Below are 72,089 nucleotides of genomic sequence, written 5' to 3' on the forward strand. Positions count from 1 at the left end.
TGGCCGCAGCGGTCGCTGTGTTTTTTTTTTTTTATGTTATATATGCCATATGGGAGGGGGAGAGTGCACATTGGGGCTATATGGGAGGGGGAGGGTGCACAGGGGGGGCTATATGGGAGGGGGAGAGTGCACAGGGGGGCTATATGGGAGGGGGAGAGTGCACAGGGGGGCTATATGGGAGGGGGAGAGTGCACAAGGGGGCTATATGGGAGGGGGAGAGTGCATAGGGGGGCTATATGGGAGGGGAAGAGTGCACGGGGGGCTATATAGGAGGGGGAGCGAACAGGGGGTCTGTATACTACAGGGGAGAGTGCACAGGGGGCTATATACTACAGGAGGGCTATATGGGAGGGGGAGGGCACAGGGGGTCTGTATACTACAGAGGGAGAGCGCACAGGGGGGCTATATACTACAGGGGAGAGCGCACAGGGGGCTATATACTATAGGGGGCTATATGGGAGGGGGAGCGCACAGGGGGTCTGTATGCTACAGGGGGAGTGCACATAGGGGAACTATATACTACAGGGGGAGTGCACAGGAGGTCTGTATACTACTGGGGGAGAGCTTACAGGAGGGCTATATACTACTGGGGGAGAGCCCACAGGGGGGCTATATACTACAGGGGGAGAGCGCACAAGGGGCTATATACTACTGGGGGAGAGCGCGCAGGGGGGCTATATGGGAGGGGGAGCGGACAGGGGGTCTGTATACTACAGGGGGAGAGTGCAAAGGGTGCTATACACAACAGGGGGGATATATGGGAGGGGGAGCGCACAGGGGGTCTGTATACTACAGAGGGAGAGCGCACAGGGGGGCTATATACTACAGGGGAGTGCACAGGGGGTCTGTATACTACTGGGGAGAGCTTACAGGGGGGGCTATATACTACTGGGGGAGAGCGCACAGGGGGCTATATACAACTGGGGGAGAGCGCACAGGGGGACTATATACTACTGGGGGAGAGCGCACAGGGGGGCTATAGACTACTGGGGGAGAGCGCACAGAGGGCTATAAACTACTGGGTGAGAGCGCACAGGGGGCTATATACTACTGGGGGAGAGCGCATGGGGGCTATATACTACAGGGGGAGAGCGCACAGGGGGGCTATACACTACTGGGGGAGAGCGCACAGGGGGCTATATATTTTTGGGGGAGAGCACACAGGGGGGCTATATGGGAGGGGGAGCACACAGGAGTCTGTAAACTACTGAGGGAGAGCGCGCAGGGGGACTATATACTACATTGGGAGAGGGCACAGGGGGGCTATATACAACCGGGGGAGAGCGCACAGGGGTGCTATATACTACTGGGGGAGTGCACAGGGGTCTATATACCACTGGGGTAGAGCGCACAGGGGGACTATATACTACAGGGGGAGAGTGCACAGGGGGGCTATATACAACTGGGGGAGAGCACACAGGGGGACTATATACTACTGGGGGAGAGCGCACAGGGGGACTATATACTACTGGGGAGAGCGCACGGGGGGCTATATACTACTGGGGGAGAGCGCACAGGGGGCCATATACTACTGGGGGAAAGTGCACAGGGGGGCTATATACTATGGGGGGTGCACAGGGGTCTATATACTACTGGGGGAGAGCGCACAGGGGGGCTATATACTACTGGGGGAGAGCGCACAAGGGGGCTATATATTACTGAGGGAGAGCGCACAGGGGGGGCTATATACTACTGGGGGAGAGCGCACAGGGGGTCTATATACTACTGGGGGGAGCGCACAGAGGGGCTTTACACTACTTGGGCAGTCACCCTCTTTGTACCTAATTTCAAAGGGCTGGTGAGAGAGAAAAAATGTTAAAGAAAGGTAGTTAAAGGGGTAGTGCGGCATTCAACATTTCTTCACTAAATAACACACATTAAAAAGTTATACAACTTTGTAATGTGTGTTATTTACGTGAATGGCCCCCTGCCCCGTGTCCCCTCACCCCGGAAGTGTGGTGCAATATACTCACCGTATTACTGTCGACCCCGGGCCGCCATCTTGGGACAATGACGACATCTTCGGGAGGCCGGCCGAACCGCTCCAGCTGTCCATCATGCTGGCCCCACTTCCTGGGTGGGGGGAACACGGGGAAGGGGGGCCATTCACATAAATAACACATATTACAAAGTTGTATAACATTGTAATGTGTGTTACTTAGTGAATAAATGTTGAATGTCGCACTACCCCTTTAACAAAAAAACGTTTACTACTGATGTTCAGTTCAGACCTTCACCTGATAATAGACCCTGGTAAGTGGACCTAAAAATCACTAAAGGTTGTTGAGTACCCCTGTGTTATATTATGGTGCTATGGTGCAAAACTATAGTAGTTATCTGCTTTATTTAAGCAGTTAGAGACTATGGCTTATAGATTTATATAGTTTTTCCCCCCCTAAAAAATGAGGGTTTATGGGGTTACAGAGAAATGCGTAAAATGGAATAGAATTGTGAATATTACAGAATAATGTGGTTATCTCCACTATAAAAGGTGGGATAAAGCTCTAGATTACAGTCAGGACACAGAGATGGAGTCACACATACCTTGTATTGACATACCCATAAACTGGGGTTGGGGAAACCATCGCTGACTATTTTGTATCTTCTGTAGGCGCCATTGCCCGGCCGGCCACCAGCGTCTTCATGTACAAACATTTTATATGTTATTATTTAGGTCGTGTTTGTAGGGTGACAAGAAAAAGATATTCCTAGTAGAGGAAGGAATAAAGTGCAGGCATCAGAGGTCAATATGCCTGGACCCCATGTTATTATTAGACTATGTTCCCACAATGTAATAATAAGTGAAAATAATGGCTGTTCTTTGCACATATTCTTACATTGTGGAAACATAGGGAGAGATTTATCAAACATGGTTAAAAGTGAGACTGGCTCAGTTGCCCCTAGCAACCAATCAGATTCCACCTTTCATTCCTCACAGACACTTTGTCAAATTTAAGGTGGAATCTGATTGGTTGCTACGGGCAACTGAGCCAGTTTCACTTTACACCATGTTTGATAAATCTCCCCCATACTCTTAAAGCGAATATACCATCAGGTACATTCTCTTTAAGTATTACCCATGTATAGAACACCGACCATGCCATGGGGCAGTTCTTTTTTAGAACTGCGGCCCGGTTCCCGTGTACAGCATTATTCTGGGTACTGGGCCGGGGCTGAAGCACTGGAGGCGGGGCCAGCCTGCCCCCAGTGGGAGGAAACCCCCTCCCCTCTATGACGTGGCTCTATTAGAATAAATGGACCCGTGTAATAGAGGGGTGGGGGTTTCCTGTCAATGGGGACGGACCAGCCCACCTCCAGTGCTTCACCCCTGGCCCGGTAACTGTGAATAGAACAGTGACGTACACAGGAACCAGGTCGTGGTTCAAAAAAAGGTCAGCCGCACTGGATTCCATGCACTGACACTGTTCTATACATGGATAATACTTAAAGCGAATGTACCTGACGGTATTTTCACTTTAAGGTACTTTATTGGTGTGTAGGCAACATGCCCGGACTGACAATTTGGCGGACCAGGGAAATGCCTGGTGGGTTGCCCAGATTGCCAGTCCATGGGGGCCTCCTGGGTTGTAAAATTAAATGCTCAATTTATAAGAGTAACAGGCAATGCCTAATCAGCTGCTGAGGGCCCCACTGCAGGACTGAGGGCCGCTGCCAGACACTTCCTGTCACAGATAGCACTCTGCAAGCTGTGCAGTGAGTGCTGACGGCCCAACCCCATTAAATTGCTCCAGAAGGCGGAGGAGGTGATCTGCTGCACAAGGTCTTCTTGCTGAGGCTTCTGGTCCTAGGATGCTAATCAGGGAAGAGAGGATGCGGAGACAGTATACAGGGGGTTACTGGGCAGTCCTGTACTCGTGCAGGAGGAAGCTCTGACCACACACTGTCCAGCAAAAAACCAGGAGAGGAGGACTTTGTAAGAGCCTCTGTGCAGTGTCGGACTGGGGTACCTGGGGCCCACAAGAGGAAATGATCCTTGGGGCCCACCAATTAAGAACCAGTGAGACACAACATGCTGACCCCGTCCTTTCCTGGATTCGTCTGTATCTTTGACAAATCTGTGAACAACATTTTCAGTCGAACTGAAACTCTCAGAATACCCTACATTTATAAAGCTCTCAGAGTATGCTGGGAGTTGTAGTTTCTGAGTGGACAACACTTTAATAAATCACTGCGTGCAGAGGCTTCTGGTGGCTGCAATCTGTGGGTGACAACCATTAGCCCTGAAGGTCCAGCAATACATCTGTCTACAGCGGCAGTTATTAGAGGATTGTACTACTGTACTACAACTCCCAGCATATCCTGAGGGCGGCAGACTGTCATATTGGGCCTCGACCGAGCAAGGCATATATATTATTTATATATATATATATATATATATATATATATATATATATATATATACCAAGACCGACATTACTGACCAAATCCTGTATACTGACCAATGTTATCAAAAATACCAGTATACAAGGGGTAAATAGTACCATCACACCACAACCACTACCATCAACACCATATTGTTACTGACCAAATCCAGTATACTAAGACCAATAAAACACAGTACCAGATAACAAGTAAGAAATATTACCACCACATACTGACTAACACCACTGCCGCTACTGAATAATATCACCACATACTGACTAAGGGCGGGTTCACACTACGGAATTCTCGCGGACAATGTCCGCGGAATTCCGTCAGCTGTCCGCCTGCACGGGCACGTGCTTTTCCGCTGGCTCCATAGACACCATTCTATGGGCCGGCGTATTCAGCAATCCGCTAAAAGAAGTGACATGACACTTCTTTCAGCGTATAGCGGAATACGTCGGCCCATAGAATGGTGTCTATGGGGCCGGCGGAAAGACGCCCAGATGTGCGGGCGGACAGCTGACGGAATTCCGCGGACATTGTCCGCGAGAATTCCGTAGTGTCAACCCGTCCTAACACCACCACTGATACTGAATAATATCGCCACATACTGACTAACACCACCACTGATACTGAATAATACCACCACATACTGACTAATGCCACCGCTGCTATTGAATAATATCACCACATACTGACTAATGCCACCGCTGCTACTGAATAACATCCACTGTACAAAGATCACTATTATCTAATCCAGTCATATAGAGGTAGAGACAGCCCTACACAGGTTCTGCACACCATATACATTACAGTGCAGTTATATCAGGTGACTCACATGGGACGTCTTCTCTGATCAGAGTTCTTCCCTTTTCATCTTCTTCTCCATCTGCCCTGGGCCATTATGAGAACTTCTCTGAGCCACGAATCTACAGAATTTGCCAGACAGACATATTAGGCTCCTCACTCTGGCACCATCCTCATCACTATACACACTGCACATCTGTATTGGCCCCTTTACACCCTCATTTATTGGGTAGATGGCCCCATGTGTTGTCCCCTTTATAGATGGCCCCCCTGTGTTGTCCTCCTTAAAGATGTCCCCTGTATTATCCCCTTTATAGATGTCCCCCCTGTATTATCCCCCTTTTAGATGGCCCCCTGTGTCATACCCCTTATAGATCTTACCCTGTATTATCCCCCTAATAGATGCCCCTCCCCCGTGTGTTATCCTCCGTATAGATGCCCCTTCCCGTATTATGTCCCTGTATGTCTTCCAGTACAGGGAGCGCCTCTAACACACACTCCCTGTGCCGGAAGTCCCCGCCGCCAGCGCAGACTGAGCTCACTGGTGTGTGCGCCGGCTGAGAATCACCGGGACACCCCCATGGAGCCGAGCAGCAGCAGGGAGCCAGACTACCTCTTGTGACCAAAAGCGAAACACTGCTTGCGATCACAAGAGGACGGAAGCAGTGTGGTGGCAAGCGGGGCCCCCGCTTGCCACCACGGGGGGCTGCCAGGTCCTTAACACTGATGCTGTCACCTAACTGGGTAAGTGAGGGCCCAGTCAGGTGACAGCATTGCTAGAGGAGCTGCACTGTCACTGTCGGGGTCCCTGCCACCTGACAGTCAGTGTACCACCTGCGTGAGGGGCTGGGGCCTACCGGAGGATCCTCCGATTCTCCAGTGGCCCAGTCCGACACTGCCTCTGTGTACAGCATTGTGTGCGTGTGTCCCTGTATGAGTATATATATGTCTGACTGTATGTATGTGTACACCATGGTTTTATATGTGCCTGTTTTTATGTGTATATTAGACTGTATGCATGTGCCTGAGTGTACAACATGTGTGTGTCTTTGTATGGTTATATATGTGACTGACTTATGTATGTGTAAATGCTGTGAGTGTGGTGTTTCTTTCTACAAACAGTGGCGTTTTTTCTCCCATAGACTTAGTGGCACTTTCTTTGGGAGAAAACAGGACAATCTGGTCCCCAGGGGCTTAAATTAACCCCCTGTGGGTCAGACTGTGCTCCCCTCCAGCACTGCACCCATCCCAGCAAGGAAGGGGGTTACTTAAAGGAGACTCCCGACCCCGTTAGAGTCCCCTATACTCACATGATCCCGCCGGGTCCCACTTCCTGAGCCGGCCGGGTCAGGGAGATATCAGCGCCCGAAGCCCGGCGCGCGCGCTGACAGGAGAGTCCGACGTAGAGAATAAATGGGGAGTCCGATGCTTCGTCATTCTCTATGGGCATCGGACTCTCCTGTCAGCGCACGAGCCGGGCTTCGGGAGCTGATATCTCCGTGACCCGACCGGATCAGGAAGCCGGACCTGGCGGGATCACGTGAGTATAGGGGGCTCTAACGGGGGGTGACAGGTCCTCTTTAACCCCTTATGTGCCAGAATGTAAGCAGCATCTAGCTAGATGCTGCACACTGTAAGGTGTAGAACACCTGTCAAAATGATGGGTGTTCTGCTCCTGACTTTTTTGTGTGTTTCCCTTTTGTTCTTCAGATATTGGTATCTAAAGAATTGTGTTGAATTCAGGATTGCGTTGAGTACCAGCGTGTTTTTTTTAAATAAAATGATCAACGAGGGGTGTGGCGGTGTTATTTTTTGAATAAAACACTTTTTCTCAATTGTGTTGTGTGTTTCTTTCTTTTTTTTTACAGGCTTAGTAGTGGAAGTTATTTGATAGATGGCATTCATTACTAAGTCGGGGTTTAGTGTTAGCCGGTATAAAATGACTAAGCCATAAAACACTAAGCCTCCATTAATACCCCAATACTTACCGCACCAAGGGTACTGGGATGAGCCAGGTACCAGTCAAAATTGGTGCTCCTGGACTAGGTGGTGACAGGCTTGTATTATTAGGCTGGGGAGGGCCTAAAAAAAAAAACTCCTTTCCCACCCTGGTACTAAGAGGCTGCTGCTGTTTTTTTTTTAACCTGGTCGGTCAAGAAAATGGGGGGAACCCTATGTGTATTTAAAAATGATTTATTTAACAAAAACATTTGTAGGATTCCCCCTATTTTCATAACCAGCCAGGTTAAAAAAAAAAACAAAACAAACAGCAGCAGCCTAGTAGTACCAGGATGGGAAGGGCCATTTTTAAGGCCCTCCCCAGCCTAATAATACCAGCCTGCTACTGCCCAGTCTAGTGCCAATTTTGGTATTCCAGGACTACTGGTACCCAGCTCTTCCCAGTACCCCTGGTGCAATCCGTACTACGGTAATAATGGGGTTGGCCATTTTATACTGGTTTATAAACAATTGAAGAAAGAAAGCTGGACACTATAATACAGCGCACACCACTAAATCCAAAAATATACAAAGTTTATTAGGACAAACACAAAAAACACCACAAAAAGCAACAATAAAATCAATTAAAAAACCACAAAGGTATATGAAAAACTAGGCAGGAGGACAGTATACTCTCCTACTTTACCAAGGAAACAAACATATTAGTAATGCTCCACATGATTGAATATGAAATTCATAAAGTGCATAAAAATGGCCGGCAATATGAAAGGAAAACAAATCTATAAATCCAATGCAATATACCATATACAAGATCCAAAGTGCTATAGTGCAAGTGAGTAGATAAATTATATAATTATTGTAAACACCAATATGAACCTCTAATATAACAAACAATGCCCAACCATATATGCCACATGAAATAAATTACATAGGAGCAGAAACCCTGGTACAGACCCAACGCGTGTCGTCACACACAGTGACTTCGTCAGGGGTAAAGCTGCAAAGGAAGTGGTGTCCTTTTATAGCCAGAGTAAATTACATAACACATGATTATCAGATTTTACAATTACCTGTAGGGCCCTTGAGTGTGGAGAGAGCACATAAGTGTGGACATTGGCACATGTAAGATGGCGTCGCCGGCGTCTGTCATATCTCATTGCGCATGCGCCAATAAACCCCGTCATATACCTATAACGCGCATGCGCGACTAAAGCGCATCACGTGACCACCGCACATCACGCGCACATCACATGACCATGTGCGTCCCACACCGTGTGTCGTCAGATCACCTGATACACACCATGTGACCATATGCGTGCCACACTGCGTGTCATCCACATCATTTCAGTATAGCGCCTGCGCGACTGACGCGCATCACGTGACCGCGTGCGTTCCACTGCGTGTCACAGGGATGCCAGTGTCCTCAAAGATCACATGATATATATATGTCATGTGACTATATGTGTTCCATGCTAAAAATCAAATCATATATTATAAAGATACGAAAACATCAGAAAGGTAACACACATCAGTCATACTCAGTATCAAGACGCATATGATGTATATTGGTGTATTATCAGATCCCGAGCCACAACTGGCACGTGTATACTCCCAAACACTCATACATCCCCATAGATCAGAGCGCATATTATAAGGTATATCGGCACATACCAGTCCCTGTTAGCATAATATAAACGCACCTGTACACCCCAGAGCATACATAATATCACTCATCATATATGGAATATAAGCATGGAATCATAACCTCGACGCATATATAAGCATGGAATGATAACCTCGACGCATATCTGTAGCCAAAATATATAAAATACGAATCATGACGACTACACACAAGCGATCAAATAAAATAAATTCAGATTAGATTAAATATTATAAGCAAATCCACTGTTCACAGTGTATAGATGTATAATATGTTATAAGTTATGACGACTACACACAAGCACTTGGTCACAATAAATCAATGTATGCCATAGTGCGGATTATGACGACTGTACACAAGCACTCAATCACAGTAAATAAATGTATACCATAGTACGGGTTATGGCGACTCCACACTAGCACTTCATTCCAATGAATAAATATACACTATAGTACGGGTTATGACGACTACACACAAGCACTCAGTCAACTTAGGCTTGAGTATGCATGCCCCATTTATCTCACAAGATGTTATTAGCAGATCCACTACTCACAAAGTATAAATATACATACACCATAGTACGAGGCTACCACCCAAGCATTCCTGACATGCATATGTGTGGAGAATGCACGCATGCATGCATAGCAATACGCAAGGCAGAATCAACTGCAGTCCAATGCGCATGCGTGCACTCTCCACACCACGTGACCATATCTGGCCCCTTCACTCTAAATGATCCTAACTCTAGTAGGGTAGTGACATGCTCTCTCCACACGAGGGTCCCACAGGGCAAACTGCCTTAACATAATGTGTTGTCCCAATAAAAGATATAAACTAAATTGTACATACTTATTATTACACAAACAAATTATTGCACATTTTATTAATATATACATCTTTAAAGGTCAGGGAAGTCCATAAATAAGGCTTCCAAATTAAGCCAAAAGCCAATGGAGGTTTCCAGAAGCCAACAGGAGCATCCGTCGCGCCCGGGCCGAACAAGTCCCACCCAAGTCCAGAAATGGGGGAGCAGGGGAAGAGGGAGAGACCAATCTACCTTAGCCCTCCTCCTCTAAATTCTCTCTTCTTAATATTTTTCTCTCACAATCTTTTCCTTTTCATCTTCATGTCTTCTTCTCTTCTTGTCATTTTCATCTCTTCTTCTTATCATGTCCAGAGGTACAAGTGTCCATAATCACACAATGTATCCGGGAGTCATCCCTTCTTCATGTAATGTCCAGAGGTACAAATATCCGTAATCAAACCATATGGCCGGGAATCTATGTTTAGGATCACGAATCCACTGTCAAAATCTGTAGTCAGACTCACAAATCCATTGGCTTGTAGAAAAATCATCAACAGAATAATAATAATAACCTACCTAAAAAGGAAATTTTAGAACAAAAACAAATCATAATCATGTATAATTACACCAAACTACCCCATTCCAAACAAAAGAAAAATTCCTACCAAAAAGCCAATACATATGTGTCCAAATAGTGATTATTTGTAAATTAGTGATAAAATACTAGATAATATATAGTGTCTAAATTAGTGAAAAAATACTAGATAATATGTAGTGTCTACATCACAGTTAAAAAAGGTGTCATATATATATATGAATGTAAGTTAGAGTCCAAATGTGTAAAGAATGAATCAAGTGATACGTATGATATGTAGTGAAAAAAAAAAAAAAAAAACCCTCATTAGGAAAGTAAAAAAAAGATTATAGATAAATAATAATAAATAAATAAATAAAAATAATAATAAAATTAATTATTAGATATACTGCTACTCACCAATGAATCCTGTAAACAAGAGTTCTTCATTCAGACCTCGTGGAAAAACCGTCCTCAAGTCAAAAATCCATTTGGACTCCAATCTCAACAGAGCATTTTTCATCTCGCCTCCACGTATGTCGGTGTGGAGTCGTTCTAGTCCACAAACTTTTAGGCCATCTGGTCTTCCTGCATGTTCCTTTAGAAAGTGAGCAGCCACCGAGGTGAGCATCTTGCCTTGCCTCTGATCCCTTTGTGCCAAGGTAATAGTAGAAAGATGTTTTTGTATTCTCTTACGAAGTTGTTGACTCGTTTGACCCACATAAATCTTCCCACAAGGACATGTAATGGCATAAACCACATTTCGAGTTTTACAATTAATCCTATCTCTCAGGGTCCAATGTTCTCCGCTCTCAGGATGTGTAAATTTAGTTCTAGCCGGCATAAAGGAACATATAGAGCAGTCTCCACATGAAAAAGATCCTTGGTATCCAATACCCCTATTTAACCTTCGTTTCGATCTCTGATAATGGCTCCTAGTAAGGTTATCTTTCAGGGTAGGGGCCTTTTTAGCAACCAATTTTGGATAAGGGAAGAGAAAAGATGAGACTCTCCTGTCCGCAAGTAATACATGCCAATTCTTCTTTAACACCTGGCGCAGTTCAGACCATTGGTTATTGTAGGTAGAAATAAATCTAATTTCGTCTTTTTTGTTATTAGTTTCTTTCGGTTTGGTCTGTAGGAGTACCAATCTCTCTTGCTCGCATGTCCTTCGATAAGCTTTGGAGATCACCTTTTTCGGGTAGCCTCTGTCCCGAAAACGTTTTAACTTTTAAAGTCAATTGCAATTTCTTTTAGCTCTATAAAATTGTCCCACAGGAATACCTGTAAGCGTATGTCTGGGATGAAAGGAGCTGAAGTGTAGAAGATTGTTCGTGGCCGTCTTCTTACGATGAAGGTCTGTCACAATATGATTCTCCACAAGGCATATCTTCAGGTCAAGAAATTCGACTGAGGAGGTAGAGAAAGATGATGTTAGGTGAATATTAAGATCATTGCAATTCAAAAGTCCAATAAATTCTCTGCATTCCTCCTCAGTCCCTGACCACAAAAACAGCACATCATCGATGTACCTGTACCACTGAAAAACCTTTTTGAACATGGTACATGGGTACACGTGTGCCCCCTCCCACCAACCCAAAAATAGGTTGGCGTAAGAGGGGGCACAACGAGCACCCATGGCCGTTCCAGACACCTGCAAATAAAATTGGTTGTCAAAGACAAAAAAGTTTGGAGGAAGGAGTCATCACGCGAAGTGAGTTTAGATTCATGCAAATTACAGACCCCCGAACTCCAACTTTCTACATGTTACCGAAGGTGCACAAAAACAAGGTAGAGCCACCAGGGAGACCTATTATCTCTGGGATCGGGGGGCTGTGTGAGAAAGCTTGTACCTTCATCGACCATTTTTTACAGCCATTGGTCAACAAATTACCATCCTATGTGAGAGACTCCAGCCACCTGATACAGCTCCTGGAGGACAAATTTATCCCTGATGGCACCATATTGGTAACCTGTGACGTTGAGTCGTTGTACTCGAATATCGGACATAATCATGGTACGGAAGCAGTCAAATGCTTTTTACAGCAAGGAAGGGAGGTAGATGAAAAATTTAATTCATTTATCTTCACTCTGCTGAATTTTGTATTGAGACATAACTTTTTTGTCTTTGACAACCAATTTTATTTGCAGGTGTCTGGAACGGCCATGGGTGCTCGTTGTGCCCCCTCTTACGCCAACCTATTTTTGGGTTGGTGGGAGGGGGCACACGTGTACCCATGTACCATGTTCAAAAAGGTTTTTCAGTGGTACAGGTACATCGATGATGTGCTGTTTTTGTGGTCAGGGACTGAGGAGGAATGCAGAGAATTTATTGGACTTTTGAATTGCAATGATCTTAATATTCACCTAACATCATCTTTCTCTACCTCCTCAGTCGAATTTCTTGACCTGAAGATATGCCTTGTGGAGAATCATATTGTGACAGACCTTCATCGTAAGAAGACGGCCACGAACAATCTTCTACACTTCAGCTCCTTTCATCCCAGACATACGCTTACAGGTATTCCTGTGGGACAATTTTATAGAGCTAAAAGAAATTGCAATTGACTTTAAAAGTTAAAACGTTTTCGGGACAGAGGCTACCCGAAAAAGGTGATCTCCAAAGCTTATCGAAGGACATGCGAGCAAGAGAGATTGGTACTCCTACAGACCAAACCGAAAGAAACTAATAACAAAAAAGACGAAATTAGATTTATTTCTACCTACAATAACCAATGGTCTGAACTGCGCCAGGTGTTAAAGAAGAATTGGCATGTATTACTTGCGGACAGGAGAGTCTCATCTTTTCTCTCCCCTTATCCAAAATTGGTTGCTAAAAAGGCCCCTACCCTGAAAGATAACCTTACTAGGAGCCATTATCAGAGATCGAAACGAAGGTTAAATAGGGGTATTGGATACCAAGGATCTTTTTCATGTGGAGACTGCTCTATATGTTCCTTTATGCCGGCTAGAACTAAATTTACACATCCTGAGAGCGGAGAACATTGGACCCTGAGAGATAGGATTAATTGTAAAACTCGAAATGTGGTTTATGCCATTACATGTCCTTGTGGGAAGATTTATGTGGGTCAAACGAGTCAACAACTTCGTAAGAGAATACAAAAACATCTTTCTACTATTACCTTGGCACAAAGGGATCAGAGGCAAGGCAAGATGCTCACCTCGGTGGCTGCTCACTTTCTAAAGGAACATGCAGGAAGACCAGATGGCCTAAAAGTTTGTGGACTAGAACGACTCCACACCGACATACGTGGAGGCGAGATGAAAAATGCTCTGTTGAGATTGGAGTCCAAATGGATTTTTGACTTGAGGACGGTTTTTCCACGAGGTCTGAATGAAGAACTCTTGTTTACAGGATTCATTGGTGAGTAGCAGTATATCTAATAATTAATTTTATTATTATTTTTATTTATTTATTTATTATTATTTATCTATAATCTTTTTTTTACTTTCCTAATGAGGGTTTTTTTTTTTTTTTTTTTTCACTACATATCATACGTATCACTTGATTCATTCTTTACACATTTGGACTCTAACTTACATTCATATATATATATGACACCTTTTTTAACTGTGATGTAGACACTACATATTATCTAGTATTTTTTCACTAATTTAGACACTATATATTATCTAGTATTTTATCACTAATTTACAAATAATCACTATTTGGACACATATGTATTGGCTTTTTGGTAGGAATTTTTCTTTTGTTTGGAATGGGGTAGTTTGGTGTAATTATACATGATTATGATTTGTTTTTGTTCTAAAATTTCCTTTTTAGGTAGGTTATTATTATTATTCTGTTGATGATTTTTCTACAAGCCAATGGATTTGTGAGTCTGACTACAGATTTTGACAGTGGATTCGTGATCCTAAACATAGATTCCCGGCCATATGGTTTGATTACGGATATTTGTACCTCTGGACATTACATGAAGAAGGGATGACTCCCGGATACATTGTGTGATTATGGACACTTGTACCTCTGGACATGATAAGAAGAAGAGATGAAAATGACAAGAAGAGAAGAAGAGATGAAGATGAAAAGGAAAAGATTGTGAGAGAAAAATATTAAGAAGAGAGAATTTAGAGGAGGAGGGCTAAGGTAGATTGGTCTCTCCCTCTTCCCCTGCTCCCCCATTTCTGGACTTGGGTGGGACTTGTTCGGCCCGGGCGCGACGGATGCTCCTGTTGGCTTCTGGAAACCTCCATTGGCTTTTGGCTTAATTTGGAAGCCTTATTTATGGACTTCCCTGACCTTTAAAGATGTATATATTAATAAAATGTGCAATAATTTGTTTGTGTAATAATAAGTATGTACAATTTAGTTTATATCTTTTATTGGGACAACACATTATGTTAAGGCAGTTTGCCCTGTGGGGCCCTCGTGTGGAGAGAGCATGTCACTACCTTACTAGAGTTAGGATCATTTAGAGTGAAGGGGCCAGATATGGTCACGTGGTGTGGAGAGTGCACGCATGCGCATTGGACTGCAGTTGATTCTGCCTTGCGTATTGCTATGCATGCATGCGTGCATTCTCCACACATATGCATGTCAGGAATGCTTGGGTGGTAGCCTCGTACTATGGTGTATGTATATTTATACTTTGTGAGTAGTGGATCTGCTAATAACATCTTGTGAGATAAATGGGGCATGCATACTCAAGCCTAAGTTGACTGAGTGCTTGTGTGTAGTCGTCATAACCCGTACTATAGTGTATATTTATTCATTGGAATGAAGTGCTAGTGTGGAGTCGCCATAACCCGTACTATGGTATACATTTATTTACTGTGATTGAGTGCTTGTGTACAGTCGTCATAATCCGCACTATGGCATACATTGATTTATTGTGACCAAGTGCTCGTGTGTAGTCGTCATAACTTATAACATATTATACATCTATACACTGTGAACAGTGGATTTGCTTATAATATTTAATCTAATCTGAATTTATTTTATTTGATCGCTTGTGTGTAGTCGTCATGATTCGTATTTTATATATTTTGGCTACAGATATGCGTCGAGGTTATCATTCCATGCTTATATATGCGTCGAGGTTATGATTCCATGCTTATATTCCATATATGATGAGTGATATTATGTATGCTCTGGGGTGTACAGGTGCGTTTATATTATGCTAACAGGGACTGGTATGTGCCGATATACCTTATAATATGCGCTCTGATCTATGGGGATGTATGAGTGTTTGGGAGTATACACGTGCCAGTTGTGGCTCGGGATCTGATAATACACCAATATACATCATATGCGTCTTGATACTGAGTATGACTGATGTGTGTTACCTTTCTGATGTTTTCGTATCTTTATAATATATGATTTGATTTTTAGCATGGAACACATATAGTCACATGACATATATATATCATGTGATCTTTGAGGACACTGGCATCCCTGTAACACGCAGTGGAACGCACGCGGTCACGTGATGCGCGTCAGTCGCGCAGGCGCTATACTGAAATGATGTGGATGACACGCAGTGTGGCACGCATATGGTCACATGGTGTGTATCAGGTGATCTGACGACACACGGTGTGGGACGCACATGGTCATGTGATGTGCGCGTGATGTGCGGTGGTCACGTGATGCGCTTTAGTCGCGCATGCGCGTTATAGGTATATGACGGGGTTTATTGGCGCATGCGCAATGAGATATGACAGACGCCGGCGACGCCATCTTACATGTGCCAATGTCCACACTTATGTGCTCTCTCCACACTCAAGGGCCCTACAGGTAATTGTAAAATCTGATAATCATGTGTTATGTAATTTACTCTGGCTATAAAAGGACACCACTTCCTTTGCAGCTTTACCCCTGACGAAGTCACTGTGTGTGACGACACGCGTTGGGTCTGTACCAGGGTTTCTGCTCCTATGTAATTTATTTCATGTGGCATATATGGTTGGGCATTGTTTGTTATATTAGAGGTTCATATTGGTGTTTACAATAATTATATAATTTATCTACTCACTTGCACTATAGCACTTTGGATCTTGTATATGGTATATTGCATTGGATTTATAGATTTGTTTTCCTTTCATATTGCCGGCCATTTTTATGCACTTTATGAATTTCATATTCAATCATGTGGAGCATTACTAATATGTTTGTTTCCTTGGTAAAGTAGGAGAGTATACTGTCCTCCTGCCTAGTTTTTCATATACCTTTGTGGTTTTTTAATTGATTTTATTGTTGCTTTTTGTGGTGTTTTTTGTGTTTGTCCTAATAAACTTTGTATATTTTTGGATTTAGTGGTGTGCGCTGTATTATAGTGTCCAGCTTTCTTTCTTCAATTGTTTATAGGGCTGTCTTTTTGGACACTTCGCTGCACCCCTTTGTTATGTAACACTATGGTGAGCTCCCCCATATCTTAGATTGGATTTTATACTGGTTAACACTAAGCCCCAACTTAGTAATGGATGCCACCTAACAGAAGGCTTCCACTACTAAGCCTGTTAAAAAAAAACACACAAAACAATTGAGAAAAGTGTTTTATAAAAAAAAAAAAAAAAACACCCCCGCATTAACCATTTAAAAACAAAACAAAGAAACGCTGGTCATCAACATAGTCCACCAAATACGACGCAATCCTCTGGGTACCGAAAAATTAAAAACAGAAGGGAAAAACAAAGAAGGCAGGAGCAGAACACCAATCATTTTAAAGGTGTCCTGTGAGATACTGCTCAGTCTGGCACCCAAGGGGTTAAGTGCACCCATCCCAGCAAGGAAAAGTGAGTGGGGGGGGGGGGGGGGGGGGGGGGGGTAGGCTGGCAAGTTTATACTCACCACAAAAGTCTTCATTCTTCAACAGAGCCTGGCATAATGAGATATAAGTGTGCTGGTGTAGCAGGCCAGATTAACCCCCCTGCCAGATTATACCCGGCCTAGGCCAGAGTGCACCCTGGGATATAAAATAGCCTAGGCCAGAGTATACCCCACAATATAAAATAGCCTTGGCGAATCTATACCCCTCCAGGCCAGAATATACCCGGGGTATAAAATGGCCTAGGCCAGAGTATACCTACCCCTGGGTATAAAATAGCCTAGGTCAAAACTATACCCAGTGTGGAAAATAGCCTAGACCAAACTATACCTATATGTAAAATAGCCTAGGCCAGAGTATACCAATCCAGGCCAGAATATATCCATCTAATGTCAACCCAGCCAGAATATAACCCAGGTGATAACCTCTATACCTGGGGTTGTAAAACTGCCTAAGCCATGTTATAGCTCTCCAGGCCATAATGTTATTACTTCACTGGTTTTCTCACCCCTGGCCCAGGCCACAGTATACCCCAGGGTATATGTTTTCGTACCTAGGGGTGTGAAATAGCATAGACCATACTATAAACCTGGGTATAGTCTAGCCCAGGCCACAGGACAGGGGGTAAACTCTATATTTGGGGGTGTTAAACAATCTAGGCCAGACTATATCCCTCCAAGTTATCATGACACTGGTTTTCTCACTTTATCTCTAATTTCTTGGAAAGTGCGCAGATCTCTCTCTCTTTTTTTTTTTTAAATCATACTTTAACACACAGCTGCTTCCTCTTGCTGGGAAATACAGTACAGTGCTTACATTGAACTGACAGTAGATGGCGCTGTCCCATCAGTGCATCATCTGCACTATTTTTATGAGCAGGAGTAGGTTTTTATGGGCTGCGCAAAATTTTACGGTTGTTGCACAAAAGTCACCAATTGACACAAGTGCCTTGATACATCTTGCACAATTTATGCCTAAGGTTGGGTTCACACTACGTTTTTTGCAGTCTTGCAGTTTTTTGCTGGGTGACGCACACTGTTTTGACAGTGTCAGGAACGCCCCTATGAAAAGGGCCAAAAAAAATATATAAATAAAAATCAAGGTTTGACTGCAACTTTGTCCCACTGGGTATTTGAGTCTGATGCCCCTGCATTACATGATCAACTTATCCATTTCAAGAGCTGGAGAAAAAAAAAAAAAAAAAAAAAAGGAAGGAGATTCACCAGAACAGAAACATAATTAAAGGCTTTTAATTTTTTTCCCAGAACTACATTATAACAAAAATAAAAAATATGATTTATTTTTTTTTTATTTTTTTTTTTAGGTTGAACCGATAATAAAAGCTCATTTTTAACAGAATTGTGTGAAACAATAAAACAAAGAAAGGCTGAAATAGTTTATATTATTAATGACATTCTGGTACTGTACAGGTTTATCCAGCGGAACACATCCTCCATCATCTGCTCACATTGATTCACTACATCAGCTATAGGCCAGATGCCTAATTCTTCAGACACATTCTCCAGCATCACATCAGCAGGGATTTTTGCAAGAAGGGGCAATAGGCTACCATTCACATGAAATAAGGGACCATCTAGGCAAAGGCTTTTCCTTATCGGCATGCAGTTACTTCAGTCACCAAAAGATCTATTCTGGTTCAATAGGACTCGTGCATGGAACTTATCCGACATGGACGTATTCATGGTAACCTAATCTTCCGGCAACAGGAGAGACTGCATGCTGATCGGGGGGAAAAAAAAAAACCTCATAACAGGTACCCTTTGATGAACATTTCTGGGATGAAGGGCCACAAAAATAATAGACCATGTATTTGATTGTTCATAACTTAAAGTGACTCTTCACCTTATAACCATTAGGGCAGCATTCTGCCTAATCAAAAGCGTCAAAACCTCTGTGTAGACAAGTAAAAGATGCCATTATGGCTGCCCAGCAGCCACCACAACTGTCTGAATAGGGGAAAACATTTGTGAACTGCCCCTTTAACGTCAGGTCTATGCGGGCTATAGCAGGCAAGAGGTATAGGCTACAATACAGAGAAATCAGCATCAGAAATTTTGCCCCAAATGGTATTCAATAAAAGAACATTAATGTTATGTTCAGATTGCACATACAATTCTATATAGTATATTCCGAAAACATACTTGTGGACCCTGAGCACTAGAAAAATATGTGCAGTATGGAGAAGTGGCAGTAAACAGCTTTTATCCAGTCTCTTATTTTCATGCTACATAAAGTGTAATTGTCATTCAATCTTTTTTTTTTTTTTTTTGTAGAAATCAATAGTACAGGCGATTTTAATAAACTCTAATAGGTTTTATTACGCAAAAAAAAGCCTCTTTCTGTACTCAAAAAGATGTTTTCCAGACCCCCATCTGTTCATTATCAGGCAAAGCCATCTTCATCACAGAGGAGCAAAGTGAAGATTGATTTGCCAGTATAACCTATGGAGGGGACAGGGGACGAGGGGGGATGAGTGAGCAGGAAGAGGAGAGAACCAGCTCTGCAATTTGGAGACAGACTGGGCACATAAAACGGTCACAAAAAGGTCAGTGCTAGTCTGGGAGATAAGACTGCAGGATGATATACTGTGCAATGCGGCCTCTTCTCTTCTCCTCATCGCTCACCCAATCCCCTTGGCCCCTTCCCCCTCCATAGACCATAAACCTGCTCCACTTCTTCTGAAGTAAGGGGGGGGGGGGGGGGAGGTAGGATAACAGCTTTTTTCAAAACAGAAAGGGGCTCTTTTGCTTAATAAAACCTGTTACAGAGCTTCTTAAAATCACTTGTATTATTGATAGTTTTTGATTTCTAATAAATGACATTTAAATGACAATTACACTTTAAGCTAAATACAGTATAAGTTACTTTTTAAACAGCAACTGGGAACCATGATGCCTGCCATTTATAGTAGCTATTCACATGTAGCAGATTTGTTATAGAAATTTCTGCAACTCATTCATCTCAAAGGGAAAGTTTTGGTTGGCAGTCCACTTCTGCAAAAAATAGTCTGCATGTGTATTCACCACAATTGTTAATGGGGTTCTCCGGCCCGGGGCTATTTTTCTGCTCTGGCCGGGGAGGGGGTGGTTATGGATGGCGGAGGTCAGTTACCTTCCTGGTTCCAGCACCGGGTCCCGGATCGCGGCGCCTGGTACACCAGTCCCGCGGCCACTTCCTGTTGTAAGCTGCCGCACAAGACGTGATGTCTCAAGGCAGCTCAGCCATTCAGCGGCGGCGCGATCCGGGACCCAGAGTTGGAACCGTGGAGGTAATTGGCCTCAGCCGTCCATAACCACCCCCTCCCCGGCCAGAGCAGAAAAATACCCCCGGGCCAGAGTACCCCTTTAATGTGGTGGCTGTCCAATTTTGGAAGCTATGTGATGACACTATAGTTTATGAAAGACATTTATAGTAAAAAGGTCCCCAAGGCATAAACAGTCTCTCTAGTTATGTCAATCCAATAAGGTTTTTTTTTTTTTTCTTGGCCTTGACAGGTGTACAGGGCACTTTTGAGAGAAGGAAGGGGGAGAAAAAAAAAAATAAAAAAATGCTTCAAACAGTGAAGTCCCAGGCATACATGTGGTTATTTAACATGGTATATATCATTTGTCCTCTACAAATAACATTATTATAAATAATCCAAAATGGCCATTTGTAAATCGAGGAGGTGTCACAGCATATAGAAACCCTGTGGAAGGCAGGCTGATTTACTTGAATGCACTACTTCATATCTTAAGGAAAAAGAAAAAAAAAGATATTTATAAAAAAATACAGTACATGTCAATGCAGTCCTACCGGAATCCCTGACAAAACAATTTCACAATATGACAGAACTGTAAACTGAATTACATTCAAAAAGACTACTTCCATTTGAGGGCCAGCGGTTTGGCAGCAGTTTTCACCCTTTGCAGTGTTTGTGCAAAACAGCAGCTTTGTGTATTTAAGACATAAAATCCCGTCCTCCGGCTACCAGGAGGTGAAGAATGGCTTTCTGCAGTGGAAAGTCTGTGTGAAGGCGTTGCTCAGGTGAACAATCCTGCCCTGGCTTCCACTACGACTTCGCTCCACTACTACTTTAGGCATCTGTACCAGCTGAATGGGAGACTTCTCATCCTTTAACGCTTGAGTCAGATTCAGGATCTGATGTGAAAAGAAATAAAATGTTATTAATGGGCAGCCATGGATAGATGTAAATGTGGAGTCAGAACAACCATTAAAACATATATGATCGGGAGGCAGAATGCTAATTATATTAATCACGGACGCTGTTGCCGATTTGCAACAACGGCCGTGATTAATACAAAACCTACATTGTACTAGGGCTGGGCGATATTGGCCTAAATCAATATCGCGGTTTATCACATATTTAGCTGCGGTAACGATAATTGGACGATAACTATGACACGCCCCTTGTTACAAGCCACCCCCATTTGGCCATGCCAAACTAGGGATATTTTGTTTCAATAAAGTTAAAAAAAAAAAGTAAAGTAACTCAATGAACAGCAACCCAAGCTAGGTACACATTACAAGATGTGTATATACAGGTATACAGCATACAGCTATGGACACACTACAGGACGTGTATATACAGGTATACAGCATAAAGCTACAGACACACTACATGACTTGTATACAGGTATACAGCATACAGCTATGGACACACTACAGGACGTGTATATACAGGTATACAGCATAAAGCTACGGACACACTACATGACTTGTATACAGGTATACAGCATACAGCTATGTACACACTACATGATGTGTATATACAGGTATACAGCTATGGACACATTACAAGATGTGTATATGCAGGTATATAGCTATGTACTATAGGGACCCAGAGTACAGGGACATACAGTATATATGATGGGTATATAGTATGTTATGTATAGGTGACAGCACAAAGGCACAGTTATGGGGACACTATGAGTGGCACATTATAGGGGGGCTGTAGATGGCACTGTGCTGACACGCCGTGAAGATATCTTTCTATTCTTATCAATTCTGTCTGTCTGTGTCCAAAAGGTAGCAGCACTCCAATTAAATGAAAAAAAGTGTAGATTTATTCACAATCCATGTGAAAAACAGGTGATGTTTCTGACCACAACCCTGATCTTTTCTCAAGGCAAATATGACAGCACAGCAGAGCCGCCACCCGCCCGTCCCAGCGCCCCTCAGCGTGTCAGAGTGCTCCACATCACCCGCCCAGCACGGCACACCGCCCCTGCTCGTCTCAGCCAGTTAGAGGCCTGGCACAGCGGAGCCGCCACCTGTCCGTCCCAGCGCCCCCCAACCTGCCCGGAGTGTCAGAGCATGAGCAGTTACTACTGTGCCGCTCTGACATGCCGGGCAGGTTGGGGGGGGCGCTGGGACGGACAGGTGGCGGCTCCGCTGTGCTGTGCCTCTGTAACTGGCTGAGACGAGCAGGGGCGGTGTGCCGTGCCGGGTGGGTGTTGTGGAGCACTCTGACACGCTGAGGGGCGCTGGGACGGGCGGGTGGCAGCTCCGTTGTGCTGTGCCGAGCCGCTGGAACTGGCTGAGACGAGCAGGGGCGGTGTGCCGGGTGGGTGATGCGAAGCGCTCTGACTCACTGGGAGGTTGTGCTGTACAGTGCCGGTGGGCGCTGGGGTGGACGGGCGGGGGTTGGGGGTGGCAGGGGCGCTTAGACAGTGCCAGTCTCCTATGTGCTGTCTGTGCATCCCTGCACACACAGCACATATGACATGCGGTCCGCTTATCTCTAATGACATCCTCCAACCTGTGCAGCTCAAGGCTCAGACAGCGAAATAGTGAAAATACCGCACATACCGTCCTGGCAAAGTTGAGGTCGGTTAACCGACGCCAGAGACTGTATCTGTATTTTCACGGTATACTGCCCAGCCCTACGTTGTACTGCAATGGGATCCCAGCTGGATTGTATACACATAGGGGGACATTTATTAAGTCCGACGTTTTTTACGCCAGACTTAAAAATGTCCCCGCGGGGGCGTGGTTTGACCGCTGAAGAGAGCAGACGTGCGCCGGCTCAGCTCCTGCTTTAGCTACTGATTACAACTGCTATACAGCACCGATCTTGTTTATTTTTGCACCGAGAGGTTCCGCTGCCTATCAGCTATCACCGGGGATGCGACGCACCTCGAGAAGAGCGGCAGCAGCAGCGAGGAGGAAGCTCGAAGCCTCCATCCCCCAGGCACGAGCAAGACAACATGGCGCCGCCGCCTCAACAGCCCTTCCTCCAGCATGCTTGTATGTCAGTGACAGAGCGGGGTGGCAGACAGCTCTGTCACACACAGCTGCACCGGAGACTCTCAGGGACCCAGCTCCAGCCCGCACCGCTCAAACATCGCTAGGAGGTAAGGACCGGAGGGGGCAGCCGGCACATGTAGACTTCCCCAGTCCCCCGTCGGGCTTGGCTGTGATGCAACAACTACCGCCGCCTCCCCCTCCCCTACGTGAGACTGTCAGTCCAGGTGTACAACGGGGCTCCTCTACCCCATCCAGTACGGCATACCCGGGTCTGAGTGCTTCTGCCCCTGCATTCAAGCCATTCTCAGCTTTCACTGCACCATTGCCACAGAATGATCCCTTTGACAACCTTAATGTGCCTGACTCCCAGCTCACAACAACTTTACTCAGGGAGATGATGCTAGCCTTCCGGGACTCCATACAATTGAAACAATCACGCCATTGCGGCTATCTACGACTTTATTACTAGCTGAGAGACGCATTCATGCTGTGGAGGACAAGATTATTGAAATGGTCCAAGAATATAATATTCTGATCGACTCCCTTTGGCGACTGACGGAAGAGGTCACACAGCTGCGCGCAACTTTATCTACAGTGGATGACAGGTCCCGTGCGCATAGCATAAAACTGCGGGGAGTTCCTGAATCCATCCCGCCTACTGAGCTGGCGGATTACACCCGAGGACTTATGCAAGCAACTTTGCCTGATTGCAGCCCCAATGACCTCGTAGTAGATTGGACACGCCGCTTACAGCGGCCATCTCACTTGCCCCCGGACACTCCAAGGGACACGTTGGTGCGCGTCAGACACTTCCACATTAAGTCAGCGCTCCTCGCTGTTACTCGCCGACGTACTTCGCTGCCTGCTCCGTACTCAAATGTGGCCATCTTTCCAGACCTGTCTGCGTCCACCCTGCGCCTCCGAAGTACATTCACCCCAGTAACAACTGAACTGCGAAAACACGGAATCCCGTATCGTTGGAGGGGCTCTTCGGGTCTCGTGGCTACCATGGGCTCTGATTATGTCATGATTTGCGACCCTGATGAAGGGCTACAGAAGTTACAAGCCTGGAACCTCTCTCTCCCTTCGACGACTGTCTCTCAGCGGCGACAATCGCCTTCTCCTTCACCCCTTGGATGCTCTACATCCGTTTAAGCGACTACCCGCTGTGGTTCCATACGGTGTGATGACTTTCTATTGCTGTGTAATGGACCTTGCTGGTTGCATAGTCTCTTGCAGACCGCAACCATGAGTTAATCATATTTAACCTATGTCTATTTGCGGTCCTTGTGTCTTACCCTTCTGCCTCCTTTGTTTGTTTGTGGTTCCCCTTGTCGGCCCATTGTCCCATTAGCCCCCCCCCCCCCCCTTCATGTTGTCTTAGGTGTATCTCCCCGCCTTTGCATATTCAAAGACTTTGTCACTCAATAATACTTGGGAGAGACTGTTTTGCTACTTCGGGTGTACCTGTTTGAAGTATTTTGCGACATTTGTATATTTTAATGCTACTTTGTACATCTACCACTACTTATGACCCACTAGTTACGCACGCATATACAGGTGCTCCTATTATGTTTCTCGTTATATGGGTTGCTACTTTTGTTTGCATTATCTACCACTGGCACATTGCTTCCCATAGTTACGCATATTATACCCGTCTCTATGCTCTCTATTTGTACACACTTCTATTTGCACCCTTCCCTATCCCACTTCCTCCCCCCCACTTTTCCCTCCACCCTTCCCTTCTGCGCCCACTCCTCCCCCCCTTCCTCGCCTGCTCCCTACCCCACCCCCTCCTCCCGATTTCCCGTCCCCCTTCCTTCCCCCTCCCCATCCCCTCTCCCTACCCTCCCTCCTCCCCTTCGATCCCCCCCTCCCATTCCCCCCTCCCCCCTCCCATTCCCCCCTCCCCCCTTCCATTCCCCCCTCCCATCCCCCCCTCCCCCCTTCCATCCCCCCCTCCCCCTCTTCTCTTCCCCTCCCCCTTCCATCCCCCCCTCCCCCTTCCATCCCCCTCTTCTCCTCCCCTCCCTTCCACTGTTTTCTTTGCGACATTCTTTTGTTGATGTATCCGAGGCGACTGAATGTATGTTAAAAATTTTATTTGTGAAAATCTAATAAAAAATGCTTTGAAAACATTAAAAATGTCCCGCATCTCCGGCGCTACGGGGATTTATGTAGAGGCGGACTGCCTCTACATAAATCCCGTGCGCTCCGGTGCGCACAGCCGAAAACCTACGCCAGCTGAGGGCTTGAGTAGGTTTTCGGGGATCTTTTTGGAGAAAAAAAAAAAATGCTGAATTGCGCGGACTATGAGTTCGCGCCCCCGTTCCATTGAGGGTGCTGCTACAAGTTAAAGGCCACGGACAGACTGGGTCACACTTACAATGCAGGCACAGGTGAGATTACATGTAATAAGGTAAGAATTTTTTTTTTAAGGAAAAAAAAAAAAATTATTTTTTTTCCTTTCCCTTTTTTAATAAGTGGTGGAATTTCTGAAGTGGGGCTAACTGTCAAAGAGGATGCGGCCTTGTTGCAAGCCAAATTTACTAGAACACTAGAGCACTTGCATATACTATAGCTGAAATCTACGATATGTCAGTGTAGGTTTCAATGTTCAGTACACAGGGCAGTCACTACAGTTCCTAAAATGGCCACAAAGTGATTGAATCATTTCCCCCACTGTACAGGATCTTCCCCCCCCTGAAGTCAGGTTACTTACCTGTCCTCTCATTACAGACATCTGCTTCTCAAAAGTTGCCTTGTCAAAGCCCTTATCAGTCTACAAATGTAAATACATAGTGGAAAACAGGTTATTCACAGTCAGCTGACCAGATGAACTGCTTTTTATACCAGATAAAGTAGATCTACTTACTTTGAATAGTTCATACAGATCTTCACAAAGGTCCTGAACAAAGTTCATATCAGAGATGCGTGGAAGAACCAAGTCTCTTGTTTCCTGACTAAAGGGAACCTTTGCTTGAGGAAGCCAAGCCCAGAGGAAAGGATCTAAGGAGGAGAGAGGAAAACAAAAAAATGGGGCAGATGTCAATACTTCTGGTGCACTCCAAGGGTATATGCACACTGAGTAATTCTCGAGGAATTGTAGCTGAAAGTTTTCAGGCAGAATTCAAGCAGAATTTAAGCCCCCCATTGACTTCTATAGGATTCCTCTAGCAGATCTACAGCAGAAAATTCTGCTCGGAAATTCTGCAGTGTGAACAACAGAGCAGAAAACCCATTGAACACAATGGGACTTTGCTCTGTACATTTTTTACGGGAGGAATTTCAAGCTGAATTCCTCGCCTTTTCCTCAGTGTGCACATAGCCCAAGTCTGAGTTATATCAGCAGCATTTTTTTCTGCCATTGCAGCCTTTCATGCAGACCCTGGGATAGAAAAAGTGCCAGAATTTTAGACAGTATGTGAGTTGATAACACCTTCAAAGTATGGCAATTCCATCATTTAGACGTCCTGGAGGAAACAAGGACACTGTTGTAGTGGAGAATTTAAAAAGGAGAGCAACATCATGCACAGTTACATAATAAAGTGTACACAGCATAGGCACTACCATAGAATAAAAAGGGAAAAATTGCTACTTACAAGCTCTCCATTCATCAGGATGTTTAAATGGAAATGCCAGACCATTGTCAATCGCAGCTATTTTAATAACTGGCTCTTTATCTTTCCACTCCTGAAATCAGAACTGCAATGAGCAACAGAACTGACTGATAAACAAGAAGAACACTTGCTACTAAAAAGTCATCTTACCTTGGATATAAGGCCATCACTCGCTTTCTCAGAGTCTTCAGTTGTATCCCCTTGGCTTTCGTATCGAATTAACCAGTTATCGTTGCCTCTGTCTGCATAACATGATCGATATCAAGTTACATCTGGATCTTAAATCAAAGTCCCAACCTAATTCTGCCTGGGACACTCCCAAACCCCTTTCTTAAAGTGTACCTCTAAAGTTTTATGAAAAAATACATAGTGCAGCACTGTTCACAATAATCATTTTTCTAAATCACTTTTAATTTATTTCCTGCAGCATGTAACTGCTTTAGGGAACAGAGCCGTAGCACCCGTAGCCAGAAAACTACATAATGCTGGGTCTTGCGCCAGCTATAGGCGCTACCAAGATGGAGATAATAAGCGCGCTGTAAACAGTATTTTGGTTCCAATGTCCAAATTGGGGTACATGCACACTACAGAATACGCGCTGCGACTTCAAGCATATTCTGCCCCGTGGCCTCTGCTTGAAGTTCTGAATTTTAATTATTTGGGAAGATAGAAGAATTCGCCCGTGAATATCAGTGAGTCTATGGGACAGGCAAAGTCTTTGCGTGTATTTTGTAGTGTGCATATGCCCTTAAGAGGAGAAGTCCGGCAGATTATAAAAGCCTGCGGAAATTGATTACAAGTACTAACTTACCTCTCCCCATGGCCGCGGTGAGCGCCAGGACTAGCCACAGGACCCCCGAAAGGCTCCAGGATCTGGCTGCTCAGCCAGTCAGTGACTGGACCGGGACACCGCTCCAAGTCACCGATTGGTTGAGCAGCCAGTCCATCAGCCGTGACAAACCTCCATCCGTCCCCTGCCCCCCCCCCCCCCCCCCCGGTCATGAAATCACAACTCGGGGCAAAATACCTTCCGGCAGGGGTCCTATAGTGTGTCCCCTTTGTTAACTCCATCAGGGATAAAATATAACTTTCAATGTGATCAAAATAAGAATAAAAAAGGGCAAAAAGTACCAAAAATATATCAAAAAGTGTATGAACACCAAGGTTGAAAAATGGCACCCCCTAGATGGTGCTATATCACAATGGATTCAAATCAGTAGAGATGAATAGAAGCCTATTGCAATCATACCGGACGCTAACTGTAAGCGTAGTGACAATCCCCCCTCACCCACAGGGATTATGTGTGGTATCTTTGGTATCTTGTGACTCCATAAGTGACCCTGAAATCTCTGCTGAGTGGAGCCATGAGCAGAGCTGTGCACCTCAACTCCATTCACTTTCTAAGGAGCCGTTGAAGAAAACCGCATGCAGCCTTTGGCTCTCTTCCAGGCCTCCGTAGAGAATAAATAGCAGCATGCATGTCAACTTCCCCCCGTGATCTTAATTATCTCCTATCCCGTGGGTAGGATGAGAGCACCCCCTTTAAATATGAATGATGTTTCTGTGCACGACTTACCAGTATTTCTAATGACATAGTCTAAAATGACAAGTCTTTCAAACTGACACTGAAGCTGCTTTCTGGTGTTCTCGGGTAAAGGGTCCGTCTCAAACCTCCTTAGCCAGTAGTCCGCTTCCTTATAGCCATCCACAAAAAGCTGAAAGGACCCAACCTGCAAATGAAAAAAAAAACAAAACAAAAAAAACCTGTTTATTTCCTCGTTATCTACCGACAACATGTTATATTATTATGACAGTCATCTGAATGTTTCTTGGATATGTCCCTGTGTGCAGCTGTAAGCATAGGGAAGATTACAGAGGAACAACTACAGTACGAGTCCACAAACAACATTCATATACCTGATCTAGACCATAATAAACCTCTAACAACCCTGCTGTGCTTGGGGAAGAAATTGTAAGCCATCCATTACAGCTGCCTGTTCCTAAGGGATAATATATATAGCTAAATTTTAACACCGCTGCTTACACTTGCTATAGAAAACATAGGTGTAGAGGAGAGATGACACCTTACCTTGGGTGGTAAACCTATGCGGTGAAACTTGCGACCCACTTTTGGCACTTTTTCTAAAGCATATTTCTTGCCTCTTGATTTTGCACGATCTATTGCACTGTAGTTGAAGGTTTCGCTGACAAGCCAGACTACCTTAAAAGACAACAAGAGGGGAAAAGAAAAAAAAAAAAAAAAAATAGAAACAAAGAAAGTTCAGGAAAAAGAAAAGAACAAAAACACACCGACACACATAAGGTGTGTAGGGAGTAGGATAATAAAAGTTCCTAGTTCAATATCTGTGTAGGGAGAGACTTAGTCTTATATGTTCCACTTATGCTACAGTCACTGTCATGTCTCCCCCTCATACTACTCCACTGACCCCACCTGGAAATCATACAACTTTTATCACTATCAATACAACTCGTTTTATTACTGTTTTCTATGCATAAGATGTGCTTGTTTGATATCCCCACCCCAGTCCATATCCCCCTCCCCTACTAAAGTGGTAGGGTCCCTTGTCTCCCCATGACGGAATAGGATTTCCGATATCTGGTTTGCAAGGATTTCTTGGGTATTCATAATTCTGTGACATGCCATGCAGAGCTAATATGCCTCACTTGTCTTAAGGTTTTATTCCTAGATGGTGACATGTATTTCCACCTCAGCTTGGGTCACTTTTTTTGCAACATATTATGCATATCTTCAGTGTATTCAATAGGTGCAAAATACAATGCATGCCTATACAGCACACAAAAAAAACAAACACACAATTGCCACTACCTTGGTTTTGGGAACAACGCCTAATCCAAGTTTTTCATCCACTAGATATGCTCCAGCCTCAGACAAGTATCCCTGGTTTGGAACAAGGCAACCGCGGCCAAAGCAGCAGGGGCAGCAGACTTTGTGAAAGTATTTGGTCCATTTAGGGTTAAGGTGACCGTAAGGCTCTTCTGATTTTGGTTTAAATACCCCAATTATTTTCTAAGCAAGAGAAGGCAAAAAATACACAAATATTTCACACAAATAAAAATATTTAAGGGAAAAAAATTAAACATTTCACCATATAGCATATTTCCATCAATCTTTATATTTTGAGCTGCATTTTAACATTTCCAGGTATCCTCTCCTTGTGGTGAGCGTCCGATTCCCTTTATAAAACTATAAGGCCCTGTTCACTCTGCGGAATCAGCGCCAAGATTCTGTGCAGAAACACCCCTGCACCCAGCCTTCAATCTCAGGAGAGAGGGGCGGAAGCATGCAAGACCTCCTGTTCAAAGAGATTGAAGGCAGGATTCGGCGTGGAGGGGTTTCTGCACAGAATCTCGGTGCTGATTTTGTAGTGTGAGCGGGGCCGAAAACCTCCCTTATTTCATCAATGCAATAAAAGAAATAAGATTAGGCCCAAAAATGACTACTGTTTTCAGCATAAACATCCAACGTTTTCCATTGGATGTTTAATTGTTTTATATGGTTAAGCAACAGTCTTCTCTTCTACATGGTCCGTTAACCCTTCAATGGCAGCAAACCAAGACCCTGTAAGGTCTCCAGCACAAGTAATAAAGTGCAGTGGTCTCTGGAAGGGTTAACAACCATAGGATTGCAAGCATCCTGAACATCCTGTTCTTGAAATTAGACTCATGTATATCAGCTTCAGATTCATCCCATTCAAAAAGGGGCAATCCACAAGGGGCTACCAGATGCCATCCCTGTGCCAAGTTGGGACCTGCATTTTATTTCATATCTAGCACAGATTTCCATGTAAATGAACAACATGTGTAGCTCAAGCAGATTTTAACCCAGGATCACATGGAAAATACTCTTTGTGAAAATAGCTGGAATAAGAACAATTGTATTAAAAGGTTAGGCTTCCTAAGACGTCACATTGGTCACTTGGATTGCCTTCTCATTAAAGGGAAATACATTGGGCTACAGGGACCAGTTACTTTCAGCTGAATCAGCAAACGTGAGCACAAGTTTATTTCAGTGGACCATAACCTATTCCCACCGAATACTTAAAGGTTGTCCAGGGAAATCTTAAACTCTTCCCACTGTGACATAAAACAATAAATCAGACCCCACCACCCCTCGTCTCCCCCACTGTGTGATCTCCGTGCCTGGCCGTTCCTCCAGTTTTGCCAGCTTCTGCAGATTTCCTGCTCCGGCAATCACAGAGTGAAGCGGGATGTCAGCTGGGATCCAGTATGTCAGCAATACACACCCCCTTTGGGTCTTTAACAAAGTAGCTTCCACTTGAGCCCTGGGATATTCTTTCTGGAAAGAAACCGCTGTCAATCGCTTGCTCCGCTCTGTGAATTATATCAGCAAATTCAATATCATCCAGAATGACGTTCAGTTCTTCATTCCCACCGTGACCTACCAAAAAAACCACAAAAAACTAAGTGCAAATTTATTATCAAAACAGACTATAGGAAATGATTTAAGGTGGTTTTGTGGATCCCATCTATCCTATATGCAACCCACTACTCCAAGAAATCCTCATCAGGTATATTTAACCCTTTATTAACTGATCGCAAAGGAAAAAAAGATAGCCCCCCCATTCCCCAGATGTGTGTGATATGTTATAATATATATACACATACATACACATACATACACAAGCTGTATTTAATAACATGAGCAACTCCATCTGTGTGACCACATATACTGTACTTTGCCCTAGTGCAGAATATTACAGGAAAGCCATTACTCATTACACATCAATATATGCTGATCATACAGTCTCATCAAGCCTGGCTCCCTGCACATAGCAACAGAAAAAGATCAAACTATATCACGTGGGGCCGACATTGTTGTGGAGTGTGGGCAACCCTGCAGGACACATCCCTATTATATTAAAAGGAGAAGTCCAGCTAAATTTTTATTAAACTGAAAGTTATACAAATTCCCAATATACACTTATTACAGGAAATGCTTATAAAGTGCTTTTTCCCTGCACTTACTACTGCATCAAGGCTTCACTTACTGGATAGCATGGTGATGTCACAACCCGACTCCCAGAGCTGTGCAGGCTGTGGCTGCTGGAGAGGATGATAGCAGAGGGATGCTCAGTGTCCCTCCAGTGCCCTGTGTCCCTCAGTGTCCCCTGTCATCATCCTCTCCAGCAGCCACAGCCCGCACAGCTCTGAGAGTCGGGTCGCGACATCACCATTTTATCCAGGAAGTGAAGCCTTGATGCAGTAGTGCAGGGAAAAAAGCACTTTATAAGCATATCCCGTAATAAGTGTATATTGGCGATTTATATAAAACTTTCAAGGGGCAATACAATACTTTAATAAAAATGTTCGCTGGCCTTCTCCTTTAAGTCTTTGTTAGTTGTGTTCCTGATTCACCCGCAGGATTATATACTCTAGGCCACTGGTGTCAAACCTGCAGCCCTCCAGCTGTTGCTAAACTACAACTCCCATCATGCACAGACAGCTAAAGCTTTGGCTGTTCAAGAATGATGGGAATTGTAGTTTTACAACAGTTAGAGGGCAGTGAGTTTGATATCCCTGCTTTAGGCCAATCCCGCACGTCTGGATTTCCACTGACACCATGCAGATCCACTCAGCTTCTTCTTAAGTCATCCAGAAATGCACAGGGAACCTTTGCCCCCTGATTGGACTGCCTCCCAAGTTAACATCTGCAAATGCCATTAACTTCTATATCCTTTGATGCATGTCTCTAGCAAAACGGCCAGAACAAGGCTTGCCACTACACATCTTTATTCCGCATAGGTGAAAGCTACCTTGCTATTCATAACTTGACAGACTGGCTTTTAAGCCCAACTGTATATACATGGGATTCCTGCAGTGCAGCCAGCTATGGGGTGACACATTGTGGGGTGCCAGCAGCGCTAGAATCATAGAAACAGCTTTCAATTAACACCTTCTCTTCTCAGTTCTGTAGGCGATTACAGCAACTTATACAAAGTGTGATCATCTGCCTGATGTAACAGAGCCGGCCATCCGCTAATAAAGCAAAACGCCAACTCTGTTCTGACCTGTGAAAAATAATCTGCTGTCGGCCGCACATCCCTCCATGTAGGAGATCAGTGCTGGTTTACAGTGCGGCTAGGGACGCCTCCTATGGGCTAATAGGAGGTGAGAAAAGAAGAAGCAAAATATAGCCAAAAACCACACAGGGTAAAGCAGGGATGGCAAACAGGCATCTGGACAGCTGTTGGCTGTCCAGGCATGATGGGAATTGTAGTTTTGCAACAGCTGGAGGGCTGAAGGTTCCCCATCCCTGGGCTGAAGCTTTTATACACAATAGTTATTGTTACCACGTACCAGTCATGACCACCTCCCACAGCTGACTATGCTTACATAAGATCTATGGCCACTTTATATTCACATCAGCTAGAAGTCATAAGACAGGTTGCTCCCGGCTCTTATCCTGATGTCAAATATACGCTTACCCACCAGACGCAGCTGGGCGGCTTATTCTCTGGCTGTGCAGTCCCTCTACTACAACACCCATCATCCAGTGTCTGCACAAGCACCAAATACCGAGAGCTACTAAACAGATCAGAATAAAGGCGGCTCCTAGCCCCTCATGTGAGCAACCAGCAGCGACCTGAGCACATGATGGACCCCCGCCAACCAATACATGTCAATAATTCTATACAGAAAGCGTCATGGCACAGGCAATTGTCTGGATGTGGTGACACTACAGTCAGCCGCTCCTAATGAAACTATGTAAGGAAAAAATAAATAAATAAAAGAACAACTCTAAGAGAGGAATCGAACGTCTGCAACTTTCTATTGTTATTCGTCACTGCTTATTGACTTCTATGGGCGAGTCCATTCCACACATACTGACTGTACGAGAGAAGGTCCTGTTTTTATGCAGACAGAACTTTCACCTGTAGTCGAATACTAACCAGGTGAAGGAAGAGGCTGCGGGGCATGCACAGAGAGCCCAGACCTGGCCAGGGACTACTCATAGGACTGGTCCCGCAGGTAGACACACGCAGGATCTGCTGGGATCAATGCTGTCACATTTTTCAGAATCTTCTTAAAGGCCATGCTCCTTTATGCCGATGACGCATGCAGCCAGAACCACAACCCTGGCCCTTCACCAATCACAAGGTTCCTGGGACAACATTCAGCAAAATTGATTCTATTGATGACGGCATCCGGGGATGGGGGGGGTAAACCAGCCTCATACAGTCATCTACAAGGGAACGCAGTCTAATGAAAGCTCTGCTAAATCTAATGAGCGACCTATACCACCCAAGCCCAGTGGACCTCAATGACTTGCAGCGAGTCCAGCAAGACGGCCCTGGTCCTCACCGCCGCTGCGACCAGATTCAGCAGAGGTTTCTTCCCCCACGCTGTGCTGTTCTCACTGTCAAATCCAAGAGACCCTACCGGATCAAGGTGGATTAAACGCCATTTGCTTTGAGGACAGAACAGTCTCTTCTATTGGGCTCTTTATTCTGATTACACTGTGAGTCATGTAATCCACCCGGGATTCCCCATAAATAACATGGCGTCGTATGGAGGAGCATGTGACCTACCCATCACTCCAAGCCTAATCCACTGCGCTGGTTCCATGGGCACAGTGTATGGAGGAGACAGAGTGCCGCATACGTCACATACTCCTCCTCAGGACACCATGTGTGGACAGGAATCCTGCCAGCCACTTAAACCTGGGGCACTTATACCTGAGCAGTGTGCAGACTGCCACCCTACGTATTATTGTACTGTGTTAGCAGATATTTCCTATAGAGCTGCAGTCATACAGAAAATAATCATCCTATGCTTACCGGTCTGTGCTCCCCCGGTGTCTCCCACAGACTACAGACACTCCACAATGCTTTCCCATCTCAGTCAGTGATTAGCTGTCCTCACTGTCTCAGAGGTGAAGCATCTGCAGTCAGTGGGGGGACATCAGAGTCCCTGTCAGCAGGACACTGGGGGAGGGTGGACTGGTAAGTATAGGGTGCTTACTATTCTCTATACGACTCCAGCTATATAGGGGAAATTTTTATATAATATATATATATATATATATATATATATAGGATTTGCATAAAGGAGCAGAACCCCTGACTGATTCCAGCTGACTGTATATAGGAGCCGAGCACCTGACTGATCCCGGCTGACTATATACAGGAGCAGAGCACCTGACTGTATATAGGAGCAGAGCACCTGACTGATCCCAGCTGACTATATACAGGAGTAGAGCACCTGACTGACTGTATACAGAAGCAGATCCCGGCTGACTGTATACGGGAGCAGAGCACCTGACTGATCCCAGCTGGCTATATAGAAGAGGAGCACCTGACTGATCCCACCTGACTGTATACAGCAGCACGCCACCTGACTGTATACAGCAGCACGCCACCTGACTGTATACAGCAGCACGCCACCTGACTGTATACAGCAGCACGCCACCTGACTGTATACAGCAGCACGCCACCTGACTGTATACAGCAGCACGCCACCTGACTGTATACAGCAGCACGCCACCTGACTGTATACAGCAGCACGCCACCTGACTGTATACAGCAGCACGCCACCTGACTGTATACAGCAGCAGGCTGGCAGTATATAGCAGCACACCACCTGACTGTATACAGCAGCACGCCACCTGACTGTATACAGCAGCACGCCACCTGACTGTATACAGCAGCACGCCACCTGACTGTATACAGCAGCAGGCTGGCAGTATATAGCAGCACACCACCTGACTGTATACAGCAGCACGCCACCTGACTGTATACAGCAGCACGCCACCTGACTGTATACAGCAGCACGCCACCTGACTGTATACAGCAGCACGCCACCTGACAGTATATAGCAGCAGGCTGGCAGTATATAGCAGCACACCACCTGACTGTATACAGCAGCACACCACCTGACTGTATATAGCAGCAGGCTGGCAGTATATAGCAGCACACCACCTGACTGACACCACTGGAAGCTCTTGTATAGATGTAATGGTGCGGATAACGCAGTAGGAGCCGCAGCTTGTGGACAGCTGTCAGCACTCTCCTCCTCTCGGTGGCCAGGAGGGGCGCCCTCCACACTGCCCAGTCTCCTGACGTCTACAGCCGGCACAGGAGCCACACTCACCGGTACTAGCCAGCAGACTCTCCCGGTCGGAGGACGAGCTGAGCCGCGGTCTCCCCTTCCTCCCGGACTTGGGTGAGGTGACCCCAGACCTCTTCAGCAATGGCTCTTCCTCCCCCGCTTCTTCTTCCCGGGCTTCGCCAGTGTAATACCTGACTGCACTTCCCGGCGCCGCTCTGGCCGCCTGTGCCGTTACTGTAGTGTGTGGCGAGGCCGCCCCTTCATCCTCCACAGATGGCTCCAGGAAGAGAAGCAGTGGTGGGGTCACCCCCCGGTCTTCCTGTTTCTCCTCCGCCATCACTCCCTCCCGGGGCACATGACATCAGTACAGCCGGCACACCGGAGCCATCCCGCACACTGATATACAGGGAAGTGTCCACACACGTCACCAAACCTCCGGCTACTAAGGCAGCAAGTAGAAGACTGCTATTGGCTGGGCCGTGCCACAGAGCAGCTCCCATTGGCTGATACTGTGCCCTCCTCTCTCCTTCAACCAATGAGAAGAGGCTATTTCCTAGAGGGGTAAAGGACCTCGGATGTAATCCTGCCCATGTGACCAGCCTCTTGTGTGGGCGGAGCTATTGTCAGTGTGCTGTGTTCTCGGCTTTATCTTGTGTTGTGAGATGCCAGGATGGGGGACCAGTGAGATGCCAGGCTGGGGGACCAGTGAGATGCCAGGCTGGGGGGGACCAGTGAGATGCCAGGCTGGGGGGGACCAGTGAGATGCCAGGCTGGGGGACCAGTGGTATGCCAGGCTGGGGGACCAGTGAGATGCCAGGCTGGGGGGGACCAGTGAGATGCCAGGCTGGGGGGGACCAGTGAGATGCCAGGCTGGGGGGGACCAGTGAGATGCCAGGCTGGGGGACCAGTGAGATGCCAGGCTGGGGGAACAGTGAGATGCCAGGCTGGGGGACCAGTGAGATGCCAGGCTGGGGGGGACCAGTGAGATGCCAGGCTGGGGGACCAGTGAGATGCCAGGCTGGGGGGGGGGACCAGAGAGATGCCAGGCTGGGGGACCAGTGACATGCCAGGCTGGGGGACCTGTGAGATGCCAGGCTGGGGGACCACTGAGATGCCAGTAAGGGGGGACCAGTGAGATGCCAGGCTGGGGGACCAGAGAGATGCCAGGCTGGGGGACCTGTGAGATGCCAGGCTGGGGGGGGACCAGTGAGATGCCAGGCTGGGGGGGGACCAGTGAGATGCCAGGCTGGGGGACCAGTGGTATGCCAGGCTGGGGGACCAGTGGTATGCCAGGCTGGGGGGGACCAGTGATATGCCAGGCTGGGGGACCAGTGAGATGCCAGGCTGGGGGACCAGTGATATGCCAGGCTGGGGGGGACCAGTGAGATGCCAGGCTGGGGGGGGACCAGTGAGATGCCAGGCTGGGGGACCAGTGAGATGCCAGGCTGGGGGACCAGTGAGATGCCAGGCTGGGGGACCAGTGGTATGCCAGGCTGGGGGGGACCAGTGAGATGCCAGGCTGGGGGACCAGTGAGATGCCAGGCTGGGGGACCAGTGATATGCCAGGCTGGGGGGGACCAGTGAGATGCCAGGCTGGGGGGGACCAGTGAGATGCCAGGCTGGGGGGGACCAGTGAGATGCCAGGCTGGGGGGGACCAGTGAGATGCCAGGCTGGGGGGGACCAGCGAGATGCCAGGCTGGGGGACCTGTGAGATGCTGGGGGACCAGTGATATGCCAGGCTGGGGGACCTGTGAGATGCTGGGGGACCAGTGAGATGCTGGGGGACCAGTGACATGCCAGGCTGGGGGACCTGTGACATGCTGGGGGACCTGTGACATGCTGGGGGACCAGTGAGATGCCAGGCTGGGGGACCAGTGAGATGCCAGGCTGGGGGACCTGTGAGATGCCAGGCTGGGGGACCAGTGAGATGCCAGGCTGGGGGACCTGTGAGATGCCAGGCTGGGGGACCTGTGAGATGCCAGGCGGGGGGGGGACCAGTGAGATGCAAGGCTGGGGGACCAGAGAGATGCCAGGCTGGGGGACCTGTGAGATGCCAGGCTGAGGGACCTGTGAGATGCCTGGCTGGGGGGGGACCTGTGAGATGCCTGGCTGGGGGGGGGGACCAGTGAGATGCCTGGCTGGGGGGGACCAGTGAGATGCCAGTCTGGGGGACCAGTGAGATGCCAGGCTGGGGGGGGGGACCAGTGAGATGCCAGGCTGGGGGACCTGTGAGATGCTGGGGGACCAGTGACATGCCAGGCTGGGGGACCTGTGACATGCTGGGGGACCAGAGAGATGCCAGGCTGGGGGACCAGTGACATGCCAGGCTGGGGGACCAGTGAGATGCCAGGCTGGGGGACCTGTGAGATGCCAGGTTGGGGGACCACTGAGATGCCAGGCTGGGGGACCACTGAGATGCCAGGCTGGGGGACCTGTGAGATGCCAGGCTGGGGGACCAGTGAGATGCCAGTAAGGGGGGGACCAGTGAGATGCCAGGCTGGGGGACCAGAGAGATGCCAGGCTGGGGGACCTGTGAGATGCCAGGCTGGGGGGGACCAGTGAGATGCCAGGTTGGGGGGGACCAGTGAGATGCCAGGCTGGGGGGGGGGCCAGTGAGATGCCTGGCTGGGGGGGACCAGTGAGATGCCAGGCTGGGGGACCAGTGAGATGTCAGGCTGGGGGGGTTACCAGTGAGATGCCAGGCTGGAGGGGGACCAGTGAGATGCCAGGCTGGGGGACCTGTGAGATGCTGGGGACCTGTGAGATGCCAGGATGGGGGACCTGTGAGATGCTGGGGGACCAGTGAGATGCCAGACTGGGGGACCTGTGAGATGCCAGACTGAGGGGGACCAGTGAGATGCCAGGCTAGGGGACCTGTGACACAGTGTGCAGGGACCTGTGAGATGCCAGACTGGAGGACCAGTGAGATGCCAGGCTGGGGGACCAGTCAGATGCCAGGCTGGGGGACCTGTGAGATGCCAGGCTGGGGGACCAGTGATATGCCAGGCTGGGGGGGACCAGTGAGATGCCAGGCTGGGGGGGACCAGTGAGATGCCAGGCTGGGGGGGACCAGTGAGATGCCAGGCTGGTGGACCTGTGACACAGTGTGCAGGGCCTGTGAGATGCCAGGCTGGGGGACCTGTGAGATGCCAGGCTGGGGGACCTGTGAGATGCCAGACTGAGGGGGACCAGTGAGATGCCAGGCTGGGGGACCATTGAGATGCCAGGCTGGGGGACCAGCGAGATGCCAGGCTGGAGGACCTGTGAGATGCCAGGCTGGGGGACCTGTGACACAGTGTGCAGGGTCCTGTGAGATGCCAGGCTGAGGGACCTGTGACACAGTGTGCATGGTCCTGTGAGATGCCAGGCTGGTGGACCTGTAACACAGTGCGCACGGTCCTGTGAGATGCCAGGCAGAGGGACCTGTGACACAGTGTGCAGGGTCCTGTGAGATGCCAGGCTGAGGGACCTGTGACACAGTGTGCATGGTCCTGTGAGATGCCAGGCTGGTGGACCTGTAACACAGTGCGCATGGTCCTGTGAGATGCCAGGCTGAGGGACCTGTGAGATGCCAGGCTGGGGGACCTGTGACACAGTGTGCATGGTCCTGTGAGATGCCAGGCTGGTGGACCTGTAACACAGTGCGCATGGTCCTGTGAGATGCCAGGCTGAGGGACCTGTGAGATGCCAGGCTGGTGGACCTGTGACACAGTGTGCAGGGCCTGTGAGATGCCAGGCTGGGGAATCTGTGACACAGTGTGCAGGGTCCTGTGGGGTTTCTGAGGTAGCACCAGGCAGTGTCTGTACCAATGTATTGGAATATGATTCATAGGAGGTAAGCTATACTGTGGGTGCAATGTTCTGCAAGACAGAGGTCTGTTAGTGTACCGTTATCTGGAAGAGTCCATTGTGTGGGGGGGAGATCTGTGCTGTTCTCTTCCTGGATGATGGATGATTGTATATGAGCAGCAGTATAATATGAAGATATCCTGTGTAATATAGAGAAAGAGGAAGAAAAGCGGTAAGTAGTGCAGCAATAACCTCTGTCCCCAGTGTGGTGTCAGATTGTGTGTTTTTCTTCAGTGTGTTATGGCTGCAGGAGTCTGTGTGTGTGTTTGTGTGTGTGTGCTATGGCTGCAGCAGGCTGTGTGTGTGTGTGTGTGTGTGTGTGTGTGTGTGCTATGGCTGCAGAAAGCTTTGTGTGTATGTGCCCTGGCTGCAGCAGGCTGTGTGTGTGCTATGGCTGCAGCAGGCTGTGTGTGTGTGTGTTTGCTATGGCTGCAGCAGGCTGTGTGTGTGTGTGCTATGGCTGCAGAAGGATGTGTGTGTGTGCTATGGCTGCAGCAGGCTGTGTGTTTGTATATGCTATGGCTGCAGCAGGCTGTGTGTGTGCGCTATGGCTGCATCAGGCTGTGTGTGCACTATGGCTGCAGCAGGCTGTGTGTGTGTGTGTGCTATGGCTGCAGCAGGCTGTTTGTGTGTGTATGCTATGGCTGCAGCAGGCTGTGTGTGTGTGCTATGGCTGCAGCAGGATGTGTGTGTGTACTGTGGCTGCAGCAGGATGTGTGTGTACTATGGCTGCAGCAGGCTGTGTGTGTGTGTGTGTTTGTGTGTGTATGCTATGGCTGCAGCAGGCTGTGTGTGTGTGTGTGCGCTATGGCTGCAGCAGGCTGTGTGTGTGTGTGCGCTATGGCTGCAGCAGGCTGTGTGTGTGTGTGTGTGTGTGCGTGCGCGCTATGGCTGCAGCAGGCTGTGTGTGTGCTATGACTGCAGCAGGATGTGTGTGTGTACTATGGCTGCAGCAGGCTGTGTGTGTGTGTGTGTATGCTATGGCTGCAGCAGGCTGTGTGTGTGTGTGTATGCTATGGCTGCAGCAGGCTGTGTGCGTGTGTGCGCTATGGCAGCAGCAGGCTGTGTGTGTGCTATGGCTGCAGCAGGCTGTGTGTGTGTGTGTGCTATGGCTGCAGCAGGATGTGTGTGTGTACTGTGGCTGCAGCAGGATGTGTGTGTACTATGGCTGCAGCAGGCTGTGTGTGTGTGTGTTTGTGTGTGTATGCTATGGCTGCAGCAGGCTGTGTGTGTGTGCGCTATGGCTGCAGCAGGCTGTGTGTGTGTGTGTGTGTGTGTGTGTGTGCGCTATGGCTGCAGCAGGCTGTGTGTGGGCTATGACTGCAGCAGGATGTGTGTGTGTACTATGGTTGCAGCAGGCTGTGTGTGTGTGTGTGTGTATGCTATGGCTGCAGCAGGCTGTGTGTGTGTGTGTATGCTATGGCTGCAGCAGGCTGTGTGTGTGTGTATGCTATGGCTGCAGCAGGCTGTGTGCGTGTGTGCGCTATGGCAGCAGCAGGCTGTGTGTGTGTGCGCTATGGCTGCAGCAGGCTGTGTGTGTGTGTGTGCTATGGCTGCAGCAGGATGTGTGTGTGTGTACTATGGCTGCAGCAGGATATGTGTGTGTGTGATAAAATTCAGCAGCCTGCGTTATCCGACTTCACAGCCCTGGTTATGAATGTTGCTGATATAGCCTGAAAATGTACTTTGCAAATCCTACCCATGGGGGCGGCCCTCGGCTGCTAACTAGTTACGGCTGGCAGGAAACATCTTAAGCAATCTCTGGGAGTGTTGGTGCTTAAAGTGAATGTACCATCATGCCCGAGCTGAAGCACTGGAGGCTGGCCGACCCACCCTATCTAAAATACGGCTTCATTGATTCTAATGGAGCCGTCTCATAAAGGGGTGGGGGTTTCCTCCCACTGGGGTGGGTCGGCCCGCCTCCAGTGCTTCAGCCCGAGCCTGATGGTACATTCCCTTTAACCCCTAGACGACCCTGGACGTAGGGTTACGTCATGGAAGTCTGTCCCCAGACGACCCATGACGTAACCTTACGTCCTGGGTGTTTCTCCCGCCATGAAGCGTGCTCCGGAGCGGAGCGTGCTTCATAGCAGGTGGGGGCCGGCTGCAAACAGCAGCCAGGACCTCACCGGTAATGACACGCTGCAGCGTGTCATTAACCCCTTAAACGCCGCGACCGCGGCGTTTAAGTGTAAGTGACAGGGGGAGTCCCCTGTCACTTACCGATCGGGACCCCCGCAGTGTGACTGCGGGGGTCCCGATCATTGAAACGGAGCGCCGGAGGTCTCTCACCTGCCTCCATGCGGTCCGATCGGCGATCTGCTACACTGAGCCTGCACAGGCAGGCTCAATGAGCAGATCGCCGATGACACTGATCAATGCTAGGCCTATGGCATAGCAATCATCAGTGTAGAAATCAAACTAATGTATGTAAAAGTCCCCCAAAGGGACTTCAAAAGTGTAAAAAAAAAAAAAGTTGAAAACACTAACACACTACCCCAAAGCCCCTCCCCCAATAAAAGTCTAAATCACCCCCCTTTCCCATTATATAAATAAAACATATAAGAATAAATAAATAGATAAACATATAATATACCGTAGCGTGCGTAATTGTCCGATCTATTAAAATATAACAAGCGTCATTGTGATCGGTAAACGGCGTACACGAAAAGAGGGGAAAAAGTGCGCAGATTACCGATTTTATGTTACATTATATATTAAAAAAAATCAATAAAAAGTGATCAAAACGTTCGATCTTCACAAATATGGTATTAATAAAAACTAGAGATCATGGCGGAAAAAATGACACCACATACAGCCTCATAGGTGAAAAAATAAAAACGTTATAAGCGTCACAATAGGCCCATTTTATTAATATTTAATTGCCAAAATAAAGGATTTCATAAAAAATACATATATAACATTAGAGAATCTGTGTAACCTGCATATGGTTGTGTTCGGACTGACCTATAGAATAATAGTGTCATGTCGCTGTTACCATATAGTGCATTACGTAGACACAGGAACCCCCCAAACGTTACCATATTGCATTCTTATTTACGATTTCACCTATTTATATCTTCATAAATAATATATTTGGAATTCCATCATACATGTTATGGTAAAATGAATGACGCCATTACACAGTACAACTATTCCTGTAACAAACAAGCACTTACATGGCTTGTAGATAGAAAACTAAGAGTGCTAGAGCTCTTAGAAGGGGAGGAGGTAAAAACGAAAACACTAAGATCAAAATTTGCGCGGTCCACTGGGTCATTTTGGGCCTGGTCCTCAAAGGGTTAAAGTGTCACTGTCGTTAAAATTTTTATTGCAGAAATCAATAGTACAGGAGATTTTAAGAAACTTTGTAATTGAGTTTATTAGCCGAAAAATGAATTTTTATCATGTAAAAGCAGTGTGAAGCTCTCCCCCCTGTCTTCATGGTTTTCCTATGGAGAGAGAAAGTAAAAGCAGCAAAACAGGACAACAAAGAGTTAATTTACATTCACATCCCGGGCTCTCTCCTTTGACAGGCACCATGGAGCTATCTGACCTCTAATTAGGGCTCTGAATAGCTCCCCGCTGACTCCTTCCCCCCCCCCCCCCTCCCCTCTTCATAGACCAGACAGGATCCGACTGATGAAGGAGATAAAAAAACAGTCCAGATTTCCTGATTCAGAGGAGTGGACAGCAGAAAGGAGAGGAGGGGGGACCTGGGAAAAGGCTTTTTACATGCAGATAATGGCAGATTTGCCTAATAAACCCAATTACAAAGTTTCTTAAAATCGCTTGGACTATTGATTTCTGCAAAAAAAAATTTAACGACAGTGACTCTTTAAGGACGGCCCCACTGTGGCGCTGCAGGCTCCTATACCCTGGTGCTTCCAGGGAGGCATGATTGCTGAAGATGTTTCCCGCCAGCCGTGACTAGTTAAAGGATCGCCACCATGTCTACATAGGTTGCATTTACAAATTATATTTTCGAGCTATATAAGTAACACTCATATCGATGAAGTATATGGCTGGAAACAGTGCTCAGGCCATATAGCAATGTATTAATAGATGCAGGGGAGATTTTCTACTGATGGGTTCCCTTAAAGTGATACTGTCACTCCCATGGGTTCCCTTAAAGTGATACTGTCACTCCCCTTACTCTATGTGCGGTTATCCACAAGCTTAGTTGCTGCACATTCAATCTATATCTGTTATAACACTTGTGTCTTCTTTCTGATCTAAAATTGCTTAATTTCATTGGTGGACAGAGTCATCTAGGCGGGGCTTCACAGAATTTGGGCTCAGGTGGAGGAGGCTATGACCTATGAACTATGATCAGGAGGGGAAGAAAGGGGCATATGGGTGTAATGTGAAAGAGAGGGACATAATGTACAATAGGGGTATATAAGGGGTGGATATTGGGGTGGATATCTATGAGTTAGAGGGAACAGGAGGGGTAACCATGTTTGAAAAAGAGGGGACGCATGGGGGGGGGGGGGCACAATTAGCAATGAGCTGAGGAAAAAGGAAACATTGAGGCAGTCTAAGCAGGGAGTATAGGGGAAACAAGTTATGACAAAGCGTGGTACTTGGAGGCAGTATGTGAAAGATGGGACAGGAAGAAGCGTGTGCTAGGGGGGCAGTCTGTATCTATGTTAGGCGCTTAAGTACTTTAACACACAGGATAGGGCATCAGTGTCTGGGTGGTTTCACACTGCAGAATCCGCGCGGATAAATTCAGTCGGATTCTGTTGCTAGTACCTGCCCGCCTTTGCGTCTGTGCCATAGACCCCATTCTATGGGCGGACCGATTCCACTGTCCGCCGAAAGAATTGACATGCCAATTCTTTTGGCGGAATCCGCCTGAGCATAGAATGCTGTCTATGGCACGGGTGGAAAGGCGCGCGGTTTGAACCCACCCTCTGTCAGCAGGGGCCTTTCAGCAAACCTGTTTCAGGCAACTGCAGAATGGATGTCTGGTAGCCTCTTTGCTGATGCTTGTGCCGTGGTGCAATTGGGTCACTTCAGTGGGGATGCAGTAACCTGGTGTCACCATCACATCCTTTTCCGTTCCAGTTACGTCTAGATTTTTCTTAACTATTTTAATAGAAAAATTTGAATCTTCACAACCTCTTGGATTTTTTTTTTATTTGACATTGCTTAATGAGGACAAGAAACAGCATTTTCCCTGTTTATAAAAATGTTGCGGTATTCATGGTGTAGCACAACTTATTTTGTTTTCTTGTCCCGGTACGGGGCTTGCTTGTGCAATAACCAACAGACTCTTATTCCCCACTATAGACTCCAGTATGTGCCATGCATACCAATCATCATGCCCCCAAGCTGCTCTTTCCCTCCCATTATTGACAGCTCATTGTCTAGGTTACCAACACCACTATGCTGTAAAAATAGTGGTCTGGCTGGTGTATGTATATATAGCTATAATGTACATGTATAGGTATAAAGTGTGTATACACTGTATAACATATATAAACTAGATGTGCATTCTCCCTCTCTTCATGGGACCATTACAAGTGTATTAGGTGGGTTCTTTGGTACCTGGCCTTTTAAGCGCATCTGTGGTGCTCGTCCTTTAAGAGTATCAGCAATTTTATAGCTAATTCAGTACCAGCCCTTTAAGAGAGACTGTGGTGCCAACTCTTCGAGAGCAAAATTTGTATCAGTTCTTTAAGAGCAAATTCGGTACTGACTCTTTAAGAGGAGCTTTGGTGCCAGCCTATTTAAACATAAACTTTGGTACTGGCACTTTAAGGGCAAAATTGATACCAGCCCTTTGAAGGGGTTATCCAGCACTACAAAAACATGGCCACTTTCTTCCAGAGACAGCACCGCTCTTGTCTCCAGCTTGGGCGGGGTTTTGCTGCTCCGTTCCATTGAAGTGAATGGAGCTTAATTGCAAACCACACTTGAACTGGAGACAAGAGTCGTGTTGTCTCTTAAAGAAAGTGGCCATGTTTTTGTAGCACTGGATAACCCCTTTAAAGTGACTGTACCACCAGGCCCAGGCTGAAGCACTGGAGGCGGGCCGACCCACCCTTAGTGGGAAGAAACTCCAGCCCCTCCATGACTTGACTCCATTAGAATCAATGGAACCCTATCATAGAGGGGCGGGGGGTTCCTCCCACTAAGGGTGGGTCGGCCCGCCTCCAGTGCTTCAGCCTGGGCCTGGTGGTACAGTCACTTTAAAGGGGTTATCCAGCGCTACAAAAACATGGCCACTTTCCCCCTACTGTTGTCTCCAGTTTGGGTGGGGTTTTGAAACTCAGTTCCATTGAAGTAAATGGAGCTTAACTGCAAACTGGGAAAAGTGGCCATGTTTTTGTAGCGCTGGAAAACCCCTTTAAGAATGAATGCAATACTGGTCCTTTGACAGCGAATGCTGTACCAGCCCTTTAAGTGCAAATTCAGTAAAGGTCCTTTAGAATCCAAAGCCCTTCCGGTCCTTTAAGAGTGTATTCTGTAACGGTCCTTTAAAAATGAATGCACATCCAGGTCTTTAAGAGCAAAATCGGCTCTAGAGTGAATTCAGTAATGGTCCTTTAGGTACAAATGTGGTACCTGCCCTTTAGGAACAAATTTGTGGTACTCACTTTTTTAGAGTTGATTCAGTACTGGTCCTTTAGGAGTGAATGCAGTACCAGTCCTTTAAGAACACATAATTCTGGCCCTTTAAGACGTATTGCAAAAGTGGTAACGTCCCTTTGAGTGACTTTGATACCAACCCCTTTATGACGACATCCACAGTGGCCTTATAATGGAAAAGAAAATCCGCCCCCCCCCCCACCAATGGAACTGAGAAGCAAAACCCCGCCCAAGCTGGAGACAAGAGTGGGGCTGTCTCTGTAAGAAAGTGGCCATGTTTTTGTAGCGCTGGATAACCCCTTTGATTGCAAACCTAAACTGGAGACAAGAGTCGTGTTGTGTCTAAAAAAAAGTAAGTGGCCATGTTTTTGTAGCACTGGATAACCCCTTTAAGGCTATGTTCACACACAGCTCAGTATTTTGCAACCATAACCAGTAGTTTGTTGAAATCACAGAGAGGCTATGTTTACATGCTGTTGAAATTGGGTGGATGGCCGCCACCTAATGGCAAATAATTACTGTTATTTTAAAACAGACAATATTTGCCATTAAATGGCAGCCTTCCTCTCAATTTCAGTGTTTCTATAGCCTTTCTATGTTTTCAATCCACTCTAGAGATGAGCGAACCGGGTTCGGGTTCGAGTCAATCCGAACCCGAACGTTCGGTATTTGATTAGCTGGGGCTGCTGAACTTGGATAAAGCTCTAAGGTTGTCTGGAAAACATGGATACAGCCAATGACTATATCCATGATTTCCACATAGCCTTAGGGCTTTATCCAACTTCAGCAGCCACCGCTAATCAAATGCTTAACGTTCGGATTGACTCGAGCATGCTCGAGGTTCGCTCATCTTTAATCCACTCCTGGTTTTGGTTGCAAAATACTGACCCAAATACTAAAAAAATAGTGTGTGTGAACATAGCCTTAAAAATGATAGAATGAGAAAAAAAATTATAAAAATGTGTATTTCATTTCCATCAGGGGATTTGAACCAGAGAATGAACTGCTGGCAGGTCTCTAGGCAGGTGAGTTACCCCTAGACCACAGCTCCAACACATTTGGTCTGAGGGATTCAACTATATCTGAGTGTCTATTTTAGGGTATAAACCCACACACCGTATATGCAGCGTATTTACTGCTGCGATACGCAGCAAACTCGCAGCAGATTATATCTAAATAACTGAACACCGCATCAAATCTGTACCAACAAATCTGCTGCGTATTTGTTGCATATCTGCTGCGTATACGGTGTGTGGGTTTATACCCTCAAACATAAACTGCCTACAGAGGACTGATCTGCAATCAGAGACACTGGCTGACAGCTGAGAGAGCAGGAGTGTGGCATGAACAACTCCTCTTTGCCTTCATTAAAGTAGGAAATGTGAGATTGTGCATAATCCACTGCACGGAACACTACCAAAAGTCACCATGCTCACTGGGGGCTGCCAGCTACAGCACACTGTCAGCACCTCAGGTAGGGCCCAGGAGTTGACAGATTCCCTTCAAAAAATACTAATGGGTAACTTTATCCCACTGGCATGTAGCATGCTTGTAATAAAGCGTGCTAATTACACTAATCAAACACAGAATTTTATTCATATATAAAACAAAACTTTGTGCTACTGCCCATGTGGGGGACATGTATTATATATACAGATTGTGTGATGAGGGGAGGTGGTTGCTTTTATGGATGAATCAATAAAAATGTTTTGTTAAGTTAGGTGAACCTGAGCGTGCATCATTTGATTACTGATGGCTACAGAAGTTAGATGCAGCCCTAGGGAGTCCTAGAAAACATGGATTTAATCTGTGTTTTCCAGGGATCCTTAAGGCTGCAACAATGAAATCGTTGCCAATTGGACATCTTACAGGTGCGGCACCTGTCATAAAGCTATTTTAATGCTGCAATTGCTTTATATTGCAGCAATGAAATGGTTAAATGACTGTTACCACTGGGATCACAGCAGCTGGGTATGGGTTTCCATACGCAGCGGGTATTTTTTTTATTTTTATTTATTTTTATTCTAATCTTTTATTAATTTTACAAGTATATAAAAACACTAGGAGAACCAACTCAAATAAAGACAGACCACATACAATCAGTGGTCTGAAAGACCGCTGCGTGTATGTAATGCAGCCGCCCCCTTAACCCCTTCGGCTCCCGCACCGCTGTCTCCATACATTACCTGCACGGGGTCCCGGCGTCTTGCTCTGCCGCCCGGCCAATCAGTGTGTTGCCCAGCCGCAGCCACTGATTGACTGGGCGGCAGAGCAGGACCCCATGCAGCCAGAGCCAGATAATGTATGGAGACAGCGGTGCGGGAGCCGAAGGGGTTAAGGGGGTGGCTTTCAGACCACTGCTTGTATGTAGTGATAGGGGCCTTCAAGACCTCGGCTCGTAGCAGAAACTCGCAGGGAGTTTTTTGCTGCGAGTCGGTATATGTGAAGGCACCCTAAAGGGGTATTCCCCTTTAAATTATTTTTGCATTAATAGGTTGCCCACCCGTAGCTTTCCATCTTTCCAATATCAATTTATTATGGATTCTGCACAGTTTTGCTGTTATCTAGATGCATTCACCCCCACCTAATGCATAGAATCATCAAATCTCCAACCCGACACGCTCCCTGCTCCTGGCCAGTACCCTCCGAGACGGCATCACGTGTTCTCCCTCTCTTCAATGGGCTGGGTTAGCGCTTGTAACCCAGTCCACTGAAGTGAGGGAGGACAGTGCCAGCTGCTGCTGATCACTGTCTCCCTCTCTGTGAGCAGCCCCCCCCTACCCCACACAGTGTGTGACCCCCCCCCACCCCTAATCACAGCTGATGTCCGGCCGCCGCCACCAGCACTCCCGCCGTGGCATCTGCACAACAACACCCCCCCATCCATAACAGCTGATGTCCAGCCGCGGCACCCCCCCCCCCCATCACAGCTGATGTCCGTCCGCAGCCAACAGCACCAACCTGCGGCACCAGCACTCCTGCCCCGAGCTAATGTCCGACATGCTGCCCGCAGCACCAGCCCCATCCCCGCATTACAGCTTATCCGCCCCCCCCCCCCCAATATTGCAGCTGATGTCCAGCCGCGGCACCCGCCCCCCGCATCGCAGCTGATGTCCGGCCACGGCACCACCCCATCACACCTAATGTCCAGCCGCGGTACCCGCCACCCGACGTGCCGCCCGCAGGACCAGATCTCCCCCCCCACACCCTAACAGCTAATGTCCGGCCGCTGCATCCGCACAACCCCCCTCCGCATCACAGCTGATGTCCAGACGCGCCACCCGCCTTTGTCCTAGATGACGGCAAAAGCACACTGCCATACCGCTGACCTGCGGCCCCCTTTCACTCAACTCTGCTATATATTGTGGATATCAGCTCTGCTACATCATGGACCAATCAGGCATTAGCATTGCATGATGGGAGATGTAGTTTTCTGGCCGGCGCCATGTTAGATATAGTGCAGCTTTCTAAAAAAAACTTGAAACTATGGAGTGGAAGCAGCTAGAAAGACAGGAGACGGCTCAAAATTCTCAGGGGGACTTGGTGAGTAAGGCCAGCTAGGTTTGGGAGCATTTTTTTTTTTTTTTAGCTCTTGGGGGGAATACCCCTTTAACTATTCTTCAGCCTTTGCTAATCTAAATGGATCTTCTCACCCCGCTACCCCTATCCTACCCTCCCCACCCTCCCTAAAAAAAACAAAACAAAACCCACCCCACTCACCAATTCCACCCTCGACCACCTCCTTCCAAACCCTTTCAATACTCTCAGCCCAGGGCTAGGAATTCATCTCTTTTCTTTAAAGTTGTCCCACTCTGCCCATGCATTCCGGAATTGCATTTCAGGGTCATAAAGTTGGGCCGCAAGGTCTTCCATTCTGTATATCTGTTCGACCTTATTTAACCAAGACCTGACCGAGGGAGTGTCCACTCTTTTCCAGTACATTGGGATACAGGCCTTTGCGGCATTAATTAAATAACGTATGACTGATCTTTTATAAATCCTCATGGGGATCTCAGAAAGGTGAAGAAGGCCCAAAGCAGGTGTAAATGGGAGGTCATATGAAGTACAGATATAATTTTCCACACTATTTCCCAAAATGCTTAGATTTTTGGGCAATGCCAGAACACATGTACAAACGAACCCCTTTCCCCACATTCCGCCAGCATAGTAGTGAACAGCTTGAAGCATACCTGTGGATCTCACTTGGTACACGATACCACCTTGCCAAGATTTTATAATTTGTCTCTTGATAGCGACTGGCTAGCGATGTAGAGTGAGCCAGCCTTAGGATTGTATCTCCTTGCTGATCGGTCCAAGAGACCTCTAAGTTTTTCTCACATTTTGTTATAAATAGAGGTCTACTAGCCTCCATGGGGGAACCCAGCAAGCCATAGATACCCGACCAAACGTGTCGCTGAGGACCCAAGTTATCACAAAGTTTCTCAAAACATGTAAGGGGGCGGGAAAATTTCTGAGCTGGGGTTAACAACTTAAATATTCCAGCTGGAAACTTCTCCAAAACCCCAGTGGCCATGGCTCCGTAATGCCCAACAAAGCACTTAAGGTGGGCCAAGAGCCATCTACTAAATGATTTTGCTCTACCCTTATTCACTCGGTACCACTTGTCAAACACTGGGTCCTCCAGTCCTGGCAGAAAACGTAAATTACTCACCGGTAATTGTTTTTCTGTGAGCCCATGACAGCACCCCTGGAGAGCGTCCTTCCCCCTTCCCAAGAAACAGGAAACAGCCGCCAAGGATGAATGCTTTAAAAGGGGCAGGACCGACCCCAAGCTCCAGTTCACAGCAAGTTTCAAGGAATCTAGAAGAAAACAGAGCTCTGCTCTCCAGCATAGAAAAATTAGCTCCCCTCGACTGAGGGAAAAAAAAATATCTTATATGCCCCAATCCGGGCAAAAAGCAAAGCTAAGGTTCAAATTCATCTTCATTTTTCCTTACTTCTTTACAATTACTAGTTTTTTTTTTTTATCAAAATATGTACAAATATCCTTTTTTTTATGGGTGGGTATTATGAGGGGTGCTGTTATGGGCTCACAGAAAAACAATTACCGGTGAGTAATTTACGTTTTCCCTATTCGCTCTATGACAGCCCCCCTGGAGACTAGAATAGGCTTTTTATTAGGGAGGGACTACTGCATGAAGTACCTTTCTACCAAAAGAAAGGTCCTTTGACCCTGGAAGCTGAAGCCTATAGTGCTTGAAGAAGGTGTGTGGTGAGCTCCAAGTGGCTGCTCTACAGATCTGAGATATAGATGCTGCTGCCCTTTCCGCCCAAGATGTTGAGACTGCTCTGGTTGAATGTGCACCAAATCCAACTGGAGGAGATAATCCTGATGAGGAGTGAGCTAAGCTAATGGTATCTTTTATCCATCTAGCAACTTGAGCCCTATCTTTTCCTTGAAAAAGAACTAGTAACCTCTGAGATTTCCTCCATTCCCTAGATTATGGAATCTAACCTCCCCTCCATGTTTAGGTTCAGGACAGAAGGAAGGTAAAAATCACTTGTTGGGATTGATGAAAATCTGTCACTACTTTAGGCAAAAATGCTGGATAAGGAGATAAAACGATTCTATCCTCCAGTACAGTCGTGTAAGGTTGGTTAATGGACAGGGCTGAAATCTTCCCCACCCTCCTGGCCGTAGTGACAGCTAACAAAAAAGCAAGTTTGAGCGATAGAATCTTCTCTGAAAGCTCTTCTAGCGGTTCAAAAGGAGGGAGAGCGAGGGCCGAAAAGAATATTTAGATCCCATGGAGGGATAGTAGATCTTACTGTGGGTCTAAGTCTGCCTGATGCTTTTATGAATCTCTTGATCCATGGGTGGTCTGCAGTATGGAAGTCAAACAGAGCACTGAGGGCTGAAATCTGGACCTTAAGGGTAATAGTGCTTAAAGAGAACCAATCATGACCGAAATGTAAAAATTTTTTTTTCGATAATTAGATGTACATTGTTATTTTATTAATTTTTGCAAATAGAATTAATTATTTATATGTCCGCGTTTTAGTGATATACACATTCTATTTTCCTGTCTCGCGCCGGCTCTTTTGAAAAGAGCCGGCGCGAGACAGGAAGCTCCCGACATGCAGAGCGGCGGCTTAGGGTCACATGATCCCTTGGCCGCCGCTCCGCTGTCAATCACTGACATCGCGCTCTGCGCGCGATATAAGTGCTTTGCATTGCTTATATTAGCGTGATCTCGCGAGATCACGCTAATATAAAAGGCGCTGTATTCAAATTTCCCGGCATGTTGTATTACCGCCTAAACAGTATTACAACATACCGAGCAGAGCGGAGAGAGCGAAAGCGGGAGCAGAAGCAGAGAGCGGAGAGAGCGTGACCAGAGAGCGGGAGCAGAGAGCGTGACCAGAGAGCGGGAGCAGAGAGCGGAGAGCGGGAGCGGAGAGCAGCGAGCAGCGGAGAGCAGCGAGCAGTGACCCGGTCCCTGTTTGATCCAGCAGCAAACAGTACTTTTCAGTACTATCTATTTTTTTCTATTTTTATTTTATTTTATCCCCCTGTCTGCCGGTTCCCAGAAGGAGAAAGAGGAGTGGGTTCCCGGCGGGGAGGGGGGGAGGAGAGACAACGTGTTCCCGGCGGAGCGGGAGTGCCGGAGGCAGACACCAGCGAGCGCCAGCAGCCAGCCAGCACCCCAGCAGCCAGCCAGCAGCCAGCCAGCACCCCAGCAGCCAGCCAGCACCCCAGCAGCCAGCCAGCACCCCAGCAGCCAGCCAGCACCCCAGCAGCCAGCACCCAGCCAGCCAGCCAGCACCCCAGCAGCCAGCCAGCACCCAGCCAGCCAGCAGCCAGCCAGCACCCCAGCAGCCAGCCAGCACCCCAGCAGCCAGCCAGCACCCCAGCAGCCAGCCAGCAGCCAGCCAGCACCCAGCCAGCCAGCCAGCACCCAGCCAGCCAGCCAGCACCCGAGCAGCCAGCACCCAAGCAGCCAGCCAGCACCCGAGCAGCCAGCCAGCACCCAGCCAGCCAGCCAGCACCCAGCCAGCCAGCAGCCAGCCAGCACCCCAGCAGCCAGCCAGCACCCCAGCAGCCAGCCAGCACCCCAGCAGCCAGCCAGCACCCCAGCACCCAGCCAGCCAGCCAGCACCCCAGCAGCCAGCCAGCACCCAGCCAGCCAGCACCCCAGCAGCCAGCCAGCACCCCAGCAGCCAGCCAGCACCCCAGCAGCCAGCCAGCAGCCAGCCAGCACCCAGCCAGCCAGCCAGCACCCAGCCAGCCAGCCAGCCAGCACCCGAGCAGCCAGCACCCAAGCAGCCAGCCAGCACCCGAGCAGCCAGCCAGCACCCAGCCAGCCAGCCAGCACCCCAGCAGCCAGCCAGCACCCAGCCAGCACCCCAGCAGCCAGCCAGCGAGCAGCCAGCACCCGAGCAGCCAGCCAGCACCCAGCCAGTACCCGAGCAGCCAGCCAGCACCCGAGCAGCCAGCAGTGAGCAGCCACCCAGCCAGCCAGCACCCGAGCAGCCAGCCAGCACCCGAGCAGCCAGCCAGCACCCGAGCAGCCAGCCAGCACCCGAGCAGCCAGCCAGCACCCAGCCAGCCAGCACCCGAGCAGCCAGCACCCGAGCAGCCAGCCAGCAGCGAGCAACCAGCATCAAGCAGCCGGCACCCAGCCAGCACCCGAGCAGCCAGCAGTGAGCAGCCAGCCAGCCACCAGGCAGCCAGCACCCAGCCAGCACCCAGGCAGCACCCAGCCAGAGCCAGCCAGCACCGAGGAACAGCCAGCAGCCACCCAGGTACAACCTAGCACCCACACCCAGCTACCACATTGCTAATATGTATTGTTCTTCTGCATATGTAATCATATGCAGAAGAACAATACATAAAGAAAACAAGTCATCCATCATGTGCTACACACCATCCAGCACACAAGCTGTCACCAATTGCCCAATATATACCAACAAGCCACCTGTCGTGCACCAGTCACACCACCCACTCACAACCAGCTGCCTGCCACGCACGCACGCTCACCAACCAGTCGCCTGACATGCACACTCACACCTGACATGCACGCTCACCAACCAGCCACCTGTCATGCACACTCACACCTGTCATGCACGCTCACCAACCATCCACCTGCCATGCATGCTCAGCCACCTGTCATGCACACTCACGCCTGCCATGCACGCTCACCAACCATCCACCTGCCATGCACGCTCACCAACCAGCCGCCTGTCATGCACACTCACACCTGACATGCACGCTCACCAACCAGCCACCTGTCATGCACACTCACACCTGCCATGCACGCTCACCAACCATCCACCTGCCATGCACGCTCACCAACCAGCCGCCTGTCATGCACACTCACACCTGCCATGCATGCTCACCAACCAGCCACCTGTCATGCACACTCACACCTGCCATGCACGCTCACCAACCATCCACCTGCCATGCGCGCTCACCAACCATCCACCTGCCATGCGCGCTCACCAACCATCCACCTGCCATGCGCGCTCACCAACCATCCACCTGCCATGCGCGCTCACCAACCAACCGCCTGTCATGCACACTCACACCTGCCATGCATGCTCACCAACCATCCACCTGCCATGCACGCTCACACCTGCCATGCACGCTCACACCTGCCATGCACGCTCACACCTGCCATGCACGCTCACACCTGCCATGCACGCTCACACCTGCCATGCACGCTCAACAACCAGCCACCTGTCATGCACACTCACACCTGCCATGCATGCTCACCAACCAGCCACCTGTCATGCACACTCACACCTGCCATGCATGCTCGCTCACCAGCCTGCCATGCACGCTCACCAACCATCCACCTGTCATGCACGCTCACACCTGTCATGCACGCTCACACCTGTCATGCACGCTCACCAACCATCCACCTGCCATGCACGCTCACCAACCATCCACCTGCCATGCACGCTCACACCTGTCATGCACGCTCACCAACCATCCACCTGCCGTGCACACTCACCAACCATCCACCTGCCATGCACACTCACACCTGCCATGCGCGCTCACCAACCATCCACCTGCCATGCACGCTCACACCTGCCATGCACGCTCACCAACCATCCACCTGCCATGCACGCTCACCAACCATCCACCTGCCATGCACGCTCACACCTGTCATGCACGCTCACCAACCATCCACCTGCCATGCACACTCACCAACCATCCACCTGCCATGCACACTCACACCTGCCATGCGCGCTCACCAACCATCCACCTGCCATGCACGCTCACACCTGCCATGCACGCTCACCAACCATCCACCTGCCATGCACGCTCACCAACCATCCACCTGCCATGCACGCTCACCAACCATCCACCTGCCATGCACGCTCACCAACCATCCACCTGCCATGCACGCTCACCAACCATCCACCTGCCATGCACGCTCACCAACCATCCACCTGCCATGCGCGCTCACCAACCATCCACCTGCCATGCACGCTCACCAACCATCCACCTGCCATGCACACTCACACCTGCCATGCGCGCTCACCAACCATCCACCTGCCATGCACGCTCACACCTGCCATGCACGCTCACCAACCATCCACCTGCCATGCACGCTCACCAACCATCCACCTGCCATGCACGCTCACCAACCATCCACCTGCCATGCACGCTCACCAACCATCCACCTGCCATGCGCGCTCACCAACCATCCACCTGCCATGCGCGCTCACCAACCATCCACCTGCCATGCGCGCTCACCAACCATCCACCTGCCATGCGCGCTCACCAACCATCCACCTGCCATGCGCGCTCACCAACCATCCACCTGCCATGCGCGCTCACCAACCAACCGCCTGTCATGCACACTCACACCTGCCATGCACGCTCACCAACCATCCACCTGCCATGCACGCTCACACCTGTCATGCACACTCACACCTGCCATGCATGCTCACCAACCATCCACCTGTCATGCACACTCACACCTGTCATGCACGCTCACACCTGTCATGCACGCTCACCAACCATCCACCTGCCATGCACGCTCACCAACCATCCACCTGCCATGCACGCTCACCAACCAACCGCCTGTCATGCACACTCACACCTGCCATGCACGCTCACACCTGCCATGCACGCTCACCAACCATCCACCTGTCATGCACACTCACACCTGTCATGCACGCTCACACCTGCCATGCACGCTCACCAACCATCCACCTGCCATGCACGCTCACCAACCATCCACCTGCCATGCATGCTCACCAACCAGCCACCTGCCATGCACACTCACACCTGCCATGCATGCTCGCTCACCAGCCTGCCATGCACGCTCACCAACCATCCACCTGTCATGCACACTCACACCTGCCATGCACGCGCACACCTGCCATGCACGCTCACCAACCATCCACCTGCCATGCACGCTCACCAACCATCCACCTGCCATGCACGCTCACCAACCATCCACCTGCCATGCGCGCTCACCAACCATCCACCTGCCATGCGCGCTCACCAACCATCCACCTGCCATGCGCGCTCACCAACCATCCACCTGCCATGCGCGCTCACCAACCATCCACCTGCCATGCGCGCTCACCAACCAACCGCCTGTCATGCACACTCACACCTGCCATGCACGCTCACCAACCATCCACCTGCCATGCACGCTCACACCTGTCATGCACACTCACACCTGCCATGCATGCTCACCAACCATCCACCTGTCATGCACACTCACACCTGTCATGCACGCTCACACCTGCCATGCACGCTCACCAACCATCCACCTGCCATGCACGCTCACCAACCATCCACCTGCCATGCACGCTCACCAACCATCCACCTGCCATGCACGCTCACCAACCATCCACCTGCCATGCACGCTCACCAACCATCCACCTGCCATGCGCGCTCACCAACCATCCACCTGCCATGCGCGCTCACCAACCATCCACCTGCCATGCGCGCTCACCAACCATCCACCTGCCATGCGCGCTCACCAACCATCCACCTGCAATGCGCGCTCACCAACCAACCGCCTGTCATGCACACTCACACCTGCCATGCACGCTCACCAACCATCCACCTGCCATGCACGCTCACACCTGTCATGCACACTCACACCTGCCATGCATGCTCACCAACCATCCACCTGTCATGCACACTCACACCTGTCATGCACGCTCACACCTGTCATGCACGCTCACCAACCATCCACCTGCCATGCACGCTCACCAACCATCCACCTGCCATGCACGCTCACCAACCAACCGCCTGTCATGCACACTCACACCTGCCATGCACGCTCACCAACCATCCACCTGCCATGCACGCTCACACCTGCCATGCACGCTCACACCTGCCATGCACGCTCAACAACCAGCCACCTGTCATGCACACTCACACCTGCCATGCATGCTCACCAACCAGCCACCTGTCATGCACACTCACACCTGCCATGCATGCTCGCTCACCAGCCTGCCATGCACGCTCACCAACCATCCACCTGCCATGCACGCTCACCAACCATCCACCTGCCATGCACGCTCACACCTGCCATGCACGCTCACCAACCAGCCACCTGTCATGCACACTCACACCTGCCATGCATGCTCGCTCACCAGCCTGCCATGCACGCTCACCAACCATCCACCTGTCATGCACACTCACACCTGTCATGCACGCTCACACCTGTCATGCACGCTCACCAACCATCCACCTGCCATGCACGCTCACACCTGTCATGCACGCTCACCAACCATCCACCTGCCATGGACGCTCACACCTGCCATGCGCGCTCACCAACCATCCACCTGCCATGCACGCTCACACCTGCCATGCACGCTCACCAACCATCCACCTGCCATGCACGCTCACCAACCATCCACCTGCCATGCACGCTCACACCTGTCATGCACGCTCACCAACCATCCACCTGCCATGCACGCTCACCAACCAGCCACCTGTCATGCACACTCACACCTGCCATGCATGCTCGCTCACCAGCCTGCCATGCACGCTCACCAACCATCCACCTGTCATGCACGCTCACACCTGTCATGCACGCTCACACCTGTCATGCACGCTCACCAACCATCCACCTGCCATGCACGCTCACACCTGCCATGCATGCTCACCAACCAACCGCCTGTCATGCACACTCACACCTGCCATGCATGCTCGCTCACCAGCCTGCCATGCACGCTCACCAACCATCCACCTGTCATGCACGCTCACACCTGTCATGCACGCTCACACCTGTCATGCACGCTCACCAACCATCCACCTGCCATGCACGCTCACACCTGCCATGCATGCTCACCAACCAACCGCCTGTCATGCACACTCACACCTGCCATGCATGCTCGCTCACCAGCCTGCCATGCACGCTCACCAACCATCCACCTGTCATGCACGCTCACACCTGTCATGCACGCTCACACCTGTCATGCACGCTCACCAACCATCCACCTGCCATGCACGCTCACACACCAGTCAGGCACGCTCACCAGCCTGCCGCCAGTCAGGCACGCTTACAATTATCCACCTTACACTCACCACCTGCTCACCAACCAGCCACCTTACACGTACCACACACACACCTGTATTATGTTATAAAAAATGTTATTCAATCAGTTCAGTTAAATTTAGCATTTACTAAAGAATATCTTGCAGGTTTATGTGTATACCTCATTTCTTTTTATTTTCATATTCTGTGTGTGTTTTTGTCACTAATAAAAGACTATAATTTTATCTATTTCTATTTTCTTTTCATAAAAAAACTAATTTATTTATTTGTATTTGGATCACTAAAAAAGTAATATATTTTATGTTTTGTGTGTTGGTCACTAATAAAAAATTTTTTATTTATTCTTTGGTTCTTTTATTTATTTTTTATAATTTGTACTATATTGATGACTAGCAGGTTGTTGTAATATTTGTTTTTAAAATATAAAGTGTATATGATTATGTGCGATTAAAAAATAAATAAATATATATATATATATATAAACTGTGGTACCATGGGTTAGGGTTATCTGCCCGCTCTGCGCAATGTTTTGTCTTGCACTAGATGGGGGCTGCGGAGCGGATGCCATTCCCTTCTATATGTATATATAAGTTTTTACACAAGAAGCCTCCCCCCCCCCGGGAGGGGAAGCCAGGGGATTAGTATATAGCAGCACGTATAGGGTAGTAGTATATATCTGCATACATAGGGGATCAGTATATAGCTGCACGTATAGGGTATCAGTGTATAGCTGCATACAAAGGGGATCAGTATATAGCAGCATGCATCCATCACGTCTGGATGTCGATGTCAGCTCACTGGTCGCCTATATACACATTGAGTCCTGGATATAATGGTCTTATTTACAGCAGAATTATGAGAGATAATCGGTACAAAACGTATTTATTGATTCAGATTCAGGGGTTGTTTACTAAAAAAAAAAAAAAAAAAAAAAAGGTTCTTTCATTTTTTTCACATGCCAGAAATTTGTAATTTACTTCTTTTAAAATATCAACTTATAAGCTGCTGTATGTCCTGCAGAAAGTGGTGTATTCTAGGCTTGATTGAAAATCGGAAAAAGCTAAGTTAGATCTAACACGAACATAGCCAGACCTTCCGCATTTGCTTGCAGATGTCTACATGGTCCTTGCGGAAGGAGGAGACATCCCGGGGGCTGCCTGGAATTCCGGTATACAGCTTATTACTTAGGCCTATTACCCAGGTGGTCCCCAGGATGTCTCCTCCTTCCGCACGGACCATGAAGACATCAGCAAGCAAATGCGGAAGGTCCGGCTAGGTTCGCGTTCGATTGAACCTCGCCTAATGTATTCTCTCCAGTCTTCTAGTACTTATCAGCTGCTGTATGCCCTGCAGGAAGTGGTGTATTCTCTCCAGTCTGACATAGTGCTCTCTGCTGCAACCTCTGTCCATGTCAGGAACTGTCCAGAGCAGCAGCAAATCCCCATAGAAAACCTCTCCTGCTCTGGACAGTTCCTGACATGGACAGAGGTGGCAGCAGAGAGCACTGTGTCAGACTGGAGATAATACACCACTTCCTGCAGGACATACAGCAGCTAACAAGTACTGGAAGACTGGAGAGAATACATCACTTCCTGCAGGACATACAGCAGCTGATAAGTAATGGAAGTATAGCAGCAGCTGACGTGTCTCAGATATTGTGTGATGTAACATCTGTGTGGTTCAGAGTAATGGAGAAAGCTGCAGCTTGTTACGGACTTTTCCAGAAGAATTTCTTTGACTCCAGGGATACCTCCAGGTGGGAGGGTGATAATAACTTGGAGCCAATGGAATCCTTCTGCTCGGCCGCCCCGTCCACAGTAACAGTCTCCTCTGTCTCCTATGTCATGTAATACACTATGTGGGCTGGGAGGATGGAAGGCAGCAATAGGGACGCATTGTTACCAGCTGATAGCCGCTACTAGGGATCATGTACTGTATATTAGGGGTCATGTACTGGATTCTAGGGGTCATGTACTGTATACTAGGGGTCATGTACTGTATACTAGGGGTCATGTACTGGATTCTAGGGGTTATGTACTGGATTCTAGGGGTCATGTACTGTATACTAGGGGTTATGTATACTAGGGGTCATGTATACTAGGGGTTATGTACTGTATACTAGGGGTTATGTACTGGATTCTAGGGGTTATGTACTGTATACTAGGGGTTATGTAGACTCGGGGTCATGTACTACTTATACAGTGTTACCTTGGTTTAAGAGCATTTTGCAAGAAGAGCTCACAGTTTTCCAAAATTGAGACTTGCTTTGGTTTAAGAGCTCCTTGGGTGGGAGCGTGAGTGGAGGAGGGGCATGGCCTGCATAGCGGGGTCTGCAGCACAGTACTCTGACCCAGGAAGTCTCTCTCACCTTCCAATTTATAGCAGATCCACTTCAGGCTGGGACTTGCATCAGGGGACAGGACTGTGGGGTGTAATCTCTTTATAGCTTCAACCCCTCTCTCCCCGGACAGAGTGCTGCTATACTGTGTCCACATCTGCCCTGCTCATTCCTTCATCCTCCCTGCAGTCTCTATCAGTCCTTGTGCTTCCCATCCTGTCCATTCCGGCTATAATGTGCTTGCACTCACACTCAGCTATACACACTGCTGCTATAATGATTATAAAATGATTTTTGGGGTGAGGAACCAATTGTCTACATTTCAATGATTTCTTATGGGAAAATTAGCTTTTGTATAAGAGTGGATTTGGATTACAAGCACGGTCCCGAGACGAATTATGCTCGTAATCCAAGGCACCACTGTATATATATATATATATATATATATATATATATATATATATATATATATTAGTAAAAAATTTAAAATTATTAGTATGTTATACAAAGAATTAATTACTATGCTGGAATTTATTGTTAATGTGTTAAAATATGAACATATAACAACCTCCCTAGGGCTGGGTGGTATACTGTGAAAATACCGATACCGGCTCTGGCGTTGGTTAACCAACCTCAACTCTGCCAGGACGTTATCTGTTGGATTTCTCATCCGACGGCCACATTCTCAGTCCCCTTATGTCAGCGCTTCCACCCTGCCTGGGTTATTATAATCTGCTCCCCATAGAGAGGCACAGGGCAGTGGATGAGAGATCCCCTGCCTCCATATTATTACTGTTTGAAGCATCATATCTCCTCCTCCGACAAACATGCTTCTCACCTGACTGTCACCTACCAGCACCCTGGACAGCCGCTGCACTGGTCTCAATCAGCACTGATCACACACGCTCCCCTGCGGGTAGTTTGTGCACGTAGGTCCCCGTTTTCTGGAGGAGGAGGCCACAGGGACCACAGGATTGGGTGATGCTATTGCTGCAGGTGCTGGAGCTGTACAGTGGGATTGTGGGTCTGCACTTCACCCCCCGATCTTGCTTTAGAGCTCCAGCACCCACAGCGATGGCATAACCTGATCCCATGCTGCCTGCGGCCTCCTCCTCCAGAAACCGGGGACCTCCGTGCACAAACTACCCGCAGGGGAGAGTGTGCTCAGTGCAGTTTGAGACCAGTGCAGCGGCTGTTTAGGGTGCTGGTAGGTGACAGCAAGGTGAGAAGCATGTGTGTCGGAGGAGGAGATATGATGCTTCAAGCAGTTATACTATGGAGGCCGGTGATCTCTCATCCACTGCCCTGTGCCTCTCTATGGGCAGCAGAATATAATAACCCAGGCAGGGTGGAAGCGCTGACATGAGGGGACTGAGGATGTGGCGTCGGATAATAAATACCACAGATAACGTCCTGGCAGAGTTGTGGTCGGTTGTAGGGAGTTGACAGCCGAAGCATATGATTGATGTATGTGCCCCTCTTTATGATGCATTACCAGAGATTCGGGCAGGCTCATATAGAATTCATGTGGCCCCATGAATCCTAGCTATGCCCCTGCTCCACCTCCAGCTGTCAATTGTGATCTTCAAAAACACATGAATGCTCAGCGTAGCTGAGTGTGCATGTGTTTTTAATGGAAATAGGAGGAAGAGTGGACCAGCAATAGTGGGTGGGGATCTGCATAGCTGTATATACACACACCCTGTAGTGTCCATACTATATTCACACTACAGGACTTGTAGACACAGTACTAAAGTCACTACAGGATGTGTATACACAGGTATACAGCTATGCACACTACATGACGTGTATATACAGATATACAGCTATGTAGTACATAGCTGTACACCTGTGTATAGACGTTCAGTAGTGCGTACATAGCTGTATATCCACGTCATGTTGTGTGTACATAGCTGTATACTTGTATATTCACGTCCTGTGGTGTGTACATAGCTGGAATGCCTGTATATACATGTTCAGGTATTTGCTGAGACCCCTTCATAATGACAACAGACGCAATGGCACAGCCTTGGGTTGCTGCTCAGTAAAAACCTATTTTTTACATTTAGAGAAAAATATCCCCAGGTTGGCACGACCAGGTGGGTTTGGCATGCAAAGGGGCATGGCATTAATATTGTTCAATTATCGTTACCACGTCTACATGTGGGAAAAACAGCAATATTAATTTAGGTCAATATCGCTAAACACCCTACTTTTGGATCTATAATTTTTGGTCACCGCCTGCGCATCGCTGTGTGTAGTAGTTTTGCGCAGCAGGCTCCTAAACATATGCAAAGTGCATACATTACCTAGCCATACTGCACTCTCCTACCTGAGACAGCAGAGACAGGCCGCTCTGAAGCTGGAGGTTGCGGGACTCGGGTAGAAGCAGAGCGCAAGAAGAGCCCTGGACCATGTACAGGTAATTTATACAGTTGCAGCAAGGGCAGTAAGGATATCGGTAATAATGTCCATGCAGCCCTTGCTAAACGATTATTGGGCCGTGTAATAGGGCCAGTAAACGAGCGATAATCTAGCAGATCCACGCTCAATTACAGTTATTATCGGGCCACCATCGGCCTGGGTAGCAAGACTTATCTTTTAATACTATAACCTATATTACACTCACCGGCCACTTTATTAGGTACACCATGCTAGTAACGGGTTGGACCCCCTTTTCCTTCGAAACTGCCTCAATTCTTGGTGGCATAGATACAACAAGGTGCTGGAAGCTTCCTCAGAGATTTTGGTCCATATTGACATGATGGCATCACACAGTTGCCGCAGATTTGTCGGCTGCACATCCATGATGCGAATCTCCCGTTCCACCACATCCCAAAGATGCTCTATTGGATTGAGATCTGGTGACTGTGGAGGCCATTTGAGTACAGTGAACTCATTGTCATGTTCAAGAAACCAGTCTGAGATGATTCTAGCTTTATGACATGGCGCATTATCCTGCTGAAAGTAGCCATCAGATGTTGGGTACATTGTGGTCATAAAGGGATGGACATGGTCAGCAACAATACTCAGGTAGGCTGTGGCGTTGCAACGATGCTCAATTGGTACCAAGGTGCCCAAAGAGTGCCAAGAAAATATTCCCCACACCATGACACCACCACCACCAGCCTGAACAGTTGATACAAGGCAGGATGGATCCATGCTTTCATGTTGTTGACGCCAAATTCTGACCCTACCATCCGAATGTTGCAGCAGAAATCGAGACTCATCAGACCAGGCAACGTTTTTCCAATCTTCTACTGTCCAATTTCGATGAGCTTGTGCAAATTGTAGCCTCAGTTTCCTGTTCTTAGCTGAAAGGAGTGGCACCTGGTGTGGTCTTCTGCTGCTGTAGTCCATCTGCCTCAAAGTTCGACGTACTGTGCATTCAGAGAAGCTCTTCTGCCTACCTTGGTTGTAACGGTTGGCTATTTGAGTCACTGTTGGCTTTCTTTCAGCTGGAACCAGTCTGCCCATTCTCTGACCTCTGGCATCAACAAGGCATTTCCGCCCACAGAACTGCAGCTCACTGGATGTTTTTTCTTTTTCGGACCATTCTCTGTAAACCCTAGAGATGGTTGTGCGTAGAAATCCCAGTAGATCAGCAGTTTCTGAAATACTCAGACCAGCCTTTCTGGCACCAACAACCATGCCACGTTCAAAGGCCTCACATCACCTTTCTTCCGCATACTGATGCTCGTTTTGAACTGCAGGAGATTGTCTTGACCATGTCTACATGCCTACATGCACTGAGTTGCCACCATGTGATTGGCTGATTAGAAAATAAGTGGTAACGTGCAGTTGGACAGGTGTACCTAATAAAGTGGCCGGTGAGTGTACAATTATATACTACCTATACTGTAATACAATAGTTGTAAACTTCTAACATCAAGTCTCAGAGACTAAGGCCCCCTTCACACGTCCGGAAAAACCACCCGGATTTCCTATCAGGAAATCCGGACTGATTTTCGGACGCATAGACTTTAATTAGTCATTGATTGGGGTTAGACGATCAAAACATATGCCCAAAGGCTAGATACCAGCTTGCCCCAAGGTAAAACGTAACTTTTAATTAATTACTTATAAAATGCAAACGTGAGTGGTGGTGTATAATACAGTGTTGTACTAAAATAGATATATGCTCATATACATGTGTATCTTAGCAATGTAGTAATAGCCACGTAATATTCCCAGGTAATACGATACTGCTGGGATAAGCGTATATAACACTAGAGACTCCGCTCCGTACTCTATAGGAGTGCTAGCAGCACTTTAGAACAGTTACATCACTGTCTATATCATAAAAGTTATTTGAAACCTGCGGGCCCGCAGATATTAGTAGTCATCACTAGGAGTCACTAGGAGTCAGTAGCGTAAAGGGACCGCTGTGCACTAGCAGTGATATGTCATTGCAGGCGATATGTGCCAGGGCTGACTATGACAATATCACGCTTATGAGTCCAAGGAACTGGTACTGCAGAGTGTGCAGCGCTCTAACCCTATTCACTTTACGTGTACTTATAGTATATGAATAAGCATATATCTAAATTAAAATAGCCATGGCCTCCTTGCTGACTAGTTTCGTTGGCAATACTCCGACTTTATCAAAGTTGGCGCTCAAGGGGGCAAGCTGGTATCTAGCCTTTGGGCATATGTTTTGACTTTAATTAGTCACGGACACCCCTCCGGATTTTTCCGGAAGGGTGTCCATTTCGGAAAATAGATCCGGATTTTATAGGACCTGTCCTATTTTTATACGGAAACATGGTCCGGACGCTCCCATAGAAGTCTATGGGAACCCTGGACACTTTCCTGATGCACATCAAGAAAGCGTCCGGTTTCCGGATTGTCTCCCTGCGCGTACCCCTCTCACCCACCAGTCGGCTCCCCTAGCCTCCTGCCGCTGCCGCTCAGATCTGCACGGCTCTCCTGCCTCTGCCCCGGGACCTCTGACCCCCGAGCTACTGGTGCGTCATCCCCCCTCCCGGACCTCACCAGCGCCGCCCGATCTCCCGCTCCCGGGCCAAACCCCTTCGGTGCCCGACCCCCGGACATCAGCAGCCGCTGTCGTGATCGCAACCCACCCCCCGGGAGCCGATGGCCTGTGGCCTGGCCGCACATCTCATACCACGGTACTCATCACACTGTCCTTATTGGCGACTTCGGAAGGTGAGACTACCCCCCCCACACACACACACACACACACACATACAGAAGTAAAACTCTCATCATGTCCTGCTAAGAGGTCATGATGTGAGTTGTAGTTCTGCAGCCTGTGGCCATTCAGGTTGCAAAACTATGACTCCCATTATGTCCTGCTGACAATCCATGATGGGAGTTGTAGTTTTGCAACATGTGACCATTCAGGTTGCAGAACTAAAACTCATCATGTCCTGACAGTCCATGATGTGAGTTGTAGTTTTGCAACTGGTTGCTCTCCCTGTTACAAAACTACAACCCTTATCATGCCCTATTGGAAGTTCATAATGGGAGATGTAGTTCTGCAACAGATTAGAGGATTACACGGTCTAGGAGGGGGAGGCAGTGGCACAGAAGAACTACATCTCCCATCATGGTTTGTGTGGTAATATGCAGGACTACAACACATAATGGGAGTTGTAGTTCTGCAACACATAAGAGGATGACATGTGGCATGAGGGGGAGACGGTGACAGGGTACACGAGGGGTGACGGTGGTAGGTTACACGAGCGGGACACAGTGGCATGGTACACAAGGGAAACGCAGTGGCAGGGTACACTAGGGGCGATGTAGGTACTTGTGATGTATGTTGGCATACTAGACCATATTGAAATCATTTTTTTTTTACCCCTCATCGGGACATCCTGATGGTTTCCTGAAGGTAAAAACGGATTACTGTCAGGAAATCCTAATACTTTCCTGATGCCTTTTGAGGCCTCCTGATCAGGTTTTTCTGACAGTAAAAACTGACACGGACGGAAGAAAATAGTTCTCAATATAAATTGGATAATGGGTAGGACTGGGCGATATTGGCCCAAATTCCAAACACGCTTGCAGCATCCACAGTGAGTTTCTCACTACGGATCCAAGCTCTGTATACTCAATGGCAGACAAACTTGCAGCAGGGATGCACAGCCTGAAGTTTGGCCGCAGCCCACCCCGTTAACCCCCCAGCCGCCGGAGACTATACATCACCTGGTCCCCACACCAGCTTGGTTCGGGGCTCCCGATGACTTAACGTCCCGCGCTGCGGCGGGGCTGCGCAGTGAATGGCCGAACAGGACGTGGAGAAAACCACCGAACCGAGCCAAGTGGGGACCAGGTGATGTATAGTCTATGGCGGCTGTGGGGTTAACGGGGCGGGACTTGACAAACTTGCGGCAGTTTGTTTGCCATTGAGCGAATACACAGCGAGAAATTTGCTGTAGGTACGATAACTGTGTTTGTAACCTAAATCAATATTGCGGTTAATGGCACAGATGTGGGCACATACATACAGTGCTCTATATCTAATGCGAGAGGGGTTACAGCTAAGAAGAGATTACCTCCAAAATCCTTTCCCCAGATGTAAGGTGAGAGGGCATGGTTTGCATAGCAGGGTCTACAGTAAAGTACTATGATCCAGAAAGTCTACCTCAACCTTCAATATCATAACTGATCAACTTATGGATGGGTCTTGCTTGAGGACAAAGAAATGTGGAGGTAATCTCTCTAGAGCTGTAACCCTTGCCTGCCCAGACATAGATCTGCACCACCAAATCTGCTGCTTTTTTCCTGCGTATCTGCTGTGTATACGGTGTGTGGGTTTGTACCCTAAAGGTTTATGCACTTACTGTACATTTTACTTCACATGGTAATTGCTACTGTACATTCATTTATATTATCACTTATCCAGCATTTTATAAATAAATCTTTGTTTCATTTGTTTTACATGTTATTCAGAATAAAAAAAAACTTTATTTGTGGGTTGTTGAACAAATTGTCTGCATTTCAGTGTTTCTTATGGGAATATTTGCTTTGGTTTCAGAGTGGATTTGGATTTCAAGCACAGTTCTGGAACGAATTATGTTCCGAATCCAAGGCATCACTGTGTTTGTGTGTGTATATATATATATATATATATATATATATTATATATATATATATATATATATATATATACATACACACACACACACAGGGGTGTCCAAAAGTAGGTGGACAGTATGTGTAGTAGGAATATATTGCTGTTTCTCATTTTATCTGCTCTACATGATATTAATTTTTCAATACTTTTTTTCTTTTGTATAATACCACTTTCTAACCCCGAATAATCTTCTTAAAAGTCGCGGGTCGTTTTATACACTGCGTATGGTCAACCCATATGTTGTGAGCACTCAAAGATGGCACCATCCCCACCGTATGGGGCGTCAACTATAAAAAAAAAAATCACCTTGGCCCAATTACTAGTGTCTGGGCACCTCCCGTAAAGTTCCCTGCTCAGGCAGTGTGACGTACCCCAGAGACGTCAATCGCCGACCCTCTCCTGGATAGACAAGCGTGTCATTGAAGACGCTTGGCTACCGGGAGAGGTTTTGGAAAATGAGACAGGTGACTGTAATTCAAAAATCTTTTCTGATTGCTCTCCTGCCAGCCGAGCATCTCGGAGCCTCTCCCATGAGACACTCGGCTGCCCGGAACAGGTTCGGCAAGGTATGTCTCCGGCGCAGGTAGTGTACGTCACACTGCCAACGCCGAGAACGGTACGGGAGCCCAGTAAACAGGAACTGGGCCAAGGTGAGTTAGATATTTTTGATATTTATTGGATATATGTTTGTTAATTTTTAATTTCACTGCAGTTAACCCCTATGCGGACATGCAGGGGTAAACATTTTCCGATATATAAGGTGAACCACTGACAATCTGATTAAATCGCATTATATGCAGCTAGGGCTGGGCGATTAATCGAATTAATTCGATTAATTCGCCCAGAATTTGAGAATCGATTTGACTTTTTTGGAAAATCGAAAATCGATTTTCCAAAAAAATCATTGGATTTGGGCGCGCGGGCGGGCTGCTCGCATCCTCCAGCTACTGAAACAGCGTGAGGAGCGAGAGCGCCCAGCAGCGTCCTATGTCCCCGCCTCTGACCCGCCCCCATAGCCGGACGTGTACGCGCGCTTCCTCCCGGCCCCACATGGAGGTCCCCGGAGGAGGCTGCAGATACTGAAGCATCGGGTGATCGCTGCGGGTGCTGGAGCTGTACAGCAGCGACACTATCACCCGATGCTTCAGTATCTGCAGCCTCCTCCGGGGACCTCCATGTGGGGCCGGGAGGAAGCGCGCGTACACGTCCGGCTATGGGGGCGGGTCCGCTGCGGGGAGTAGTGCGGGCGGGAGGAGAGCGCAAGTGCCGGTGGTGTGCGCCCGCGCAGAGCGGGTACACCAGGTATGTTCCCTCCTGCCCTGGTCTGCTCCATGCCCCTGCCGATCTGCCCTATTCTCCCCCCGATCTGCCTCATGCTCCCCCCAGTGTGCCCCATGCATGTCCCCCAGTGTACCCCATGCCCTTCCCCCCCAGTGTGCCCCATACTTGCCCCCCCCCCAGTGTACCCCATGCTCTCCAGCCCAGTGTACCCCATGCCCTTCCCCCCAGTCTGCCCCATGCTCTTAGCTATGTCCCTGACCCTCATCTTTACCTGTACTACTACTACACCCCTCATCTTTACCTGTACTACTACTACACTCCTCATCTATACCTGTACTACTACTACACTCCTCATCTATACCTGTACTACTACTACTACACCCCTCATCTGTACCTGTACTACTACTACACTCCTCATCTTTACCTGTACTACTACTACACCCCTCATCTGTACCTGTACTACACCCCTCATCTTTACCTGTACTACTACTACACCCCTCATCTATACCTGTACTACTACTACACCCCTCATCTATACCTGTAATACTACTACACCCCTCATCTTTACCTGTACTACTACACCCCTCATCTGTACCTGTACTACTACTACACCCCTCATATGTACCTGTACTACTACTACTACACCCCTCATCTTTACCTGTATTACTACTACACTCTTCATCTATACCTGTACTACTACTACACCCCTCATCTGTACCTGTACTACTACTACACTCCTCATCTGTAACTGTACTACTACTACACCCCTCTGCTGTACCTGTACTACTACTACACTCCTCATCTTTACCTGCACTACTACTACACCCCTCATCTGTACCTGTACTACTACTACACCCCTCACCTTTACCTGTACTGCTAATCCCCTCATCTGTACTACTACTAATACACTAGTACATAGAACACATATTTGGAAAAACTACTTATATGGGGCACACAATGGGCTTGTCTACTACATAGGGGCACGGGAGGAGCACTGTTACACTGGGAAGCAAAACAGTTGTCTCAAGCGTCTATAAAATAGTTTCTGATGCTGCAGGGAGAAAAATGTCCTGTTTGTTTAGCAAAAAGAGAAAATCGAGATTTAAATCGAGAATCGTCCAAAAGTTTTAAAAAATCGAGATTTTATTTTTTGGCCATATCGCCCAGCCCTATATGCAGCAACATACTATATATATATATATATTATAGTAAATTTACTGTAGATGTAATGGATCTACATTTCTATACATACACCTATCTTTACTGCAGTATATTTTTCGCACAAAGAATATTTTTTTAAAAAAATATAAAATATTTTTACATTTTATTAATTAGATACAAAAATGCCGTCCTGCATTGTGATTGGATGTCGAAACAAAGGAGTGAAGAAAGGTGGCAGAAGTTACATCATGCATGTCTTTCCAAACAATAAATCACAGATAAGAAGATGGCTTTTACAAAGTGGACAAGACTACGAAGACATCGATGCAACAACCAATATTATTTTTGAAAGTAAAAATACTGATACTTTCAGAATTTGTTCTGACCATTTTTCAGAAGATTGCTACATTGTCTCTGAAAGTGGTAAACAACTTAAAAAAGATGCATTGCCTACGATATTTCCAAGTACGTCGTCAGGTAGCGCAATATTTCGAGACCCACTGATCAAACGAAAGAGAAAAAGAGTCGAAACAAGCCAGTCACCCACTTGCATTTGTTGCAAATGTACTGTGCAAAAAAAAGACATGGAAACACAGACTGATGATACGTTTCAGATTGATTTACAACGTCTAGAGTCAGCTAGAACAACTATCGAAAGAGACCACACTTATGTGAATGTACCCACATCTTCACATAGCACAGAACTGACCAATACTCAAACTGTAGAATTTGAAAATGCGGAAGCTGATATTCTATCTGCTGAATTTCCTATGGATGTCACCCAGTCTCAATCTTCTACACTGTCAACCCAACAAAATTTATCGCAGACATTATCTGGACAAAGCGACCCTACCGACACTGACTATAAGCCAGAGGACACTGACGCTGAGGACAGAAGTGGACCATCACCCAAATTCTATACCACTGAAAGAATTGCTAAAGATCGTAAATTCCTTGTATTTGAATCTTGCTTAGATTCTTTATTATACAAAGTTCGCTGTCAGGCGTCTGAAAATTGTCTAGAAAATGTTACCCACATCTCAAAATATGTCCAAGGATCATATTTATCAATCAAAGGAAAATGTGGAAATGGACATTCATTCAAGATATGGGAAAGTCAACCAAGAGTTAAAAACTTTCCAGCTGGAAACATTTTGATTGCAGCCTCTATACTGTTTAGTGGAGGAAATTTTCAAAAAACGTACGAATTTCTAAACATTTTAGGAGTTCCCTCTATTTCTGAGTCTACCTACTAT

The 72,089-nt window shown here is 47.7% G+C and overlaps 1 protein-coding gene across 1 annotated transcript; it reads right to left on the reverse strand.

Moving 5' to 3' along the window:
- Positions 1-20,763: 20,763 nt before the first annotated feature.
- PI4K2B (phosphatidylinositol 4-kinase type 2 beta) lies at positions 20,764-36,446 on the reverse strand. Its single transcript, XM_069947033.1, has 10 exons — positions 36,041-36,446; positions 31,174-31,328; positions 29,736-29,936; positions 28,977-29,108; positions 28,464-28,617; positions 27,038-27,129; positions 26,870-26,960; positions 26,143-26,276; positions 25,990-26,049; positions 20,764-21,158 (listed from the first exon to the last, which is right to left on the reverse strand). The coding sequence occupies exons 1-10, from the start codon at positions 36,333-36,335 to the stop codon at positions 20,985-20,987; spliced, it is 1,488 nt and encodes a 495-aa protein (XP_069803134.1). The 5' UTR covers positions 36,336-36,446; the 3' UTR covers positions 20,764-20,984.
- Between the last annotated feature and the right edge of the window lie 35,643 nt (positions 36,447-72,089).

This window comes from Dendropsophus ebraccatus, chromosome 12, assembly GCF_027789765.1.
Source record: "Dendropsophus ebraccatus isolate aDenEbr1 chromosome 12, aDenEbr1.pat, whole genome shotgun sequence".
In the NCBI taxonomy this organism is placed as follows: domain Eukaryota; kingdom Metazoa; phylum Chordata; class Amphibia; order Anura; family Hylidae; genus Dendropsophus; species Dendropsophus ebraccatus.

What these genes read in the sequence shown, in the direction of transcription:
- PI4K2B (XM_069947033.1), bottom strand. Translation starts at nt 36,335, where the DNA reads ATGGCGGAGGAGAAACAGGAAGACCGGGGGGTGACCCCACCACTGCTT. An exon ending in GCGTTGTTCCCAAAACCAAG is followed by an intron (nt 29,109 to 29,735) that starts GTAGTGGCAATT and finishes TTGTCTTTTAAG; the next exon opens with GTAGTCTGGCTTGTCAGCGA. An exon ending in GCATAGGTTTACCACCCAAG is followed by an intron (nt 28,618 to 28,976) that starts GTAAGGTGTCAT and finishes TTTCATTTGCAG; the next exon opens with GTTGGGTCCTTTCAGCTTTT.